The 71,053-nt window shown below is 46.5% G+C and overlaps 1 protein-coding gene across 3 annotated transcripts; it reads left to right on the forward strand.

Annotated features, from left to right (window-relative positions):
- The first annotated feature begins 3,795 nt into the window (after positions 1–3,795).
- Dlg3 (discs large MAGUK scaffold protein 3) lies at positions 3,796–54,826 on the forward strand. Of its 3 annotated transcripts, XM_052170903.1 has the most exons (21): positions 3,796–4,187; positions 7,048–7,101; positions 7,357–7,407; positions 7,794–7,918; positions 8,117–8,286; positions 8,598–8,734; positions 9,039–9,183; positions 9,830–9,989; positions 11,565–11,721; positions 12,148–12,250; positions 32,457–32,571; positions 42,981–43,157; positions 43,649–43,724; positions 44,520–44,619; positions 48,006–48,047; positions 49,257–49,307; positions 49,872–49,973; positions 50,570–50,742; positions 51,192–51,301; positions 51,609–51,700; positions 52,640–54,826. In XM_052170903.1, the coding sequence occupies exons 1-21, from the start codon at positions 3,831–3,833 to the stop codon at positions 52,744–52,746; spliced, it is 2,604 nt and encodes an 867-aa protein (XP_052026863.1). In that variant the 5' UTR covers positions 3,796–3,830; the 3' UTR covers positions 52,747–54,826. The 3 variants fall into 3 exon arrangements, with proteins under 3 accessions (XP_052026863.1, XP_052026861.1, XP_052026862.1); XM_052170901.1 differs by lacking the exons at positions 3,796–4,187; positions 7,048–7,101; positions 7,357–7,407; ... (3 more) ...; positions 9,039–9,183; positions 9,830–9,989 and adding an exon at positions 10,237–10,711; XM_052170902.1 differs by lacking the exons at positions 3,796–4,187; positions 7,048–7,101; positions 7,357–7,407; ... (5 more) ...; positions 11,565–11,721; positions 12,148–12,250 and adding an exon at positions 13,020–13,137.
- Positions 54,827–71,053: the final 16,227 nt, after the last annotated feature.

Genomic DNA, 71,053 nt, shown 5'->3' on the forward strand with positions numbered 1-71,053 from the left:
TGAAACCCAGGGATGGAGAGTTGGTTCAATTGTTAAGCACACTAGTTGTTTTTTCCAGAGGTCCCTGGTTCAATTCCCATCACAACTCTTTGTAATTCCAGTTCCAGGTGATCCAACACCCTCCCTCATACAGACATACATGCAGGCAAAACACCAATGCCCTTATAAATAAATTAAATAAATGAATAAATAGATAAATGAATAAAAAATAGATTTTTGAAATAGAAACTCATCAATATCTGAGGGCTCAGTGTTTAGGTCTCAGGGTCCTCCTACATTTCTCCATCTTAAAGTTGTTGGATCCCAATCTTTACTAGTCAGTGTCGTCACTTTAACTGCTGACAGTTTTTGAGACTCAGACCTAAACTTGTATTGTAAGTCAGATAATAATGAGAGCTTGTGTTTAGTTTTTTGCAACTTCAGCCCTATGGGTGCCAAAGAGAGGATTCTCTCTCAGACCAAACATAGAGCCTTTAGGTTTTTTTTCCGGGGGGGGGGGTTGTTTTTTGTTTTTTGTTTGTTTTTTGTTTTTTAATTTCCTTCAAGTCCCTTCCCCAACTTCCCCTCTTCCCTATCCCTAACCATTCCTCCTTTTCTGCTCAGAAAAGGGGAGACCTCTCATGGATATCAAACAGCCATGGGCATATCAAGTTGCAGTAAGACTAGGCACATCTCCCGTTCCCGTTAAGGCTAGATAGGGCAGCATAGTATGAGGAAAGGGTCCCCAAGGCAGGCAACAGACTCAGAGACACCCCCTGCTCCCACTGTTAGGAGTCCCACATGAAGACTGAACTATACAACTGTTTCATGTATGCAGAGGGCTTAAGCCGGTCCTATTCAGGCTTCCTGCATAGGTTGTCAGTCAGTCCCTGTGAGTTCTTACAAACACACAGGGTTTGTGTGGTTGATTCTGCGAGTTTCCCTGTGGTATCCTTCACTCCTCTGGCCTTTAGATTTTTAATACACACTTGGAACTGAGAAACTGCATCTCTGAACTTATATTTTCCCTTTGTTACTTTATCCAGAGATATAAGAAGCAACCAGTCCATAACATTATATTGTCTGTTTCCCAGAAATACTCAAACGTATTATGTATAAACTCACCCAATTCCCTGCCTCTCACAAGTAAGTGTTGAATCAGTAGTGTCCAATGCATTTCTTGCACGTACTTCTTTAAACAGTTCACACCATGGATTGTCCATCGGTTCTCTCCATACTATCAGGAGGATGTTTAGTAACTTTAGCTATAAGTAATCAAATGAGAGAACTAGTGCAGAAATCACTACGCCTTCATCCTTCTTTCTCTAGAACTTCTTGTGGTACCCAAATCTGCATTAGACAGCTTTCTGTAGATGAATAGAACCAATAGAATGTATGCATATAATAGTGAGGGCTTATTGGATTGGCTTACATGATGGGGAAACTAGCAGTCCAACAATGGCTGTCTGTACACTGGCAAGGCACGGAACCTGATAGCTGCTTGGTCCAAAAATATTATATGTTTCAGCAGTCCCAATCTGGTGCTGAAAACCTGGAGGATCCCTGAAAAGTCACTGGTGTTAAGTTCATTTGGATGACTGAAGAACATGAAGTCTGGTGGTGGCCAATAATGGCAGCAGCAGCGATCCGTGAACTCAAAAGGAAGAGAAGAGGGAATGAAGGGATGGCTCCGTCGCTAAGAGCACTGGTAGTTCTTGCAGAGGACCCAAATTTGGTTCTGAAGGACAAGTATCTGTAACTTCAGTATCAGGGGATCTGACATGCCCTACTGGCCTGTGCCAGAACTGCACGCAAGTGGTGCACATACATACATGCAGGTAAAACACTAACTAGTACACAGAAAATGAAATAAGTCTTTTTGAAAAGGAAGTGAAAGCACGCATATACTTGCTACATTTTACTCAGACCTCTCTATATCTGGGTGACCCATTGGAAGATGCCACTCCCACTGATGGTGCGTTCATCTGCTCTGGAAATGACCTCACAGATATGCCCAATGCATATCTTCTAGGTGATCCTAATTCTACCTAAGTTGACAATCATTGCCAGTTGTCATAACTATATGATTATCTTTTTTTGTTGTGCTTATGTCTGTCTACATCCTCTCACTAGAATGTAAGCTCCCCAAGGTCAGGGACTTGCTCTGTTTGTTGTACGTCTTACTGTTCTATTACTATATTCTACAACAATGTTTGGCATGAACATCTGTTGAATTAAGTCCAAGTCTCTATTCACAACACCCATGTAATGGCCTTGCACAGGGTAAGTGCTCAATTAATGTTTGTTAAATTAAATGGTGACCTAAAATCTGCAGGAGATCTTAGAGCATAGTACTTATATGAGTAGTTTAGAGCATGGGTTCCAGTCAAGTGGCAAGAACTTTCACTTTTTAGTTGTGCTACCTAGCCGTGTTAGCACCACTGAGCTTCTTCTAGTTCTTATTGGTAGAATGGAGGTACCTTTAGTACTGCCTTGATAGAGATTTTTTGTTTGCACTTCAAACTTCGTAATGATTCACCCATTATCTGCTAAAGAGAAAACAGGGAAAGCAACAAAAAGCTAGGCCGGGTGACACCTGTAATACCACCAAGCAAGTAGTTGAGGCAGGATGATCACTCTGTCTCAAAAAAAAAAAAAAGATTCTGTCATATGATTATTCTTTCTCCACCTTCCAACAGCATGGGCCAAGAGAAGCCAAGACCTCCTTCAACAGATATTCCTGGGTGCTGTAGCAGACCCACAGAATTGGCTTCTTTCACTTCAGATCTTTTCTTACCACTTCCTTGTACCTTAAATCCCTTTCTTCTTAATATTTCAAGCCTCTTTTCCCTAACATAACCATGGAGTGGCGGCAGAAGTGTTGGAGGCAGGCAAAAGTAGTTTTCTCTCATTGCTGGTTCTGAGGTTAAGTCTTTCTCACTGGTGATGTAAGAAAGGTCGACTGTGAGAGATAGTCATTTCAGGGCCTAGGGAATGAAAGAACAATGGTCCTGGTCAGGATCCGCTGACAGACCTGGATGCTGCCCTTTTCCTTGGTCCCCTGCAGGAGGCAGCACTTCTCGCACCCTGCCCAGATGCCCCTTTGGTCGGTTCTGTTTGCTGCCTTTACTTCTGGTGGCCCTAGCTTAGAGCAAGCTTAGGGACCCATTGAGCATCTCACTGCAACTCCCTCTTGCAAGTGGGGCGGGGTGGAGTAGTCAGAGGACAGCCTGAAATTGGCAACACAAGGACACAGGATCGCAGGATCATACTCTTCAGCTCTCCAGTGGCCCAAATCTCAGCCACCTAGACTAGGGTTGCCAGTAACCCCAGAGAATAGGGGAGATATGTCTGAGCCCGGGGTGGGGAGGGGGGCGCTTCTGCTTCTGTTCCTTTAAGGAGCCGCTGTTTAGCATTCCTGCTGCTGCCGCTGCCGCTGCCTGACTCTGTGCTCTGATTGGCTGGAATCAATTGAGAAGGGAGCCAGGGAGAGATGCTCTTGACTCCACTCAGATCCATCCTGGGGACCTGAGCAGAAGAGGTTCTCGCCGCACCTAGCCTTTGCCTGGGCGCTCGATTCTTCTTTGCCGCTGGGCCTCGGCCCAGAAGTCACAACGGGAGACACGGAGCCGCCAGTGCTGGAGGGGGAGCCATGGGTGCGGGGCAGCGTGGGGGCAGAGGCCCCGGGACGCCCGCCCGGCCCCAGGCCCCGCTCCGCCCGGGCACCCCCACGGGTGCCCCCCCCTTCTTGGTCTGAGCAGTGCGAGTGTGCTAGGGAGCCCGGCGGCGGTGGCAGCGGCAGCGTGGAAACTGGCGTGAGCTGGGGGGTCCGAGCCGCGGGGGGCAGTGCCATGCACAAGCACCAGCACTGCTGTAAGTGCCCCGAGTGCTACGAGGTGACCCGCCTGGCTGCCCTGCGGCGTCTTGAGCCTCCTGGCTACGGGGATTGGCAGGTGCCGGACCCCTATGGGCCAAGTGGGGGCAATGGGGCCAGCTCCGGTTATGGAGGCTACAGCTCGCAGACCCTGCCTTCACAGGCAGGGGCTACCCCCACCCCTCGCACCAAGGCCAAGCTCATCCCCACGGGCCGAGATGTGGGGCCAGTGCCCCCTAAGCCAGTCCCCAGCAAGAGCACCCCGAAACTCAACGGCAGTGGCCCCGGCTGGTGGCCCGAGTGCACCTGTACCAACCGGGACTGGTATGAGCAGGTAAGGACTGGCGGGTGAGGCGGAGGGGAGGCTGGTGGGACAACCCAATGGACTAGGGATTGGGGTCTAGGAAGTCTGGGGAGCAGTAGGGGTTGCTGGGGCTTCAAGTATATGGATCTGAGCCTTAGCACTGCAGCTGACCAAAGAGAGACTGTTGAAAATACATGCTTTTTCTATGTGTGTCTGTTTAGGGGGTCTCGATTTGGAGGGGATTGGGAGGAGCTGTTTGTATCAGGGGGTGATGGTATGGCGGAGGGCCACATTTTCCTAGTGTGGGGGATTTGGGTTTGTCTCGGTGCGGGGCGGGGGGGGGGGGTGGGGGTGGCAGTGTCTCTGTGTCTGGCAGGGGGCGGGAGGTTCTGCGGGGGTTGTATGTGGTGTGTGTCTCCATAGGAGAGGAGGAGGGGGCATGGTGCTCTGCGTGGGGGGGGGACATATGTGTTTGTATGTATGTTGGGGTGTGTGGAGCTTGTGTGAATGTATGTAGCAGAGCCCATGTGCTCAGATGGATGAGCTTTATCTCTCCATCCGTGAGTCCCTCTCCATCCCAGTCCCTTTGTGTGTGAACGTGCACATGGATGTGAGGATGTCTCTCTGAATGTGGAGGTGTCTCTGTAGATGAGGCTGCAGGGATAGCTGTGTTTGCCTGAGGGTGTTTCCATGTATATGTGTGTAAGAATGTGGCTTCAAGAGTATACACGTGTGTGTGTGTGTATGTGTGTGTGTGTGTGTGTGTGTGTTGTCCCTGATGAGAAGCGCTTGACAGGCAAAGGTGGTGGTGGGGGGTGGGCAAGACACGTCCCAAGCAGGGCTGAGATGCTGCTGAGAAGGACAGACTCTTTTGTCCAAGCTGCTCTGAAGTGTGTGTGCTGCGGGGGGGATGGGGGGGCAGGGGGTGTTAAACAAGCCTTCTTGCTCCAAAGCAGGCATATTGCCTGGAACCAGGCAAAGGGCAGCTGCCTTAATGCGGGGTCTTCCCTGAGTGGGGCATGGTCCTTATGGGTAGCCACAGATGTGAGAGAGCTTAGCTCCCCAGCTCTGATTTGGCACAGCTTGGGAGCCCCTGGGTGCTGGGCACAACTCCGGCTTCCACTCCCAGCCTGAACTGCCAGCTTAGAAAATGGAAGGAGCGTCTGTGGGAGAAGCAGCAAAATGGAGGCTGGGCCAGCAGAGCCAGGTCTCTGGCACGCATGGCGGAGGGCCTGTCTAGTTCTTAGGTTCTGCAGCCCCCAGGGTGGGAAGAGAGGAGGAGAAGCTCTGCTCTCTATGGCAGGTGCTGACTGCCCCAAGCTGGTGACCATTCTGGCCACCCGTGTCCTCTTCGGAGAATAGGATGTGCTTTTACCTAGAAGCAAAAGAGGGGGCTTCTTGGAGATAGGAATTCTCCGTTCTATCTGTCTGTCTGTCTACACCTCTTCCTATGTCCCTAGCATTGGTTCCTTGCCTTCTCCAGTGAGTCCCCTCTTTTTTGCCCCTCCCTTACAAACACACGCTCATGCTTGGCCTGCCCAGTGGGAAATAGGTGCCAATGCCAGGGCTGGGCCCGTTGGGTACCCTATTTTTACCCAAGCTGATCTTTGGATGGCTCCTGACCCTAGAGGCAAGGTTCCTGAGTGGAAGCGGGACCAGAGCTAGAGGGTGGACAACTGGCAGCTGAAACCTCCAGGTACCACCCAAGCTAGGCTTGAGGCATGACCTGTCACATGTGGAACACACAGCACACCACGGTACACTCGGTACATGAAAGAGCTGTATTGCACTTCAATTGGCTGTGTTGGTTTGGGGGGGTCTCTGAAGAACCAGTGATTTTTCTTCCCGGGACCAGAATGAGGCTGCAACTGGAGTCCTACCCACTGACTCCTTAAAACCACAGAACATGAAGGAGGAGACAGGGGAGGCATGGCTAGTCAGCACTCTTAAAGCCAGTGCTGCAGAGGAGGAAGGTGGGAAGGGGGAGGCAGAGTGGGATATGTTAGAAGAGCCCTCACCCTGTGTTTCCAGCTGCTCTCTTCTGGGGCCAAAACTTAGAGGTATAACACAGTCAGAGAAATTTGGATCAGTGCTGGGACACCTGGTGAGTGAGACAAGGGGGTTCCTTCAGTCTTGAAAATGATTGTGGGAACGAGAGAGCAGGTGTACTTGTCTGTGCAGAATCAAATTTCCACTTGAACAATGGCCACAAGTATGTCCTGTCTGGAAGGCAGTGTCTATTTGTTGCTGAAAACAACCTGTGTGTTTTCTTGAACCCCTCATTGACCTGTCTTCCCATGGCCACTGTGTGCCATGATCACATTCTCCATCATGGGGAATTTTGTCTACCCCAGTCCAGTCCTGCCCTTATTTGCCCTCAGACTCCTGGCCAATTCCCACCCTGACACTTTCTTCTGGGACACAGAAAGGGTTCAAATCAAAAGTTGCTTTGGAAAAAAAAATGGATTAGGATTTTCACTCCTATTCATTTGAGAACTTGGATTTCTGGAACCTTTGAAGGAGGTGTAAAAATAGGGCTTCCAGGGAATAGGTCTGATGGAAATAACATGGGGAAGGGGTGATCAGCCAAATTACCACTGGCCTTGAAGCTTCCTATAACACAAAGAATACCTGGAGATACAAGTTCAATATCCGAACTCCCAGTGTGCCCTCAGGCACACCCCACAACCACTCTGGGCCTTAGTGTCCCCAACTGTCATGTGAAAGTGGTGTCTGTTGTCTTTTCATATCTGACATTGTGGGAGTCTATGATCCCAAAGTCAGGGGGAGCTGTTGTTGAGAAATGGAGAGCTTCCCTCACCGGGCATCCTATGGATGTTGGGTGTGGTACGGTTTGCCCACCATGCTCCATCTCTGCCATCCCCCTTAGGCCAGCCCTGCACCCCTCCTAGTGAACCCCGAGGCCCTGGAGCCCAGCCTATCGGTGAGTGCACCACTGGTTGGCTCAGTCTCAGACAATTGATCTGAGCTAAACAAGCAGCTGGTTTTGGACTGATACGGTTGGACACAAGGGGAGGGGTGTGCTTGCGCGGGGTCAGCCTGTCCCCATCTGTGGTCTAGAGGTGCCTTGTTGTGTGCTTGGGATCTTCATGGGAGTGGGGAAGGAAGCAGACTGACTAGAGGGCAGATGACTGGGAGCGCAGAAGACACTGAAAGAAGTGCTTCTGTCTTCTTGTAGGTGAACGGCAGTGACGGCATGTTCAAGTATGAGGAGATAGTACTGGAGCGGGTAAGTTTTCCAGTAGAGAGATTGGGAAACCGGAGGCAATGGCTACATCCAGGGGAGGGGAGGGCCCTGAGCATCATTTCAAGACTCACGGGGGAACCCCTATTGAGAGTATGAGGAAACGGGGGCCCTCGGAAACCACATCACTGCAGCTATCAATCCATTCCCAAATACTGATCTTGTAGACTGAGGCCTGGAAACTTGGGGTGGGGGTTGGTTTGCTGAGGCCTCCCCACCAAAATGGTGAACATAGACTGAGAAACTACTAGGTTTCTGATGAGTGTGTCCCGCCCATGCCTTGGAACCTGGAGAACCTGCTCTGGGAGATGGAGGGAGATGGAGAGCCAAGAACCCTCCTGTGTGACTCTGCCCTTCCACCCCCTTCTCAGGGCAACTCTGGCCTGGGCTTCAGTATCGCAGGTGGCATCGACAACCCTCATGTCCCTGATGACCCTGGCATCTTTATTACCAAGATCATTCCTGGTGGAGCAGCTGCCATGGATGGGAGGCTGGGGTGAGATTGTCTGGAAGCAGGGCTGTGGGTGGAAGGGACAGGATGGAGATGAGGGACAAGGGCAGAATGACCCTTCCATTGTCTCAGAGAAGGTGAAGGAGAGGGAAAGGAGGAAGGGAGAGACAAGGAGAGGGAGGATACAGGAGACATAGTAGAGGGGCGGCGCACACTGTCATGCCTCTTGGGCTTTCCCCACAGGGTGAACGACTGTGTGCTACGGGTGAATGAGGTGGACGTGTCCGAGGTGGTGCACAGCCGGGCCGTGGAGGCACTGAAGGAGGCAGGCCCTGTGGTGCGGTTGGTGGTACGGAGGCGACAGCCCCCACCTGAGACGATCATGGAGGTCAACCTGCTCAAAGGGCCAAAAGGTGCGGCCCTCTTGTTTCCTATGCTCTAGCAATCCATCCCAAGCCCCCTAGTTCATGGCTGCCCCATAGGTGACCGGAAGGGAGTGGCTTTTCTCCTAGCATGCGTACTCCAGCCCCAGAGCCTTCTTCAGATCCTTCTTTCTTGACCTCAGGTTTCAATCCTCACTGACCTTGGGATGATAGGCTGGTGTTTGACTGGTGGTGGGAAAGAAGCTTTTGGAGGGCACAGAGGGGGGCAACTGGCTTCGAAATGGATGCAACGTGCTAACGTCTCCTTGTGGCTCTCCCACTTCCTGCTGGCTGTCATCTAGGCCTCGGTTTCAGCATCGCTGGGGGCATTGGCAACCAGCACATCCCAGGAGACAACAGCATCTATATCACCAAGATCATTGAAGGAGGAGCTGCTCAGAAGGATGGACGCCTACAGATTGGGGACCGGCTGCTTGCGGTGAGATAGCCTTCAAGGGGAGGCCCAAACAGTAGGGTAGGGAGGAGCAGCTTTGGAACCCCCTCTCAGTCCATCTAAACCTCAGTAGAGGATGAGGCATTTTTGGAAATTTCAAGACCATCACCTGAGTTGTGTTTACTCAGCTAACAAGGCCCTGGTTTTTCCATACTGGGGCCAGCGTCCCTTATATAACCCTTTAACCCTGCCCTACTTGGACCTGTTAGTATACTGAAAGAACACTCCTTTCAGGGTCCCGGAGAGGTTTTCCCTTCTAAGACCCACCCTAGGGTGTCTCCTCTTCTAGGTGAACAACACCAATCTGCAGGATGTGAGGCATGAGGAAGCTGTGGCCTCACTCAAGAACACATCAGACATGGTCTATCTGAAGGTGGCCAAGCCAGGCAGCATCCATCTCAACGACATGTATGCTCCCCCTGACTATGCCAGCAGTACGTACCCATTGGTCTTTGGCCCTGGTTTCAGCGAAGATGGTGTCTTTCTAAATCCTTTGTTTAGAAAGAATTAGTACAGATAGTATTGATATAACTGAGTTCAGGTCCCAGCCCCATGCTTGCCAGTTGGGTGCCCTTGGGTAAGCCTTTTTCACAACTTTAGTTTCCTCTTTAGTCCAAATAAGCTAATGATGAGAGAGAGAGAGAGAGAGAGAGAGAGAGAGAGAGAGAGAGAGAGAGAGAGAGTGTGTGTGTGTGTTGCCTTCTTAATAGGACTGGTGGAAGGATCGAATGAGATCATGGATGAGAAGGCCCTTGGAAAGCTATTAGGCTCCAGAGATGTAAGGGATTATTATTAGTCACACTTCTAGTCATGCCTTCCTTTGTAGACAGCTTTGACTTCAGCTCTTTCTAAGACTCACAGGAGTAAGCCCAGGGTTTAGAAAGGGACAGAGGAAAGGGAACCCTGGGGTGAGGGTGGGTAGTGCAGAAAGCAGAGAGCAGAGGCCTAGGGAGTCAGCAGTCCTTGGTCCTTTTTGTACCCAAGGTAAGATGTGAGGAAAAATCCTTGGAGGGGGTTGGGGAAAATTCTATAGTAGGGCATCTCTGGATTCTTCTTTCTCTCTCTCTCTTTCCACCTCAGCTTTCACTGCCTTGGCTGACAATCATATAAGCCATAATTCCAGTCTGGGTTATCTCGGGGCAGTGGAGAGCAAGGTTGCCTACCCTGCGCCTCCTCAGGTGCCCCCTACTCGTTACTCGCCTATTCCCAGACACATGCTGGCTGAGGAAGACTTTACCAGGTGAGACACTCCCCTGTTCTTTCGACCTAGAGCGGGTGAGAATAAGTTTTCTGGCCGGTGAGAGGTCTCCATTGGCCGGTGAGAGGTCTTCATGTAGTATGGCAGAAAGGACCAGGTCCTCATCATTCCTTTCTTGGTGAAGCCTTCGGACTTCAGAAACAGAGGTGGCTGCAAGAACGACTGCTGCCGTCAGGGGGAGTGCCAAGCAAGTGGCCCAGATGCAGATCCGGGGTGGGGTGAAGCGTTTAGGGGGCTGAGGAAGTGGTGGCAACTGGGGGTTTCCTGCCCCGCGACACTAGCAATCCTCTCTCTCTTCGGCAGCCATCCTCAGTCGCTGAAGAAGGCCTTTTAGCTGACGGGGTTGGCGGGAGTCAGAGAGGCCGCCAAGCCAGCCCCGGACCGCGGGAGGAAGGGTTCCGCCCCGTGGTGGTGGTGGTGGTGGTGGCGGCGGCGGGCCGGGGCCGTTGAACTGGTCAGGCCGGCCGAGGTTGCAGGGGGACAGGTTTGCAGGGTGGGGCCTAGGTGGCTGCTGGGCCAGCTGCGCTTGAGACAGAAGGGTAGGCTGCCCCGGGGAGAACCAGAGGAGCCATGGAGAGCGCTCGCAAGTTCTCAGGCTCAAGCTTGGCCCTGGGTTTGGGCTCGGCCTCGGCTTCAGCCTGGAGGAGGGCTTCACAGAGGTGGGCCTGGCCGCTCCGCTCCCTGCGGCCTGGAGGGGATGCCAGGTACGGAGCATGGAACCGAAGAGTCGGAACTGCGAGGAAGGAAGGAAGAGGTGTACTTTGAGACCCGGCCTTCTTCTCAGGAAAGATGCTTGTAACAAATGAAGATGGCAGGATGGGACAGTGTGCTGGGGAATTGGAAGAGGTGTATGGATAGCCATGTGCAGATAATTCCACTCACCTGGTGGCACTGTGACTATATGTGTGTGTGTGTGTGTGTGTGTATGTATATATATATATATATATATACACACATTCCTCTCAGTTTAACCCATTTCGGGACCTGGGATTTCCTCATCTATTTCTTCCACACCATTGGTCAATGGTGGCTGCCACGTTGGGGAAGGTAGAAAGGGTCATATAGTTGAAGGGTAGAACTTCAAAACTTCCGAGCAGTGGGTATAATGAAAGCATCGTTTGGATGTTTAGGGAGATCAACCAGGGTGACTCCACTGCCCTTCACAGGTTTTTCTTTCAGTCCAGGGCCTTTCACAGAGCTTACTAGAACAGAAGAGTCAGGGAAGAAAATGACCGAATGAGCTGTGAAGTGTGGGGCTCCAGAGTTCTGGATGACAATTTGTGGGCCTGAGAGTGCTCAGGAATGCCCATTGGGAAATTGACTAGGAGACTTTAGGAAGGAGGGACAAGGAACTGAAACTTGGCACCTGGCATAAAAAAGCAGCCAAGCAGGTTTGAAGAGACAAAGGGGAAGCCCAAGGCATCACATACAGAAGCCCAAGGCTTTGCTTCCTACAGCAAGTATGGATCCTGTGATGGGCAGGTCCTCACAGAATCAACAGTTCCTGTCATCCTTTCCTGACCTCTCTTGTCTTGTCTTTTTTTTCTTTCTCTTCAGAGAGCCCCGCAAGATCATCCTGCACAAAGGTTCTACAGGCCTGGGCTTCAACATTGTAGGAGGAGAGGATGGAGAAGGCATTTTTGTTTCCTTCATCCTGGCAGGAGGCCCAGCAGACCTAAGTGGAGAGTTGCGAAGGGGAGACCGGATCTTATCGGTGAGACAAAAGAGGTGGGAGGATGGGTGTTGTGCTAAAAGGGAGGAGCAGAGTCCCTGTGCCCACCAAAAAGTGTTTCTTGGGATGAGGGAAGGGCTGAGAATGAAGAAAATGTAAATTGCTTTTTATAAATATCTTTAATCAGGGGAAAGAGAACAAGACTGGACTTATGCTTGAGGAAGAAAAGAATGTGTCTAGATCTTAACTTTGATTGGCATTTGACTTCCACAAAAATAATTATTACCCCAGAGGTATAGTATCCTTTAGGCCTAATTTGTGACGAGAGGATGGAATTTATGGAAAACCAATCCAAATAGGCTGAGAGATAGGTTGTTCATCCTTTTTATAACTGTTATAAGGGACACGGGGGGGGGGGCACTCTTTCTCTTGCCTTTGAGATATCTCACAGCTCTTCTCTTTGGACAGGTAAATGGAGTCAACCTGAGGAATGCTACCCATGAGCAGGCAGCGGCTGCTCTGAAACGGGCTGGCCAGTCAGTCACCATTGTGGCCCAGTATAGACCTGAAGGTAAGAGAAGATGAAGGTGGAGAGAGATGAGTTACAGTGTATACTTAGCATCGGCTTATCCCGCCATAGGTACCAAAGCCATTTCACCAGGTCCGCGGTATTCTAGCGCAGTCACCTCTAATTTCGTTTTCCTTCTGGACAGTGTGGTGGCTATGTTGGTTTGGGAGCATCAATCAAGGCAGTGCTAAGATCCTGCAGATGAGGAATGCAGTACTGCAGGAAGCCTGTAGTGGGCAGTAGCCCACGAGAAACACCACCTAGAGATTTCAGGGCAAAGGAAAAGACAGAGGGAGAATGAGGGCTCAAAGGCGGTCGTTGGGAATTGTGTGTCTCGGGAAAAGAGTAACTCGGTTAGGAGAACTTCAGAGAGTAAGAAGTCCGACCTCCTAAGAGATCTTGGAGGTCCCACTTACTTCCCTTCATCAAAATAAGGTGATCCTAAGCCCTTGGGATGGGGGAGGCAGTAGAATTACACCCATATGGAGATCTTTGTATTCTCAGCTAGAAGGCCCTCCGCAGGGGCAAGTGGGCGGAGCCGGTTATGCTAACAAAGGTGTTTGATTGGCCCGGGCCAGCGGAGGCCCAGGTGAGGAGGTGAACTGTAGGAAGGCGCGCCCCAGCCTGCCAGCCAACTGGATAACCATTGGTGCGCCGAGCGCGGCCTCCAGTCGCACGCCCCGCCCCCTGACCCAGGCGGAGGGCGACGGGCGCCCCTCCTCCCCTCGCGCCTCTGGCCTCTCCTCCTCTATCCCCTCCCCCTCCTCCCCTTCTCCCCTCCTCCCGCGCGCCCCGCTTTGTGTCCGTGGTCTCCCGCGCGGGACAGAGGGACCGGCCGGAGCTGGCGCTTTCTCTCTCGACACTAGACCTGGACTCCGACTGGGCGCCAGGTGAGGTGGGACGGATGGGGGCCAGGCCCCCTCGAAGTCCACCCAGTCTCTCCACTGTTCTGTTCTCAAGCTCTTTTCCAACATTGCACCCCATCTCTGCCCTCTCCCCCGAAAGCTTGCGCTGTGCACCCCGAGGCCCCTTCCCCGCCACCTTGGCTTCCTCGACTGCTTTGCAAGGGGCTCTGCGCCCTCTGAACGTTGTCTGGCTTTCACCTCTGTGCCATCGCTTCTTCTCACGCATCAACTGTTGCCTCTTTTCGTCCTAGAGCCTCAGTGCAGCCCACAGCCCCTTCCTGCTGCGTCCACAGCTGCCCTCGATCCCTCAGAGGAATGTTCTAAATCTTCCTCCTTCCCCCATGCTCGTTTCTCCCCCTCGCCCTAGGAACTCCAGCAATTAGGTTAGGATTCTTGTATCTCTGGTCTTCTCAAGGCTTTCATTTCTTTGCCAGATGTCTTTCGTCTCTCCTCCTTCTTGTAATCCTGGCCTTTGTCCCCTTAGGGCTGCAGGGCCTGAGTTCCTTGGACACCCAGGCCCTGCAGGCCTGTAAGCCCTGTGGAAGAGGAACCTGGTTAGCAGGTGCTTTAGTTGTACAAGAAGAACGGGAGATCTAGGACCCTTGTGACAAAGCTAAGAAGGCTCAAAAGCGACCACCTTTGTCCTTCCCGCCCCTCCCCCACGCTAGTTCGGTGCCCTCCGAGCCCTAAGAGAAAGGGCCCTGTCACCCTTTCTACCAGGCTTGATGGGAGACCGGAGTGCAAGCAGGGTAACTAATAGGAGAGCTTGTTGGTCTAAGATAATTGGAAAGAGAGATGCAAAAGGACACTTGGAGTCATTTCTCTCCGTGTTTGGCTTTCAGCTTCCTGACAGGGAATACTCCTTAGGGATATTGGTTTTTTTATGAATCAGGCTTATGATGTTTGCTTCTGAAGAAAGGGTTCGCCATTGGATTTTTCTTAGCAACTAATATTTATCATTTTTTTTTTTTGCCCTCGATTTAAGAATAGATTCTGCAAAGGAAATGGCTTCTCATTGCCAGGCTGCCTGCCTGCCTGCCTGCCTGCTTCCCCCCCACTGCCGCTTGTGTTTGTGTGTGTGTGTGCGCCTGTGTAAGACAAAATGGTTATTCTCTCTGATGCTGGGCACATGGAAACAACACTGTGAATTTGCCTGGTGGCAGTATGCTGGAAAACTGGTGACTAAATATTTCTATGACTTTGGTGTGGGGAATGCAACTGGTCTGCATAAAAAGCTGTGAGTGGCTAAAGGCTTTCCTGCAGTGGCTGCTGCTCTGTCAGTGTAGTTTTGAGAGTTTCTAATGTAGACTGGGATGCTGGCTGTGTCAGGTCTACCACTTGCTGCTCAAGGCCTTCCTTTCAGGAATTGGGTGAAACACCGCTAAGCAATGCCTCCCCAGGCTTATGTTTGATTTGGTTTGCTCAAAACAACAGAGCCCTACCCTAGTAAGCACAGTTTTTCTTCATTTGAACATAAACCTTTAGGTGCTGGTCTAGATAGACCATCAAACATTCTTCATTGAATCCATACTTTTCTTAAATTAAACCTTTGTATTTAAGAGTAAGGGATTGCATGTTGGTAATTGTAAAAACGTATTAAATATGGCTCTTTGGAGGATTGCATCCTGGTGCCTATTTGCAAGGTTGAATAATCTAAATATGTTTGTCTGTTGGCAAAAGCGGCCGAGACTTTGCATGTTGTTGGCTAAGCAACGGTTCATTATTTGGATTTTCTCATAGAATGTGAGGGTGGGGGGGGGTGGGTCAGATCAAACTCTGCAGCCCTGCTGTGCAGACTGGAACAACCATGGAGAGCTAGAACTTCACTGGCCTGAAGTCACTGGAGAAAGTTGCTGAGGATCAGCAAACTATTTAATTTCGAGGTCCACCGGGGACACATATAGTGGTTGTAACAACTGAGGCCTAAGACTAGTTCAGAGTGGAAGGATAACCGGAAAGAAATAACACATAGGGGGTTAGGGAGGGGATGAGAGAAAGAAAGCAGTGGCTAGAAGGAGACTGCAGAGGCGCCATTCCAGTGCACCCTTTGACTACATCGTATTTAGCATGAGAGCTTAAAAATAGCTTTGACTAATTAGAACAGTCAGGATAAGAACTTTTTTCTGCCTTTTAAAATGTTTTAAATGAGATATAAGTCATAATAGCATTCACTTCCCACATGTAGGTCTATAGTTCAGTGACACAGAGTTGTGCCTGTGTTGCCACAGATAAATTTAGAACATTTTCATGATCCTGCATCTCCTTGGAATCCATAAAGAGGGACAGTCATTGGGAAGGTGACAGGCTTAAGGCAGCTGCTTCCCAGTGTCTCTCCCTTGAGCATGGGGGCAGGGGCTGGGTGGCAACATAGACATGCTCCTAAAAAGAAATTTTTGGTATATGTGGCTTGCTTGGTTTGGATAATGTGGTATAGAAATTGGGTCTTTCTTATTGTGCCTAGCACAGATGCTTTACAAAGTGTTTTTACAATGAAGTTTTGGAAATATTAAATAGAAATAGAAGTGCTAAATGACAAGATATTACAGTGAAATATACTTAATCGTTTCAGTTCTGATTGCTCCAAACTGTTCTGGATACCAAAAATCCTACCTGTTAGCTAAAAGTCTCATTAAAATAGAAAATGTAAACAACTGGCATGAGGGAGAGGCTTTCTTGCAGACTATTTTGAAATGGGTCTTATTTCTCACTGGCCCGTGGAACTGCAGCAGCAAGGGAAAGAGGCTTTGGCATTACAACAGTGGAGCTCTCCTACACCTTCCCTGTGCTTACTTGCTCTGTTCCAGCCTCTGCTTATAAATTGACCTAGTGCTTTTGTGGAAAGACCTTTTGTTTTTAGAGTAGAAACCTGACTCTAAATCAATAACTGAGCCAGGAATGGATCATTTAAAGTAGCCCAACTGGGGACTGATCCCTTGTGAGGTTTTGTTTTTTTTGGATTTGGTTTTGGTTTTTGGTTTTTGGTTTTGTTTTTGGATTTGATTTGTTTAGGGGATGTAAATCCACATAGGGTAGAAGTGTGCTAAGTGAGAGAATTCTTTTTCCATTTGAAGGTGCCTAAAACCCCTCCACATAAGCCCTGGAAGAGCTAGGAATCAGGGCTGATGGCATGAAAATTTCTCAGGGTTATTTTATTTTTACAACATTTCCCCATATTTAGGAATGAAGGATGTAAACATTGCTACCTTATCAATATGATCTCCGAGGGCAGAGATTAAACTGCAGCTAGGCAAAGAAAGTTTTGAAACTCCTGCATTCCTAAAGCCAGGCTGAGGCAAGGGCGAAGATGAATCCTCAGAGGAAAAGGTGGATGTCCATCTAGCCTAGAATGGGTAAACAAAATACATTCCAGTTTAAACCGGATTTTTTATTCTACCATAAACCAGAAGAAAGAACTGGTTCTCACAACACTGCTTAACCTTGAAAACATTGAGTAAAACAAGCCAGGCACACCTTTTTAATTCCACCGACACTCCAGAGGCAGGCAGATCTCGGGGGTCCCAAGCCAGCCGGGTTTACATAGTGAGTTCCAGAACAGCTGGGGCTACACAGTGAGACCCTGACTCAAAAACCAAACTAAGACAACACAAACAAAAAGCAACCAGACATATTGCATGATTTCATTTACATAAAATTGGCTATGAGAGGCAAATTAATGGAAGAGAAAGACCTAGGGCTCTAGAGAGGGGAGGAATGGGGGATTTTCTTTATCTCTTTTTAATAGACAAAGAGAGGGCTAAGCTCTGGGAGAGTGATAGGGTTAAGATTGCTTCCTAATGTATCTCCCCTGTACAAGTAGGGCTTGGATGCCACGTCATCTCTGGGCTTCTACCTACTTTGGGGGAGGGGTCCCAAACAGGGTTTCTCTATAGTCCTGGGTGTTCTGGACGTCTACTGTAAACCAGGCTAGCCTCAAACTCACAGAGATTCTCCTGCCTCTGCCTCCCTGTGCTGGGACTAAAGGTGTGTACCACCTCTCCCTGGCTGTACTTTTTGTTTCTTTTTTTGTCTTTGTGTGTTTTTGTTGTGTTGTTTTTGAGGTAAGGTCTCATTACCGAGCTTTGGCTGGCCTGGAATTTGCTGTGTAGATCATGCTGATTGTCAGACCAGATCTTTTTGCTGGTGGGATTAAAGGTGTATGCTACTACACCTTATCTCAGCTTTTCAGTCCTGGTGATCATACAGTCCTGCACCAAAAGAAGTAGTAGTGGGGAAAAGATTTCTGGAAGCATGTGGGAGTCTTTCCTACAGAAGCAAAGTGAGTTCCCACAGGGAGTGGTTTTGTTGGGGAGGGGAGTTGCTTTGCTTAACTGAATAGCAAATGTGACCAGGTTTAGAATATTAATGGTGTAAGTAGGCATTTCTTATTTCTTCAGCTGGAGTTGGGTCATTCCTTTTGAGTACTGGGGATGGTATCTGGGGCCTTATGTGTGCTAACCAGGGGCTGTGGCACTGAATGACACCCCAACCCTGTCATTCATTTTTATGACAACAATTAATTCAAGGCTACACATAAATGGAGTTTAATAGCTTAACCATCATCCCTAAACTTCTTATCCCTCTCAGCCTTAGGCTACCACAAAGCCTTTCTGATGTTTACAAAGTTATTGTTTATTCTGAATTTTTCATATAAGTGAAATTATATGATATGTGGCCTTTTGAGACTGGATCCTTTCACTTAGCACGCGAACAAGGTTAATTTATGTTGTAGCATGTACTGGTACTTTTTTCCTTTTATGGATAAGTAATCTCTCTCTCTCTCTCTCTCTCTCTCTCTCTCTCTCTCTCTCTCTGTCTGTCTCTGTCTCTGTCTCTGTCTGTGTGTGTGTGCGTGCGCGTGTAGTTTTGGAACTGTTATAAATAATACTCCATGAATGTCAATGTGCAATCTTTCAGTGGACATAAACTTGCATATTTCTTGGATATATTCTCTGGATCGAATCTCATTACTATTCCCCCTAAAGAACCGTCCAGGCTGCTCTCCAGTGGGCCTGTCCCATCTCTGCATCCTCCCCAACACCCAACAGTCCTTTTGGTTGTCACCATCCTGCTGGGCGTGAAGTGGTATCTCCCTGTGGTCTTGATTTGCATTCCCCAGTAGTAATGTTGAGCATAGTTTAAGGGCTTATTATTTGTTGTTCAATTTTGCTTTGATTTGGTTCTCACCCTGTTTACAAATTAACTTGAGAATAAATAGGGCCAGGCATGCTATTGCTACAGTGATTAGAAGGAACCAGAGGGTCACTAGCTCTCAGTCTTATCAGCTGAGTGTGCTGGAGGGGTTTGAAGCTTTTGTGAAGATGCTTTAGCTAGAAATGCTGATCTGATAAAAAATAATAGGGTCCACCTTTTTTTAGAATCAGGTTATTGAGATATAATTCACATGCCATAATATGAACATGTCCATCCATTTAAGATATATATTTCAGCTCTTTCTGCAATTTTCAGTTTTTATTACAGTCAATGTTAGAATCCTTTTATCACTCCCAGAAGCCTTGACCCATTAGCAGTCAGTCGTGTTTCCCCCTGGCTCTTTCCCTCCTCATAGCCCTAGGCACCTTCTAAGGTTTTGCATGCAGTTCATGTAAACTTTGCACTATGTGGCCTCTTTGTGCCCAGTTTCTCTTAGTATAACCTCTTCAAGGCTCAGCCATGTCGTGACATGTGGCTGTTCCTCACTGTTTCAGGATGGGATAATAGCGCAGTCTAGGGTTAGAGTCCATTTTGTTTATCTGTTCTTGGGTTGACCGGCGTTTGTGTTCTTTTCGATTTTCTGCTGTTGTGAATACCGCTGTTACAAACATTCCTGAAGAAGTTTTCCTGTGAACAGATGTTTTCAGCTCTCTTGTATTCACACCTAGAAGTCAAATTGCTGTGGGTCAGAAGGTAACAACATTTTTGAGGCACTGCCAGACTTCTTAAAGTGACTACACCCTTTCAGGCCCACCCAGTTTTGTAACCGAGAAGGGAAGGTGCAGCTCTCCTTCCCTACACTTCTGTCCCCTGAAGCTGCGTGTGAGTTTGTGTTGGGCTTTTCCGTATTCTGTGTTTCTGTAGCCCAAGGACATTGGAGTGAAATTTGGCATGGTGTTTTGAACCTAGCTAGACAGGTGCTTTCTTGTCCTTGCTAGATGGTATGAGTCAAAATCTTAGGAGCTTTGCTCTTTGTAAAATATCAGATCTTCCTGCTAGGTGGAAAGATTACAATGATATGTAGTAATAAGAATAGGTTATTTCTTAATGTAATTATAGAGTTTGACGGCTTCTTTTTTTTTTTTTTTTTGTCTATTGTGTTAGGTGTTGAAATCTCGACCTTGATATTGATACTGATGTTTAAAAAAACACAAAAAACCAACACTAGTATATTCTACAACAGGGTAAATGTTCTGTTGCTTTAAACAGAGGAACAGAAGGAGAATAATTTGGGACTGCCACTGTCACTGAAATTAAAAGTACTGCTTTTGCTACTCTTGTGTAAGATACATGCACACACACATGTACACCCACACGTACATATCTATTAGCACAATATATAGACATTAGACTCCTACATTGATGATATAGAGCTCCTGTATTATCTATCTATATCAGAGAAGCCAAGCTCCTGAGATCAACTTCTGAGTTTTCTCTAAATGAATAAAAATTCTTAACTCTCAGACTCAGTTTCCTCGAGTCTAAAATGAGATTATATAAAATGTGATATGTTTCCTAGCTAAAATTCTGTGTTAGATAAGTGGAAGTGAGATTTTAATTTGATTTATGAATTTTTGTTTGTACTTATTAAATCACACGGTCTTGAACTAATAACCGCTTTGCTCTAATAAAGGTTCCCATCCTCCCCTCTTTCTTGAGCTAGGCTTTTATCCTCTTGAAAAAGGCTTCTGCTCGCTTTTCACTGAATTCACAGCTCCTTTAAAAGTAGAGGCCCCAGAGATTTTTTGAATTCTCTGTTTGACAAAATTGAGTTATGAAATATTTTGTTAGATAAAAAAATGAAGATAACATGTTTTGTATAAATATGTACTTTAAGGATTTGGATTTCAAAAAAGAGAAAGAATTTTGTAAATGTGGGGTTAAATTCCAAACTGGATTTTCCAGTGTTTTATAACTGCCCCAAAGAAGAAAGTGGTGAGCACCAAAGCCAGGCAGGGCTGCTGCATGCTGGGTCAGAAAAGTATGGCTGTGGCAGATGGAGATTTCAGTAAAGCACTAAACGCCTGGGTAATAACGCTTATGTGTTCATGTGGATTTGTTTGCATTTAGTTGCTAAGTTAAGAGCAGTGTAGACTGAAATTTCTAGTGCAAGTACACCCTGGCATTGCCCTGGTATGCTGTTGGTATGTTCAGTGTGTCTCCTAATTCAGATCCCTCATGTTTTATTCCTGGATATAAAAATATTAGAGCCAGGCAGTGGTGGCGCACGCCTGTAATCCCAGCACTTGGGAGGCAGAGGCAGGCGGATTTCTGAGTTCAAGGCCAGCCTGGTCTACAGAGTGAGTTCCAGGACAGCCAGGGCTACACAGAGAAACTCTATCTAGAAAAAACCAAATCCAAAAAAAAGTTATTAGATTTACATATAATTGCAAAGTTAGAAAATACGAAGTCAAAAGTTCAAATCAAGTCACTGGTGCATGCACACCTTTGTATATTTCTTTTCAAACCATATATATTTATATTTTATATATCATGCAATGTGTCTGTAGCTTTAAAAATGGGATTATTAGATTGAGGCAGTTTTTACATTCTTTTCCATTATTTAAACATCATGAATATTTTCTTAGGTCATTATATATTATGTGAAAAGACATTTGAGGTAGTTAATAAATAGTCCCTCATGTGTATGCCATAATTCAGGTAACCATTCTTCTGTTACTGGCTATGGATATTCAGGGTTTTTTTTACCCCAAGATTTTGTTCTTCTAAAAATGCCTTAATGAATATCCTTGTACAAGGTTTCTTTGAATCTATAATTATTTCCTGAGAATATGTTCCCTCAAATGGAATTATTCATTTAAAGGATATGAACATGTTTAATGCTTTTGGTGCATTTTTTTTCAAATTAGCTTTTACCTCGGCAGGCGGTATAAGGTTCCCCCCCCCAAAAAAAAAACCTTCTTGTTAATGTGGAGTAATTTTATTTATTTTCATTCTTTTGGCAGTTTTTTACATGCATAGAATGAATCTCAACCTTTGCCACCCCTAGCACTCTTTCCCTCCCCTCCCCTCCCCTGCTGAACCCTTTCATGTCCTTTCGCTTGTGGCCCCCACTGTGTTTAATTAGAGTTCCTTGCGTGAACATGGGTGGGAGGTTATTTACTGGAGCACGGGCAACTTATCATCAATCACTACAACATTAAAGAAAGTGACACCCCTTCCCTGTGCCACCGTTAATTGGCAATAGCTCCTTGTGGGACTGGGGCTTCAAGAGCCCTTCCCCCTTCCAGGGTGCGGCTCTTGTGTAGATAAGCAGGGTTGCAGGGAGTTTGTTCGTGAAGTGCTCATGCCTTTTGTGCAGCATGCCTCTGCCCCCAGGTCTTCCACCCTTTCACCCCACCTTGATATACCCACGCCTTGCAAGTGGGTTATGGTTCTGTCGCAGTTAGGGCTGATCTTTAACTTCCGTTACTCTCAGCACTTCTATCAGTTAGGAGTCTCTCCATTAACCCCCCTCCAGTGCAGTAAGAAGCTTTTCTGATGAACTCTGAGAACAGTACTGACTTATGGACATAAACATGAGTGCTCCAAAGGCTGATTGAACACGTGTTCATCCAGGAAAAAAAAAGATAGGGCCTGTGCTCTCTCCAGCCACTAGCTCTTGACCAGGTTTACAGTACTAGGCATGGATTCCCAGTGTTGAGTGGGCCTCATCTCCACTCACAAAGTGTTAATGACCCCACAGTATTCGTGCCATTATTGCACTAATGGGTTCATCTTGCCAAGCTGGTCCTTAGTGTAGCTTACAGGGCTCACAGCTGGGTTGAGATGGTTGATAACCTCTCCTGTAGCAGCCTGGGTAGCCCTTTCTAGTGCTATGAAAACTAGCCAGCTAGCAAGGAGCCATCAACTCAGCTCCAGCTTCATTTCTCCATGTCCTGTGACTAAAGTGTGTGGTATCTTCAGCAGTAGGATCTTACCGTCCAGTTCTGGTGGGTAACCAACAAGGCCAACAGCTTGTATCGCTTTGGGGGCCTGCGGGGCCTCTCCGACCGTCAATTTACAGGGTGTCATCCCACATCTGCCCCTGGGGTTTGCTTTAATAATTTATGGCTTCTGCGTTAGGTTTCTATTTATGTGATAAAGACCTTGGCTAAATACAACTTGAGGAAGAAAGGGTTTATTTCACCTTACAATTCGCATATCACACTCTTATCACTAAGGTAAGTCAGGGTTGGAACCTGATGGCAGGAACTTGAATCAGGGACCATGGAGAAAACTCTTGCTGGCTTGTTAGGCCTGCTTTCATTCATATGCATATGCCTACGTATACATATATGTGTGAGTGTTTATATATATATATATATATATATATATATATATATATATATATATATATATATATATATATATATATATATATATATATATATATATATGCGGGGTGGGGGGTGTACACAGACACACACACACACACACACACACACACACACACACACACACACACGGTTTCTCTGTGTAGCCTTGCTTGTCCTGGAACCCTCTCTATAGATCAGGATGCCCCTGAACTCAGATATCTGCCTGCCTCTGCCTCCTGAGTGCTGGGATTCAAGGCTTCCACCACCACCCCTGCTACTGTCACCACAGCCACCGCCACCACCTTTCTTTTATATTTATATTTTGTGTAAGAATCTCCAAAGGGGCAGAAGAGGGCATCAGGCAGGTTCCTTTTACTGCAGTAACAGATGGTTGTCAGATGCCGGAGTGTGGGCTGGGGATTGAACCTAAGAGCAGTCAGTGCTCTTAGCCACTGAGCCATTGCTCCAGCCACCAGTTTGCTTTCATTTACACTCCAGGACCATCTGCCCGGGGCTAGCACCACCCACAATCGGCTGGGTCCTCCTGCATCAATCATTAATTAAGAAAATGCCCTACAGGCTTGCCTGCAGGCCAGTCTTTTGGAGACATTTTTTCCATTGAGGTTCCCAACTCTCAGATGACTAGCTTATGTCAAGTTGACAAACAAACAAAACACAGCAAGATAGTTTCTATGAACACTTGAGAGGCAGAAGTGTGCAAGTCCCTGAGTTAAGGCCATCCTGGTCTAGGAAGGGAGTTGCTAGGCAGGAGTACAAAACAAAAAAATAACCTGGGGCGTCTGGGAGAAACATTTCACTATGCAGGGCAGGATACCTCCATTTTAAGTCTTTTTAAAATTATATTTTAATAAGCTTATAAAATAGTTGGTTCCTTATGGCTTTTTCATAATCCTTAGTGTCGGTTACCCACTTCCCACCCCTCTCCTACCATGCCTTTCACCCCTGGCAGTCTCGTTTCCATTTTCCTATCCCTTGAGTTTTATAATCCTCCATCCCTGGCTTTGAGGTCTCCCGCCACCTTCCCTTCTCTCTAATGTTTTTGTCTAACTTCCCAGCCTCTATCTGTACCTGGTGCCCTTTATTAGAGATCCTGCACACATTTCATACATAGCAAACCCTATTTGATGAATACCTTTTTGTTAGTAGTAGAATTAGTCTAGGTGTGATGGAGCAAGCCTTCATCCTAGCACTCAGGAGGTCCAAGGCTGCCCTGAGCTACACAGCTAGATTATGACTCAAAACCAAGCGCTGGGGTTAAGGTGGGAAGGCACTTCCCTATCGTGTATAAGGCCCTGGGTCTGGTTCCCAGCACTGGATGGAAGAAACAAAAGTGGGTAATAGAACTGGACATTTGTGTCTGTTTATTGATTATTGTTGTCCTGTGGTTGTGGTTATATCTTTTTGAGACATGTGGAATGCCTCATGTAGTCTAGGCAGGCTATAATCTCGAGTCTCCTGAGTGCTAGGATTTATAGATCACACAGCCACACATGTGGGTATCATCTCTTGCACCCCTCCCCAAGTGCCTGTTTATGCCCTTTCTTTACTCCCTGTTGTGGTGCCTATATTAATGGTTTAATATAGGTGAATTACGAGTTCTTTGTTAGATATATTGCAAAGGCTTTTGTACTTTGATTTTTTATTGTTTATTAATTATTTCAGTGGTGGGAATCAAATCCCAAAGCCTCACATAAGCTAGGCAAACTACTACTGAGCTACCCTTCCTGACCCTTTCTGTTTGAGACAGGGTATTGCTGTGTAGACTGGGCAGACTTTGAACTCAACTATCCTGCCTCAGCTCCCTATGTGCTAGGATTACAAATGAGCTTTCGTTCAGGGTTTCCTGCTCATGCTTTTGGTCTGTATTGAGAGATCTTGAAGGGCCTTTCCTAGTCTGAGAGAAAATAAAGGCCCCACTGTGTTTTCTTGTGGTTACTTAATGTTTTTGTTTCACATTTAAAGCCATTGACTTGAAGTCTTACCTTTATTACCAAAATTATTTTATAATCTCATAATTTGGATTTGGGGGTTTCTTACTTCTCTCATGGTTTACCTTGGACTACCGACTGTTTTATAAAGAAATTACTTGAAAGCAACCACAGATATTTTAGCAACTATAAACTAGAGGAGAGGGGTCTTTTTCTAGGTCCCTTTTTCTCTGGTTTCCTTTTACAGAAATTTGACCTAAAAGAGATTCAGATGATACTACAGTAAAGATTTTTGGAGAGTTTGTGACTCTTGGGGGAGTATTACTGTGAAGGGCATTTGCATCTGGATCGTTGACCTGGTAAAATATAGAAATTGGTTATATTAACTTAGATTGGCAAGCTTCATCATAAGCTGTATGTATTTTATGTTCATCATGAGGCAGCATCACCATTAAGTGTAGAAGATTGTTCTGAGAATGTCTTTTTGGTACTGAGAGCACAGAGAAGGTAGAATTCTGCCTTCGTTCTCAGGTTTTCTGTAAGAGAGGACCTGCCTTGTGTGGCCTGTCCATATACTTTGACTTGTGGGTTAAGGTAGCTAAACACTTGGTAATCTTTCATGGAGGCATGCTATGTGAAATTTCCTTTGAAGCAGGGAGAAAGCCCTGTTTGAAGCTTTTCCCCACTCTGGCTGCTTGATGGATGTGAAAGCGAGGTACTTTTGTACTCATTTCCGACCAGGTGGCTGAGTGTAATAAAGCCTTTAGTGAGTATAGCACTTTCACCTAAACAGCCAGCTCTTCCCTTCCTTCCTTCTTCCTCACTTCTTGGGGAGACAGACAGACAGACAGACACACACACACACACACACACACACACACACACACACAGACACACTCACTCACTCACCAACACCAACACTGCCAACACCAACAAAAAACCTGCATACAGTCTGTAGGGAAAACTGGAATTTTATAGCATTTTTGTTTTCTGTTTTATTCTTGGAGTTCTTCACAGTGCTCTCCAGAGCCTTGGCTGAGTGTGTGTGTGTTGCTGAGGAAGTCCATTGTGACAGTTCAGGGACCAGAACAGGCTTCGGTTTAGGGTTAGTCATAATTTCGAGTCATTGTTCTAAGGGTAAAGCTGGAATTATTTTTCCTTAAGCAATATTTGTCCATGTGGAAGCTGTTTGTCACTTCTGCTGGTTTATATACCCTTGGGATTTTTTTTGCAGTTTATATATTTTGTTTATTTAAATGCAGAGAGTTTGAGGTTATTTGTAGATTTTTAAATAAATAAATTTAGTTGTTAAATAAATTAAATTAGATTATCCTAGGTTTGATTCTTCATGAACCTTATTGATTTTTCTTAAAATCATAGTGTTATAATTAGAATAGACTTTCAAAAATTGTTTAGCTTTAGAGATGTTGAGTTCTTGAAGTTGTGGGCCCATAATGAGAAACTAACCCAAGTTTTCTTAATTGTATAGAGGCAAGTTGTGTACTTTTTGGCAATTCATGCATGCTGTACTTAGAGGTTTCTTGTTGCTATTGTTTTGGGACATGTAACATTATAGCCCAGGCTGGCCTGGAACTCACTGTACAGACCAGGCTAGTCTTGACATTGAGGCAATCCTGTATCTTGACCTCCTGCGTATAGGATTACAGGTGTATGCCACCATGTCTGGCTTGATAATATGTATCAAGTATTTTCATCGACTTCTTTAGTTCCATCCGTTTATTTTGAAGGTATGAAGAGCTGTAGCATTTCCATAGGTGCTTGTAATTCACATGATCCCAAAGGTTCATACTCCAAAGGCGCCATTAGAAGGCTGAAACAGTTTACACTCATCAGAATCTGTGCCTCTTTGTGGAGCTTGTAACTTTATTTTCACCAGTGCTCTGTAATTTTTTACAATTGGTGAGTCCTTAAAGCCTTGGGGGCAGCTCAGCAATGGCAAATGAGAACTATGTGAGTTTGAGATCTGAACGATGCACTTCCATAGGAACTGATGAGCCCTTTGGGGGAGCTGTTGATTCATTCCAAACATGAGCTGGGTTGGATTCAGCCTTGCCTTCTCTACTCAGCATTCTGTGGGACCTCAAGGTCAGAAAGTTCATATTCTCTCTTCCTACACCTCTTTCCTCTCTTCCTCCTCCTTCCCCCACCTCTCCTCCCTATGGACTTAAATGTCACTTCTCCCAGGAAGAACTTTGTTGAACTCTATCTCCCCAAGTAGATTGGCTCATTCTTTCTAAATCTCCCTCTACTGTTTAGTCATTGCAGTTTTAAAGGTTGCAATTGAAATTGTAATTAAGTAGTTGTTTGTTGATATGATTGCAATTTATAGAGACTGTTTTGATTACTGGTATATTCTCTACAGCAAACACAGTGACTGGTATGCAGTAGATACTTGGTAAATACCTGAATAAATACATGAATGGATAAAACTTGTACAGTGATGAAGGAATGCTGTTGAAGGGCACAAAGAATGTTTGGCTTCAGGCAGTGAAAAATCAATGCCGGAGCAGGGCCTAGCAGATATGAATGAATGGTGTTCAAGGGTCCCAGGTCTGAGAGTTCAGGAGCATTTGTGGAATGAGAAACAGGGAGATAATATGCAGGAATGGTAGAGCAGTCCTTGAATGTTTACTTCAGACATTAAGGTAAGATTCTTTAGTTGCTGTGATTGTACATACTTGGATGGGATAGGGAAGTCTAGAAACTGTAGTTTTATGGTGTCCAAATAAGGATCTAAAGACTAGTTACCACAATAGAGCAGTGGCCCAGAGGAAAAGAGATGACAGAGTGTGACCTAAGTCACGGCAGAGGCAATGTGACCTAAGTCATGGCTGGGGGGCAGAGATAAAACATTATGACGCTGGTGTCATAGCACATACTTGTAGTTCCAGCTATTCAGGAGGTTAGGGCCGGAGGGTCTTCTGAGACCTGGATTTTCAGTAGGCCTGGGCAACAGAGACTGCACTTTATAGAAACTAAAATAGTCAAGAGAAAACGAAGAAGTTAAATCAACAGAAAAGCAGTAGCTGTGAAAGTGAGAAATGGAGTGAGGACATGATTGATCAAGAAGATCAGAACTTGAAACATACTGGCTGTGCACAGAAAAGCAGGGTGTTAGTCATAGTAAGGGGACATGTTAGTGTAAGGAAAGAAAGGCTTGGGTTTCAGGTAGGAGAAGGCACGGTGGATAGTCAAAGGTAGTACTAGATACTTGTAAAGGCAGGTAGACCATCTTATAAGTAGTGGCTGAAACGGACTTAACAGTACCCGGAAGGAGGAGACGGAGGCCTGTGACCTAGGCCCTCCATGCTAGAGTACCAGCAACTACCCTTTGCACTACTGTGCAGAGAACATTACGTCCCCTTTCTGTCTTATCCTTTCCATACTTCATCTTAACCAAAAGGCCAGGAAATGGTTGTCTGTTCCAGAGTAAAATCTTGGCTTCACTTTTGCATAACTGAAAGGCTCATTAAAGTCTAGTCCCCAAACAAAAGGTTTCCCAAACAAAGGATCAGTCTGTCCTCAAAAGTCAATTTTGCCTCTACTACAGAAACCAGAAAGCTTCTGGAAGCTTCCAAATATCATTTTCTCTTTACAGTCAGAAAGGCTTCAGAATGGTTTCAGAATGTTGGGGTTTTATATAGTAGTTACAATCAAAATTTTGCTTTTTTGTAGTGCTGAGATAAATTCAGGGTCACATGCTTGACAGGCAAGTGTGCTACCACTGTCCTGCACCTTCCCTTAGCTCTGTGAGTGTGTATTGATTGTACATTTGACTCTGCACTTTCACATTTAGAGATCTATGCTTCAGACAGATTCATACAAGTATACAATGCAGCATTGATTGAACATTAAAAAATGTAGGCTGTATGTGTCGGTACACACCAATATTCCCACCTCTCAGAGTCTGAGAGGCACAGTACCATGAAGTGCAGCTCAGCCTGGGTTGTACAGCAAGTGAACACTAGGTTATCCTGGCTATATAGCAAGAGCCCCATCTCCATGAGCAAACAGTTTAAATGTACATTGACCAGGAAATGGCTGAATAAGATTCATTATGTCCTCTCTAATATGCAGTACGAGGTGGCCATTAATATGTATGTGGTCTTTATTTGTGTGCTGATGTGAATCGGTTTCTATGACACCAGAGAGTGAAAACAAGTATGGGTGTCAATCTGTCTGAGCTGTGAATACATGGATATGTATGGAGGGAAGCCTGGGAAGACACACATGAGAAATACTAACAGTCATTGCTTCCAAATAGCGGAAGGAGGGAAACAAACAGGAATTTCTAAATTAAAAACTGGAAACAGAGTTTGAAAGTCAGGGGCTGGGCTTGTGGCTCAGTGGTAGAGGGCCTACCTAGCATGCATGAAGCCCTGGGTTTGAGCATCAGTGCTGCACATTTTTACAAATACATCATGTGTTACTTTTGTGGGTTTTTTTGCAGTTGAAAGGCATCTACTGGAGGTGAAGAATCACATATATTTAACAGACAAAGCAGGATGGGCACTCAGAAACCTGAAGAAGCTATTGTAATTTTTGAAAACCTTCTCAGACACATTGGGCAATGGCCTCTTTGGTGTTGTCCTTTTGTGGATTTGGGATTGTATTATCAAACTTTTTGGGGGAGCATACCATCCCTCTTGCCCTGCCTTTCATTGGAATCTCTTCAGGATTGTTGCCTTGCCCCATTACTCAAGATTAAACTGACTTCTCTAAGTCTAGACCTGTGGGTTCTAACTTGGTGGGCATCATGGTTACTTAATGTGTTTTAAAGACAGATTTCTGGGTTTGGCTCCATTCAGTGGCTAATGACCTAGTGTATCAGGGGCAGGGTAGGGGGGCTTCCCAGAATTCTGATCTTGAGGCACACTGTGGTCCCTGAGAAATCCTCTTTCTGTACTGGCTTCTACTTGTGCACCTCTGGCCTCTTTCTCCCTGTGTGATTAGCATTGGTAAATGGGAAGGAGGAAGCAGACGATGACTCATCGCAGATATCTTTGTGGGTCACAAATGGTTGGATTTATCTGAATGGGAAAATGAATAAAGTGCAGTTTAATAGACTTGAGATTTTAGTAATATGTGGTGCTTCTTGAAAGTAGCCTATTTGAAGTGGGGCCCTCTCAGAAGGAAGACTGGTCAAGTAGCTTCCTACGCAGTGACTTGGGCCTAAGAGATGCCCTCCAAATAATGGCTGCTTTTCTGGTAAGTGGAAGGGAAGGAACAATCGTGGGAAGTCTTAGAATTTAGCTGTTTTATAAGTGAAGCTTTCATCTTGGGGAAATATTTAATAATATTAAGAGCCGCTGTCTTAAGTCCATTCCACATTCATTACTGTTGGAATGACTTTGTTCTATATAAAGTATGTTAACCAGTCTGGGATGTAGCTTACTGGTAAAGGGGCTTGTCTAGGCCTCTGTTCCCTCCCTAGCACTGTGGATCTATTAACTGGGTGGCAGCGGGGGTTATTAACATCCTAAAATGGTGTTGAGCAACCTCGGTTGCTGCCAACAGTTAACCCCTGGAACTAAAGCATCAACTCTCCTGGAACTGCAGTTATGGACAGTTGTGAGCTGCCCTGCGGTTGCCGGGAATTGAACTGGGATCCTCTGCAAGAGCAGCCAGTGCTCTTAACTACTGAGCCATCTCTTCAGCCCCACAATACTTCTTTGTTATCTTTGGAAATACACTGTGAAGCAGGTGGCCATCAGTTAAAGAAATCATTTGCTTTATTAGTTTGATAACAGATGCTTTCATTTAGACAGAGTTTTCCTCAACAATCATTTCCGCACAGGGTACTTTGTGTCTAGTGGTCAGGAGATAAGTATCCAGCTCGAAGCCAGAAACTGATAAGGAGTGAAACTCTAGGGGGTTCATTTGAGTAAGAAAAATGAACTTGAAAACCAATAACAGATTCCTCAAAGCACCGACTTTGCTCCCCTTCCCTTTCTTACTTTAATTGGGTCCCCTGACTCAGAATTATCAACCCAGGATTATGAGTGTTGAGGAAATGGTGGCTTGGTGGTTGTTTTTAAAGGAATTTTTTTTTTTTTTGAGAAACATAGTTACTAAGCAACCGTTGTGGCCTGCTGCTGCTCTGTTAGAGTTCAGTGGGCAGGGTCACCTCCAAAGAAGGCAATGCATAGACAAGAGCGAAACACTTGCAGACAGAGTGGATATCGTTTGTTGTTGTTCTGAGTTTGGGGATTGTGTTGTTTTAGAAAGGCAGGGTCTTGGACTGTATTCCAGGCTGGGCTGGAATTTATGACCCTTCTGGGTCTTCTACGTGCTGTGGTTACTGGTATGAACCACTGCGCTAAACTCAGTCCAGGTTCTGTGTACAATTCTTGGATTCCTCATCACCAAGGAAGTACTGCCTGCATGCTTCTTCCCTGAGTGGGTGAGCCAGAAGGCAGGGCCTGGAAGGAAGGAGCAAGAAATGAGCCCTGATTCAGGGGTTAGAGGCCAAGCCCTGGGGTGAGGCCAGTATCCTGTCTCTCTGAGCAGCCCGAGGCGTCTATGACAAAGCAGTCACCACCCTTTACATTTAGATTAGGACAGCTTATTTATATTGATGTGTTCGTTGCCTTGTAAGTCTCAGAACAGGCACAATGTCCGGCTGCTGTGCACCCCCCCTCTCCATTCCCCGCCACCATTTAATAGGTGAGTCAGTGAGGCAACTGCTTCCTCCAGGGTTGTAGGGACAGGAGGAAGTAATGAGGACCAATCTCAGTAACACGCAGTGCGTGATGAATGAAAGAACATGCGAATTAACCAGTTGGCTCCATTGATAACCACGGTGAAGAAAGAGACACTGAGAGGAGGGATTTACGTGACTTTTAGCTCCACCCTACCGTCCTCACCTTGGCTTCTGCGCATTTCCCTCTTCACCCAGCTGAAGGTCAGGTTGCTTTGCCCAGGGAGCTGAGGGAGCGGAGGGGAGGGCAGGTGTTGGAGCAGGTGTTGTGTTTTCTCCCACAGAGTCACACTGACTAGGTGGGGTTGCTTCTTGCCAACCCCTCTATGGTGCATAAAAATGCTTGTGTAAAAAATTTCACCTGGAAGCGGTTTTAAGCAGTTACTCAGTCTTCAACCTTCAGTATAAATTTTGACTGCCTTTAAAGTCAGCTTGTCAGTGAAGTCTGCCTTGTTTTCTGACATTTCTCTACCGTGTGCCTCGCAGTAGACCCCAGTTTACAAAGCAATTACAGAGCTGAAAATGTTGTGTAAGGAGAGCTCTAGATTTCATGCTGGACACATGGTTGCAGCTTGTTTCTTTTTAGACTTTATGCTGGGATCTACTATGTCTCCACTAAAAAAGTCACCCTGGGCAAACTGTCCTCCTTACCTAACAGTGATGGAATAGCCTCTGGTGCTTTCCAGCCCCCCTGCCCTGTGGCTCAGGGCCATCTGTTCTCTGCAGTCAGCTTTTTGGGAAAGTCTCCTCGCCCATCTGCTCTCCTTGGGCCTTAGTGCCTGCTCTAAAGATTGATAAAGGCTACTCTGGAACCTCTTTCCAGTGGTTATTTTTTTTAAGGATCAGTGAGATTTTGAAGCAGATAAAAGCGGTTTCCATTTGACATGCCCAGATACAACTGTCTTTTTCTCGGTGCTTTTTTACCTTCTTGGTGGGGAGGGTTGGTCTGTCTTTCTCAACTTGGGGGAGGGACTCTGCTTATGAAAGCAAAGATTCCACCTCCCGGTTGCTTTGAAGCCAAGTGTCCTCCTGACTTTCTGGCCGAGGGTGTGCTGGCCGAGAGAGCTCCTTGGGTTCATTCTTTCCCCCTTGTCTCCCCGACAGAGTACAGTCGCTTTGAATCCAAGATACATGACTTGCGAGAACAGATGATGAACAGCAGCATGAGTTCTGGGTCTGGGTCTCTCCGAACCAGTGAGAAGAGGTCCTTGTATGTCAGGTAAGGAGCACCGGCCTAGCCACCCTTGTCTAACAGGTAGGGTGGGGATTGTGTACTTCCTGCACTAAACCAACACTTTGTACCGTGTGCTCTTGGTGTGGATTTTATGGTCAGCATCTCCTCCCTTTTGTGAAAGTAACTTTCTTCCTTTTCACTCACCAATGAGTCAGTCTGGGAAATGTTCGGTTTGCTCTATTGTAAGACGATTAGGTGATTGTTGCTAGTCAGCATTCAAATAACACTTGAAAATTTAGACTATGGTTCTTGGCAGTCTGTACTTTGAGGAGGAAAGTTAGCATCTCCTTTCACATATGCCTGATAGACATGAGGCTTTGTGTCTGAGCATAGCCATTATCACAGTGTCCTTACTGGGCCTCTTGAGACACCAAAGAGCTGGCAGGTTGCTGCATTCTGGATGCTTTGCTATGTTCCTGTCCCCCTCTCCACCTGAGGCATGTGATTCATAGGCGTATGCACACTAAGAAGGGGAAGGCAGGGACAGCTTATTGCTCAAAGGTATGTAGTGGCATTGTCAAAGACTGAGCTGTTGACCCTTCAAGGGTCAAAGTATAAAACCTTCAGTTCGCAGACTGATAAGGGGACACTGACCTTTTCTCAGAATCAGGGGTTGTTTCCTTCTTCCTGCCATGCTCCTGAGCATGGTACTGGTCACCAGTACCATAATGTCTGCTGCCTTCCGGAAAGGTGGTGGGGTTGCTCCCCAGAGCCAGTAGTCTTCCCAGGCTGATTTAACTGGTTGAACACTTTATGGTGGCCTCTGATACTTGCCGGAGGCGGGAAGGAGAGGCCAGTTGCCTGGAAACGTGACAATTACTGTGTCCTTGGGGTGTGAAATGACGGTATCTAACTGATGTCAATGCTAATTGCAGCTCTCACGTGCTGTGCTGGCTTTTCTTTTTCCACAGTCGGTTGTCAGTGACCCCGCTGCACGGGGGAGTCAGCCTAGGCTGCGCTCCTTGCCTCGAAGGCCCACTAGCCTCCTTAGAGTTCCTTTCTAGAGTGAACCCTGCACTCTGCTCTTTGTGGGTGGAGAACTGTTGCTGCTTTCACCTCCTGCCGGCAGCACCTGAGAGGAGAGAGGCTTGGCAAGACCCAGCCATCTTTCCAGTCTCCTTCCTGGAGAAGGAAGGCCTGTTGGTGGTCACTAAAGCTCTTGCTCAGGATCTACAACATGGACAGTGGGTCCCCTGAGGTGTGTGTGGGGGGTCTCTGTCATCATGTGCTGTCACCCCCAAAGTGGGTAATATTTATGTGACTTGGTCAGGATTGTTCCGTTCCGTGTTTCCAGCCCCCGCAGATGTGGCGCTTCGGTGTGCGTGGGAAGCTCTCTTTAGGCAAGACAGTTCCTTCAGAGAGCTGTATTTTTAGCTCTCTCCTCTCCGCCTAGCCTCTGCTAGTGCTGTCCCTGCCTGGGTAGAGGAACCGGGCACTGGCTCTTGATGTGGGACACCATTCTGTGGCTCAGGAAGGGGATCCACTCACCTGGACTCTGGGAAGGAAGGGAAAGACCATGACTCTTTCTAGTGAAGTAGTTTTATGTAATCTGCTCCTAACCTTGGCTAGATAACTTTGTCCTCGGAGGAAAGTAGATATGGTTTAGAATAGGAACTGTTTGATCAATCAGGCAATCAGGGACATCATGTTTTATGGTGACTGCTGGGACGGGAGCCCTTTCCTGGGTTAACCCCTTGGCCTGCTCTCTGTAGCCCAGTCCAGTCTTTGAGTTTATGATCCTCTTCCTTTAGCTTTTTGAGTAGTAGGGATTACAGGCCTGGACAGACAGTTTCAGCTTGTTTCTCACAATCTTAAAAAGAAAAAAAATCCATTGATACCAATAGTTCCCTAAACTATTACCTCCTCTCTTTCTCTGAACGCTGTGGCAGGAAACACTAGTTCCCTAAGAAACTACTCTGTAGAAAAGCAAGTCCTTTAGTGAAACGGGGCAGATGCAGACATTAATTGAGGAAAGTGTGATTCTTTTTTGTTTGTGTTGGACTCAACAACCCTATGCCTGTATACCTGTGTGTGTGTGTGTGTGTGTGTGTGTGTGTGTGTGTGTGTGGTATGTATGTGGTGTGTGTATGTGTGTGTGTATGCGCACGCATATGCTTGTGGGGGTAGAGGGGGTGAAGGCTAGGAGGACTGTCTGAGAGCCCAGGATTTCTCCGTGCCTCTGCTTCCCTGTGGGAGTGCAAGCAGGCATCATACACCATCATGCCCAGCATTTTTTGTGCAGGTGCTAGGGATTGAACTCAGGGCCTCATGTTTTCACAGCAAGTACTTTTCCGACTGAGCCGTGTCCACACCCCCAAGAACAAGTCCCTGTTTTTAGTGTCCAGAAAACAGTCTTATGGAGTAGGCAGTGTTGCTCCCTAGGCATATGAACAAAGAAATCCATTTGTCTCCTCCTCACATCCAGGTTGGGAAATTGTGGAGTCATGTACTCCCCACTGCCACCTCTTCCAGTCACTTCTTCAGTGGCTTCACATGTTGGGAGCCTTTTAGCCTGGTGACATGATTCCTGAGCAGCCCAAGAAGGCTTCAGAGGAGCCTTTGGCAGGGATCAGCAGTGACCTCATGGCCGTCATATTCAGTGACTGGTTCACTGGTTCTTCTGGGCCAGTCTGACGTCATCATCTGTGCTTCTACAAAGCCTTTGCCTGCTGCTTTAAAGGCTCTGTCTGCCTTGCTAACTGTCCCTAAACCATCTCCTTAGCCCTGGGCCCGAGATGGCAATACCATTGCTTTTCAGAACTTTACATCGTAGTGTTGTATAAATGACAGCCTCAAACCTGCATATCAACAACCTGATGAACATGCGCAGGAAAAAAAGCTGCTCCCTTCACATGTCTGACAGGCCTTATTCAAACTGGGCTCCTTCCCTCCTCTTAGCGCTCCTTAAGTTAATTTCCTTACCTTGTCATGTGGAAAGGGATTAGATTTGTTCTGTCACCCAAGGCATATTTCAGTTCAATGTAAGGCTGAAAGAGCTCATAATAAAAAGTCTGAAATGGAATGGACTGGCACTTGAGAGAAAATACTTGGTTTTTTGTCCCTGAGGGGGTTATACAAGAGCCTGGGTGACTTTTTGCCCTGGGCGCTGCAGACTTTGAGCTAAAGCACTATTCTGGGCCTGTTGTGCTCTGCAGCTTTTAGGAGAGTGCTGCCATCTTCAGCTTAAAGGGAACCCAAGGGCGCCTATGCATCATGACCTTTAGTCTTCTCTTTAAATGGTTTTAAAAATCCTTTAAATAATGGCACATTACAATCCCGTTTTGCATATGAGAAAACTGAGGCTTGAATGAGACAGCCCGGAAACTCCCAAACTGGAATGTGAACTGAGTTGCACTGACCTTTAATAAAGTGTAATTCATTCAGTTTCCCCAACTCCCTAACTGATGGGATTAGCTGGAGTGCTGGTAAAAATATACATCCCCAGCTAGCTCTTCAGGTCCCTGTGTATAGCGATTTGTTTCTTTTTCGCTGGTTGCTACTGTTTGATCAGTTGGTATCCCCAGCACTCAGGGCTGACTGAGCCAGGCCCTCACGCATACTCTGTCAGGCCCTATCCTCAGCCCTCTTTTCTTTTTCTTTCTTTTGAGACAGAATCTTACTGTGTGACCCAGGCTGACTTCAATCTTGAGCTCCGCCCACCCCAGCATCTCAAGTAGCTGGGATTACAGGCCTATGCCAGTGAGTCTGGTACAAAATGTGTTTTTAACAGCCAGAATGCTCAAGAATGGCCACTTTATACCGTGATTGACATTTATTTTTACATCAGCGGAGCAACTAAACATTATGTTTCCTGTTCTGTGGAAGGCAGTAGTGCAGAACTAATAGCTTGAGCCTGCTTGCTGGGATAGATCCAGGGAAGTGGTGCTCTGGTTCCTGTCCTCCTGCAGCTGACTTTTACCCAGAGGGTGGCTACATTCAGTTTGGGTTTCAGTTTTGCTCCTCTCCTCTCCTCTCCTCTCCTCTCCTCTCCTCTCCTCTCCTCTCCTCTCCTCTCCCCTCCCCTCCCCTCCCCTCCCTCCCTCCCTCCCTCCCCTCCCCTCCCTCCCCTCCCCTCCCATCTCTCCCCTCCCCTTCCCTCCCTCTCCTCCCCTCCGTCCCCTCCCCTCCCCCTCTTCTCCTCTCCTACTCTTCCCCTCCCCTCCCCTCCTCCCATCCCCTCCCCTCCCCCTCTTCTCCTCTCCTACTCTTCCCCTCCCCCTCCCCTCCCTTCCCCACTCCTTCTCTCCCTTCCTTTTACCTCCCCTGCCCTCCCTTCCTCTGCCCTCCCTTACCCTCCCCTCCCAAGGATCTATCTCCCTCTTTGCATAGGTTTGCAAAGCTATTTTGAAAGAGGTAACCCCGTCACAGGTCACAGTTATACTGGACTGTACCAGGTGGAACCCTAGGGTGCTACAGCTGTTCTGAACATTGGGGTTATGGGAGTTTTCAAGAGGATCAGGGGGAGGAAGGAAAGACAGCAGTGTTTGGATACTGGCAATCGACTTTAAAACCACCAGGAACTTAACAGGAAAGCCTTTTCCTCTCTTTACTACACCAGAACCACCTCTTATTGGGTGAGTGTGATGAACAGAGCCTTTGTGTGTGCCCAGCCTAGGGCTTTTGCTCTGCTACTGTGGTATTTGCTGGACTGGACCACAGACGTCCCCTCTCTTGCCACTGGCTCACAGTGCATTGGCTGGATTTTGATTTAGGCCATTTGTGAAGGCACGACAATGCTGCCGAGTAGGTTCAAATTCTACACCTGACTTTGATTTTATATATGAATGAATCAATGAATGAATGAATGACCTAGGACTCCAAAGGTTGCCCAAGATGCTCAGTTGTGCAAGTAGCTTTGGAAAGTCTGTGCAGACTCATCTGACTGCATTCTTTGCAGCCTCAGGACAACATTGTGGTGGTTTACGAATTTTGGCCTCCTGACTGGCCATCTCCCACTCTCCTTCCACTCTGAAATGGAAATCCTGTTGAGGCATCTGTAGTTTTGGTTCAATGACACAATGTTAGTGTATTGGCTTGGTCTTCAGAAAAGACTGGAGTGTGCTTCTTCCGTCAACAACAGGACACTTTGCCCAGGGTGATGATCTTTGAAGCTCAGCTTGATTTATTCATTAAGCTCCAGTAGGGGATGAAGATGCTAAAAAGAAAATATTGGCAGGCTTCTCTGTCTGACATAATTGGAGGTGGTGGCAATATTATTTATTTTTGCAGGGTTAGGGGTCAAATCTAGAGCCTCACATGTACTAGCAAGCACACTACTGATGAACTGAACTGCATATCCAGGCTTGTGTTAAAAAGCACCAGTAAATGTATGGAAATCATCGGTGCTACCAGTGGCTGCTGGAACTGCCTGCTTCCAAACAGTAGTGCCAGTAATCATTCTGTTCTTCTCAGCATCTTCAGCATTCCTGTGAGCCCTGCATGGTCTCTTATTATGGGTTGTTGGTCCTTGAATGTCTCTTAAAATTCATAGTTGCTCTTTAGGGCCTGACACTTTTAAATAGACTAGAGATGAAGTCGCTGACCTGTTCCTTTTTGAAGGTGCATCAAGATACTTGACTCTGGTAGCCACATTTGGTGCTAGCCTTATGATCCACACTCAGTGTCCCCTGAAAATTTTGGCTTTAGAGCTTTAGGTTGTTCTTGGAAGTTGATGGAAACTTTTCAAGAGCTGGTGTATCACTGCTACTTTATAGTTGTCTGAACTCATAGTAGGCCAACCAGGCAATAGATAGGCTGTTCAGTCTTCAAATGTGCTTCCTTTAACACTTTAGTGATACCCCAGGCCCCAGCTTCGATGGAAGGGAAACACAGCAGAACACTGAGGAATAATAACATGAGAGTGTTCTGTGGGATAGCCTGGGCTCATCCACCCTCCACAAGCACTGAGAAGGACTTCCTTGGTGATTTGCTATGGAAACTCAAAAATAATCATGCAAGAATTAAATTGTAGTAGATAGAAATTATAAAGGAAGGCTGCCAAATATCTGGAATGGATTACAAAGGAAATTTGGAGTGTGTAGTATCACAAAGCAGGAGCACTTGGGCTGGACCATGGAGGATTTGTACAGAGGACAAAACTGGTGGCCTGTAGGTCAGGAGGTCAGCACCATCATGAGTGAGTTCTGTGGAAGCAGCCCCTTGCCTTCTAGGCTATTAGTACTAAACTGTCCTTGTTTGCTCTGTGTTGGAAAACCTGCCTAACCAGTCCCCTCCAGGGAGTTGCATTTTCATTGTATTTTCTTGCTTGTTAAGTTTAAGGTGCCTCAATGGCTGTGCAAGGTGCTTATGACTTCTTTGGATCTTTTATATGCAACCCTCACAAGTTTATCTCTTTGAAGCTATTTAAAACGTCACCTCTTAAACAATATAGCTCCCAAGACCTTTGGAAACCTTCTGGAATGCTGGACATCAGTCTGGGACATGAACCTGGACACTTCTGGGTCTCTCCTGCCTTGAACAGGAGTGGAGGTTCTCATTGACCTCACCGGTTCTTAATTTAACCCTAACTTCATAAACGTCTTTGTATTGGGTCAACAAGATGGCTCAGTGAGTAAAAGTGCTTCCCATAGAGTATGAAATCCTGATAACCTGAGTTTGATTGGCTGGATCCCACCCGAAGGTTAAGGCAGATATCAACTCCACAAAGTTGTTCTCTGATTTCCACAATGTGCTGTGACATTCATGGCCAACAACAATAACAATAATAATAATAATTGAGGAAGAAGTTAAAAATTCTATTACGATTCAGAAGAAAATGGGGTTTCTTAAATTCTTACTCTTCCAACACACCTGTCCTTGGGTAAGCTTACAGACACACACACACACACACACACACACACACTGCAGATCTTTTTAGTTTTTATTATGTCCTTTTTTGGGGTGTGTGAGGACAAAAGGTTTGGCTTTCTTTTTTCCTTCCAGCTGTCTCTTTGAATCAGAGGTTGAAATGGTTCTGTGCCATTTGGGCCTTGCATATGGTAAACTTCACTTCTGGGACAGTGATTCAGTTTGGCTTTAAAAGAGCTAGTATCTACCTTAGTTCCTTAGGCTAAAGGTGAAGAGGGAGGAATTGTGAGAGGCTTGGAGGAAGGAGGTGCTGAGAATCAAAGGCTGAGGCTGTCCCTTTATTAGGACTCTAGGCTGCTTGGCCAACCGTCATTGATAGAAGGCCATAACTTTTTCTTTTAATTTTTTGACAATTTCATGGGTGAGAGGAGCATGGATTTTGGTCATTTTCACCCCCATTACTTTTTCTTGTTCCTTTTGTGTGTGACCCACTGAGGTTAATTATGGGTCCTTGCATGAACACGAATGGAGTTCTTTACTGGAGCTTGAGAAACTTATCAATGAGGAAAATGACCCCCTCTCTTCTAGCAACCATGGTAGAGGTTCACTGTTTAGATTTTTCAAACTTGTGTGTGTGAGCGGTTTGCCTGCATGTATGTATATGCATATGTATGTGCCTGGCACCTGTGGAGGTCAGACAGGGTCAAGTCCCCTGGAACTGGAATTATGAATGCTTTTGACATTTAAGGGCCCTGGTCTGATGGTTGCCTACCATACAGTGCTTCATAATGTCCTGTGTATGTCTAGGTCTGGCCTTCATTTGGAGGATATCTTCTAGTTCTTAGCATATCAGAATTTCTGCAGGAAAAGGGGAGTAGATTTGAAGAAAAACCCATATCATGTCTAAGAAATTTCCTCTTTTAGACAGCAAAGTGGACAGCGTGAACTTTGAGGCCCCAGTGTTCTGCTGAGTTCTTTTCCTATTGGCAGCCCTGGTTGATAGAACGGGGAAGTCTCAATTCCTCATTTGGGTTCATTACATATTAGTTCACAATTTAAAACTGAGATACCATGTTTGTATGTCCTTAACAGAGCTAACAAGCGTTGTCCATCCCTTTCTTTGATATCCTTGTCCAATCATTCATAAAGCTGTCAAACAAAAGCCAAATGGAACAGGTGCTACTTTTTAATGGGAATTTGGAGTTATATAACCTTTTGACGTTGTTTGCCAGGGAACTTAGAGCCTCTCCTGAGGTAAAAGGCTCAAGCCTGTACTTAGTGGAGCTGTTTCTCAATTTCTCCATTAATCGACTTACATTTTTGGAAATTGTAAAGAGAACACATGCTGTGGTTACAAAACAAAATGAACAGTACAGTCCTAATGTGGCGTTCTTGCTGCCTCAGCTCTGTGTGTGTCGAATGTGCTGCAGCGCATGAACTTACCTCAGAAGACATGCCATAGAGGTTTTAGTCAAACTTTCAGATGTTTTAAAATGACAAATTATTGGATTCTTGGCATCTAGAAAACTCATTTATATCAACTCTCCCCTATGTCCCCTGCTTGCTGTTGTTGTCACCAAAGATCAAGCCCAATTCTTCGGATGCTAAAACATACTTTGTTTCTACCCAGCTAACTGGACATACTTCTCTCTCTCTCTCTCTCTCTCTCTCTCTCTCTCTCTCTCTCTCTCTCTCTCTCTCTCTCTCTCACACACACACACATACACACACACACACACACACACCCCTCAGTTTTTTTGTTTGGCTTTAATTTTGTTTTCAGTTTTTGAGATAGGATCTTACTAGTTATCTTACTTACTTTTTTATTACTGTGACAAAACACCATGACAGAGGCAACTAATAAAAGAAAGCATTTACTTAGGCATTTGCTTACTGTTTTGGAGGCTTAGTCTGTGGCCATTGTGGTGTGGGAGCATGGCAGCAGGGAGGGAAGCATGGTGCTGGAGCAGTAGCCAGGAGCTTGTATCTAATCAGCAAGCAGCAGACAAAGAGAACTGAGAATGGCAAACCTCAAAGCCCACCCCCAGTGACACACCTCCTCCCACACGGCCACACCTTCTAATCCTTTCCAAACAGTTCTTTCAAGTGGACTGAGCATTAAAACATATGAGCCTATGGGGGGCATTCCCATTCAAACCACTGTGCCATGTATGTCAGACTCAGGGTCCTTCTGCCTCAGCCTCTCTAGTGCTTTAACTACCAGCCTGTGTCACCTCACCCAATTCCTGATTCATTTTGGCATCTTTCTATTTCCCTCTCCAAACTTCCAAACTAATGTGTGCTTACTACAAATTCTGTTCTTCTACTTCAGTTTTGGAACTCCCAATGTCGCTGTGTATTGCTCATCTGTTAGAATTCCGTTGCTCAAGCTTGTTGGTCATTGTAGAACAGCCTTGCATTCGGTTGCATGGAAATCAATTCATTTCAAATGCATTGCTCCTGTTACATAGAGTTTGGAAAAGACCTTGTAGACAAAATGCTTTATCTGTTGGCCTCTGCCCCTGCCCTTATTGCTAGGAGTGCAAGCATTGTGAGTTAAAGGACTTATTGTTAGAGCTTGACTATTTTCATCTTCAAGTTGTCTTGGCACCATTCTCAAGAGGGTTCTGTTTCTATACCCTGTCTTTCTTCTGGGCTTGTATACATGGAGATCTGGACTTGTAGCTTCCTGCTAAGTGAGACAGCTGGAATGAAAGGAAAATCTTAGCACTGGGCACTGGATCCCCTGGCCTGTGTGTCCTGTTAAAGAAGAATGAGAGCGCCAGGCATGGTGGCACATGCCTTTAATCCCAGCACTGGGGAGGCAGAGGAAATCAATCCCTGTGAGTTTGAGGACAGCCAGAGTTATATAGTTAGACCCTGTCACAATAGGAGGAGCAGGAGGAGTGTGTGTGTGTGTGTGTGTGTGTGTGTGTGTGTGTGTTTCTGGGCGAGGGGGGGGATGTAGCTCAGCAGTTAAGAGCATTAGTTGCTCTTCCAGAGGAGCTGAGTTTGGTTTTCAGCATCCAAGGTGGGCAGCTCAAAACCTCCTGTTTCTGCAGCTGTAGGAGATCCCATGCCCTCTTCTGGCCACTGTGGGTATCAGCATACATATCGCATACCCTTTAATACACATACATATGCATAAATAATGTGTTTCTGAAGTCTCCTATTTGTGCTGACTCCACACAGTTACCAAGGGATGAGATGATTAGATTTATTTAGGTGCTTGTTCCCTGAGCAGGAAGCTCTGGTGGTACATTGTAGACCAGCTTCACTAGGACCTAAACTTTGGAGCTTTCTTTGACATTTGCTTCCAAATCTCCTTCTCTCTCATATCCCAGCTGTCTAGAAGCTTGGAGGAGATGGGATTTGTGGAACACACACACACACACACACACACACACATACACACGTACATACTCACGCACAAATTGGGGCCTGAAACGAGGCGCTGTCTCACATGGTCTCTTCCTTCCTGTGTGCAGCGCTATTAGTTTGGCTCTCTTTCAATATCCTGTCTGGCTGCCAGTCTCTCAGAATTCAAAAGTAGGATGATCTCTCTTCACTTGTTATGTCTGCTTCAGGGCCCTGTTTGATTATGATCGGACTCGTGACAGCTGCCTACCAAGCCAGGGACTCAGTTTCTCGTATGGCGACATTCTGCACGTCATTAACGCCTCTGATGATGAGTGGTGGCAAGCCAGGCTGGTGACCCCACACGGAGAGAGTGAGCAGATTGGTGTGATCCCGAGTAAAAAGAGGTGAGCTGTCAGGGTGTTTAAGCATGGCTTCTCCTGGCTTCTTGTTCTCCTTCTTGTCTCTGCCTCTCTTCTCCCCCCTCCCTCTCTCTTCTCTCTCATCCTCCCTCCCTCCCTCTTTCCCTTCCTACCCACCTTCTGGTTGCTTTATTTGTTTTATGAGACAATGTCTCACTCTGTAGCACGACTAGGACTAGACCGGAACTTCCTTCGTAGCCTTAACTGGCCTTGAACTTGCTGCAGTCTTACTGCCTCTGCCTCCTGAGTGCTAGGAATCAGTTGTGCTCCAGCACACCAGTCCTTGTGTGTGTATGTCTTTGCTTGCCTGTCATACTGGGAATTGCTTGAGAGCCCGGTATATGCCTTGTTAGGCCTTTTGGAAAACAGTCAGTACTTGGGACTCGCTGAATAAGCCTGTGTAGAGGTTGTGCCTGACACAGCCCATTGCTGAGCCCTTGTGCTGGCAGTAACTGGACTTCTTGACTCCCAAACAGGGTTGAAAAGAAAGAGCGAGCTCGATTGAAGACTGTGAAGTTCCATGCCAGGACAGGGATGATTGAGTCGAATCGGGTAAGTGGGGACCCCAGGCTCCCAAGGCAGTCAGCCCGAGTGTAAAAGAAGGGTGAGAGGCTTGGAATCTGGGTGGAAATACAGGAGAGCTGGGGAGCATGAAAGGCTGTCTGTTATTCGAGGGCTGGCTCTGTCCTGCTAGGAAACTGCCTGCTTTTTAGCAAGCTGCAGGATCCCTGAAAGCCCACAGTTAGCATGTGTGGCCCTGCTATTGGGTGACTGTCTCCCGAAGGGGTGGAGCTGGCTGACTTGGTGGGAAAGATGAAACCACTCCTGGTTGTCTTCTGGCAGTAGACTCTGCCAGAGCCGTGGAGACCTAGCAGAACCTGTTGGTACCATACCGTCTCGCCAAGGGCAGCCCCAGAGCATCTGCTTGCCTTCAGACAGCATGGGGCAAGGGGACTTGCTCGTTTCACATTTCCTTTTATGAGCTTTGCAGCAAAGGCCAAAGAACTTGAGGTGCAATAGAGGGAAGAGAGATGAGGAATAGATGATTGTATCAGTGGCACCTTAGGGCTGTGTCTAGGAGGCAACAATGACCTTTATTCTGTAGGAAGGTCAGTGAGTGATGCTGGACTCAGTAGAGCATCTAACATCTCTACATTTTCCTGTAAACATAATTCTCCTCTTAACATCAACTTTCATTTAATCTCATAGACTCCATTTGTGAAAGATGGTCTTTTATTTAGCTCATCATTGTCCATTTTAGTTTTTCTTGCATGCTTTAAAATCCATTGTTGTTTTTTTCCTCCTTCTGTCCTTCCCCCCACCCTCCATCTTCATGTTCTTTCACAGTCGATCAAAACGAAACGTAAAAAGAGTTTTCGCCTCTCTCGAAAGTTTCCATTTTACAAGAGCAAAGAAAACATGGCCCAGGAGAACAGCATACAGGAACGTAAGTAGCAGCAGAGTCCAGAGAGCAAGCAGACCATTGGCAGCCCTGCCTTCTTGCCCTTAGTTGCCCCCCCCCCCTATTTGTAGTCAGGATAGAACCTGGCCTGCACAATGAGAGGTTGGGCCTTATTTGTCCAGCTCCTCGCTTAGATTGGAGTGTTAGAGGCTCTAAGGATATTCCAGGCACCTATGTTGGAAGTGTGAGACAGAGCTGTGCTATTGTGATAAGGAATGGTTTGCAGCTAGTGTCAGGGTTAGAAAATGGTTTTTCAAGAGAACAAGTTGAAGGGACTAAGTGTTGCTCTCTCGGCTCTCACCTCTTGTTTTTTCTTCCCCTTAATTTCATTCATAAATGTTAAGAGAAGAGCCTGTCCCTCCTCAGGTCCCTAAGGTTGGGGCTGCTTCTGGAATGCTCATGTGTGTTTAGGCACACAGGACACCCACATGATTCACAGCAGGCTTCCTATTATGTCAGGGCACCTGCAGAGCCAGTTAGCACAAGAAAACCTTCCTGCTTATGGGAGTTGATGTGGACACAGTGTTGCTCAGCATTATTTAAATAAAGATTTATTGAGAAACACAAAGCTGATTTGGTAGAACAGGTCTCAACACTGGGCTGCATTAGGAACCAATTCAATCCTACTAAATCCCTTTATTCTACCATATGCCTCAGAAACAAGTTGCTCTGACAGTAATCTTAAACACCAGGTCAGGCTTGTACAGTAGGTTCTCATTCATATCATTGTGAAATTGTAAATTGTAAATGTCTCATTTTCCAATCACTCCTCCATCTTTCATGGAGCAATCTTGTCATCTAGGGCTACAGGATCTGACAGGAGACTGACTAGTTTGGGTAGAAAATGGCTCCTAGTAGGCTCACCTGGTTTATGATCATGCTATGTGTGGATTGTGGCCACCTGGGGTACCCTGATAGAATGAGGTATCTTCATAAAATGAAGAGTAGGGTTTACTCTCCAGTGCTTGCTCAGTGATAGGGGACTAAGGAGGTTGATTGGACTTGTGAGCAATGGAAACTAAGACAAAGGTCTGTGATAATGCTGCCACAGTTTACTGGATTAGCCCTGAACCTCCCCAAGGAGCCCAGCCTGCGACATGTCACTATTGAATGACCTAGCCAAGCAGGGTGCCTACTGGTCAATAGGGTTGCAATGTTCTGGTACCTGTTCCGAAACAAAGCTTAGGGACACTCTGTGCACGCTACCACAGAGAAGTTTTCTACGAAGGGCTTGGACAGACTAAGGTATAGTATGGGGCAAAGCTCCCAGGGTGATGATAATTCTGTCTGCACACTTGGCATATAGACATGTCTTGTTCATGCAGCAATGGGAGATGTGTTGTAGGGGCAAAGCAGAGACCTGGCCTCTAAAACTACACATTTGGTCAAAGAAGGTACTTTTAAGCCTTGGAGTGTTGCTTGTCATGAGCTATGGGTATGTGGGCTGTAGACTACCTCAGAAAGCCTGTCTACTCCAAGGCCTTCTGGCCACAAACTGACTAGCATAACGCCAGCCATCTTACCTGATGTGGGCTATTCTTTCTTCAGCAGATGTCTTCACCTCACTGTAGTTCTAAATCTTCATTGGATACTCCTATCACTAATGCTCAACTGCCTCTGTATTCTTCCTTCCCTTCGTTGTTTTTCTCTGTTTTTTCTCTTTTCCCTGATTTTCTCCTTTCCTCCCCTCCCTCCCCTTCCCTTACCCTTTCTGGCCCTGTTGTCTGTGAAATCAGGACTTCCCTGGGTTAAGTGACGATTATTATGGAGCAAAGAACCTGAGTAAGTCAAACTTACACTCCATTAACTGTATTTGTGGCATGGATGAAGCTCATGGGGTGGGGGTGGGGGGTGGGGATGGGGATGTAGGGGGCATGGGTGAAAGGGAAGGGTGATGGAGGGGAGTGTTTGTGAGACTCTTTCCCATGGCAGGAGGAAATCTGTGACTCCAAATGATTGCTGGTTTTCTGACAAATCTCTAGTCTTCCTGTCTGCATTCTTTCTCCACCTCTGGGTGATAGAGTACTAGTTTAGCGGCCCTGTAGAAGTGAGTTGGGTCTACGTGCATGGTCACGGTGAGTGCTTAGCTGATGTGGAGACCATGGGGCCTGGTAGTTGAATCTTCTCTCAAGTAACCCTGTGCCAACGACTTAAGCTTGGGAACCACAGCTTTACTAGTTCTTCTAACCAAGGACAGGGAACAAACTCCACATCTGAGCAGTCTCAGGAGTTGAGGTGTTCCCACAAGGCCAGCTGTCTGTAGAACATCTCTAAGAAGCCAAGCTGGCCTGGTGGGGCCAGCTACACCACTGAGTGATTTCTATCCTAGAAAAGCCCTGACTGACATCTCCATTTTGGAGGACCTAGGTGAAGGTTCCTTAGCAGCCATCTTTGCTCATTGCAAATCCAGAATACAGCCTTCCAGATGGGATCTGTCCACATATATTGTCACCCAATAAAGGATAAAGGTGGAGGCCATAGGACCTGTCCTTAGGGGAGCTCAGGGGCTAGCCACGTGTGATAGACAACCAAGCAAGCCCTTGGGGAGGTACGCACAGCATATAGTGGTCCTGGCTGAAAGGAGCAGCATCTCTCCATAGTTTGGTGTGTCTGTGTCTCATTGCCATTTGCCTGTTGTTCTTTGAGAGGGCTGCCGTATCTGTGCCTGCTGTGAATGCAGCTCTTTGCTTCAGCTTTCTCCACCCATGCTCCAAGCTGGGCAGGTCCCAACTGTGTGTGATGGGAGGCTTGTTGTCTCTGTGTATCTGACATGTGTCTTGTGGTGGATGGAGTGCGCATCCCCCTCACTGCTGAAGCCAAGTTCTCCTCAGCATTGATAGAGGTAGGGCTGTGGGTAGCACCAAAGTTCAGAGGAGTGCTCCTGGTGACTGTTACATCCACCCAGTGACAGCCCTCTAAGTTGGAGAGTGTCACACAATTCTGTACCTTTGGTGGCTCTGTTTTGGGAGAAAATGCGTGAGCAGCGCATGCCTGAGTTTTTCTCTTTGACTGCCCTTATCCATTTCCTCCCTGCCCATTAGCCTTAGGAGATGAGTTCTGAGGCAGGATTTGGAAGCCATCCAAATCAGCTGGCTTGATTTAGATGAAGAGAATGCTATGAAAAGAAATAAGGCTTCTAGTGCCTATGGAGGGACTTGGCAAACTGAGTGGGCTCTGGGGACACGAAGGAGGTGACCAGAATATCAGGATGGAGCTGTGCTTCCCAGTTGGCGGCCTGGATGTGGTAGGCCTCCCGTGGCCTGACTTGGTTGGCAGCTCGCTGTCTCACTCCTGGCGCATTTGCGTTTGTGCTGCATGTGACCTCTCAGTGGTGTGTTCTGAATTGGAGTCTCTTTTCTGTTGGCTTGCAGAGGGAGTGACATCCAACACCAGTGACAGCGAAAGCAGTTCCAGTAAGTGTGTGTCATGCCCCCGTGTCCTGTAGCTCCCCCATGTCTCCCTGCCGTCATCATTCCAGTGTCCGCCACTACCATCACCGCTCAGAGGCTGCTGCTCCTTTTAGCCATGTATACTTTGAGCCCCTGGAGATGCTGTGGCCAGCTCATTCACCTTGTGGGATGGGATGGAATTTGTAGATTAGAGGGAGAGAATAAGCCCTATAGCTCTAGCTAGGACCTGGCTTGAAACCATCCCTGGGGTACTGGGGAGGATAAACCGCTACTGATCAGGTTCCTGCCATGGGCATGTAGGCTGCTGAGACTACCAGCTGTACAGATTTGCTCAGAGACCAAAAGAAAAATGACTTCTGCCTTCCATCTGACTTTCTGGGCTCCTAGGAACACCTTAACTTCTGGCCGGGTTACGTAGTCAGGAAAGGAATTGCCCCAAAGGCCTTGGGAGCTCCTATGACTACAGCATTGAAGTCATAGTTCAAATCTCACAAGCTCTGGGAACATTGGTCTTGGAGGAGCTACAGTGACTCGAGGTCTTAAAGACTCCACCCAGAAATCTGTAGCAAGTGTCCTGTGGCTCCCTGTAGCTCTCACTGCCTTCCCCAGAACCATTTAGCTCATCTGGGAACCACAGTCACCCAGCACCAAGTGTCTTGGTGACTTTTTACGGAAGGTTTCATCATCGCCAGGTCACATGGGGATCCACCCTGAGCAGAGAGCCAGCTCAGTATTGCTCTTAAAAGATACTGGGATCTTAGCTCAGGCATGCATAAGTTTCCTAGATGCTGCTTAAGAGATGTGAGATTGGTAAGTAAATAGGCCTTTTAAGGGGCATCATTAGGCTTGTAGCTTTGGAGGTTGGGCCTAAGGGTCTGGACTCAGGTAAAGTGACTCTGCAGGTGTGTTTCAACCAGTTGGAGCTTCTCTGATTTTTCTCAGAACAGGGGGCTACTGAATATAACCAACTACTACCTATAAGAAGTAATTCTCTAGAGCTTGGGGTGGTTTGGCAGAGACTTGACTTCTGGGCCTAGCCCCATAATTGGGTCATATTTCACTGAATGAAAGCAGCCCAGCCCAAGGCTGGTGAATGGCTCCTTAGCCTTCTTGCCAACAGAAAGTGAGACTGTTTTGTGGTGGGTGGGGGTGTGGTTTATGCTGTACACAGTCATCAGATCATAAAGTACTAACGTGTTTCCCTTTTTGCAGAAGGACAAGAGGATGCTATTTTGTCATATGAGCCAGTGACACGACAAGAAAGTAAGCCCCCTTCTGAGACTCTTGCCTTTGTGCTCGTCTCCTGGTCATGGGGCTTAGTAAAGAGGGTAGCTTGCAGGGGAGGGGGCAGGGGAGGAGAAGGCCTGGCACATCCAGCCTTTGGCTCCTCCCTAGCATCACTGGATGGATGCCATGCTGCACACACCTCTTATGATACATTTGCCCATTGCTAGTATGCTTTCCAAAGGGCAGGTGGATTTCAGAGGAAAGCAGGGGAAGGCCTGTTTCAGCAGAGGAGGTTGTCGCTGCACAGGCAAAAGACCTGTATCCTCCCCTGGGCATCTGCTTTGCAAGAACCTTGCTTAGTAGCTAGGGTCTGTGTGGAACCTGCTCCTGAATCTGTTGGAAATGGAGAGGCTTCTGATTTAAGACTTGCCTGAGACTTTAGATTGTCAAATTTAAAGGTTCTTTGATGTCTTTAATTTAAAAGCCAGACAATAGTTCCTTCGTCTTATCTGAGTGGTGGCCACTGAGCCTCTGTCCTCAGAGGCAGGGCAGGTTGTCCCGTGGGACCACTGTTCATTGTCTTGTCCTCTCCTTCCCCAGTTCACTATGCCAGGCCTGTGATCGTCTTGGGCCCAATGAAGGACCGAGTCAATGATGACCTCATCTCTGAGTTCCCGCATAAATTTGGATCCTGTGTGCCACGTAAGAGCCCAGGCAGACCCAGATGAGTGAGGTTTGCTACTCTGGGAAGTGCTACGTTTTCAAGTGTCTAGGATCAGTGCTATTTGGGACGTCCTGGAAGAGAGCAGATAGCAATGAGAGTAGGTAGCAACCCAGAGTAAGGGATAGTGGTAGGTTTGGCATCCAACTTGGCTGCTTGACTCATGCTATGTATGGAGTTAAAGTTTGTGTGGTGATAGTCAGGATTAATTTTACAAATGGACAGACCCATCGTTGTTTTGGGTTTTGGTTGTGGTACTGGGAATTAAACCCAAGTCATTGTACACAAAGTAGTTTTGAGGAATCATTTTTTGGGCTTCTTAAATACCAAGTATTGCATCATTTATCAGGCCATACCTCAGGAAGCCCCACCTTTTTGGTCCACCTTACCCACAAGGACCCTGTGTATAATATCTGGAGTTTGGAAGAAGAAAGAGGCCAGACAAAATCTTTCCAAGTGTTTTTGTCATTCATCTGAGAAATATTGTGTCCTTCCTATGATGAAGTTGGTTTTTAATAGCCCAGATCGTTGCCTTTGGATCCCATAACATTTCCTTCCTTCTTTTTCCTTCCTTCAGATACCACCCGGCCTCGGCGTGATAACGAGGTAGACGGACAGGATTACCACTTTGTGGTTTCCCGGGAACAGATGGAGAAGGATATTCAGGACAACAAGTTCATAGAGGCGGGCCAGTTCAATGATAATCTCTATGGGACCAGCATCCAGTCTGTGCGGGCAGTTGCAGAGAGGGTAAGCAAAGAGGAGGTGTTCTGGCTACCTGTGAGGGGGGCCCTCACAGACAAGGCAGGGAGCTTCACTAATCTGTAAGGTGGTACTTTTAAAAAGAAATATTTATCTTTATTTCATGTGCTTTGGAGCTTTTCCTGTATGTATGATGGGGTAAGGGTGTTGTAGCCCCTGGAATTGGCTTACTGTTACGGCTCACTGCCGTGTGGGTGCTGGGTATTGAACCTCAGTGTTTTGGAGAACACCCAGTGCTCTTAAACCCCGAGCTTTAAGCTGATGTCTTTGACCATCATAGAGAACCATCACAGAAACAGGAAACTTCCAGGAACTTTTTGGGGCCTCAGGGATGTATGGGTCTGGGGTCGTCTCAGGCTGATGTTTAGCTTGCTACTGGATTTCTTGGGGACCTATAGCCAGGGACTCGATGAGCTGATACAGGTCTACTTTTTCAGGGCAAGCACTGCATCTTAGATGTCTCCGGCAACGCTATAAAGAGACTGCAGCAAGCACAACTTTACCCCATTGCCATTTTCATCAAGCCCAAGTCCATTGAAGCACTTATGTAAGTATCCACGGGCCTCAAATGGCCCTGGAGAGGGAAGAAAATCGATCAATTTGCTGGTCAGGGGTAGCACCCAGACAAAGGCTGAAAGCAACGCTGAGTGCTTCCTGTTCTTCCTGTTGGGGGCCTAGGTGTGCTCCTCCTTCCTCGTTGGCCTTTTAGACTTGGAGGGTGTGAGGAGGGAGGTAGCCAGGGTCCACTTTAAGGTGGCTGTTCAGCAGAATTTTCAGGACACCTAGAACATTTTGTTGTCTTAATTAAGACATAGGATCTCCTTGGAAATGCATTGCTTCTGTGTCTTTGGCAGGGAAATGAACCGACGGCAGACATATGAACAAGCAAATAAGATCTATGACAAAGCCATGAAACTGGAGCAGGAATTTGGAGAATACTTTACAGGTATGACTGACGCTAGCTCAGGGACACGTAGACAGAGCTCCAATGGCCAGGGAGCTTCGCAGTCACCGAGCACGGACCGTTCCCCAGGCATGCACGTTTCCTGTCAGCCACCAGTTACATGGCTTTTGCTGGTTCCTGTGTTTCGTGTTTGCATGCTCTGTGAGATGGCACGTTCCTGTCTCCTTTCCGCCTGAAAGTTTTTGCCCCACATGCTTTGGTGGTGTTAAATGTTTGCTGGTGTTTCTTAGTGTGGTGTTTAAGTTGCTGGTCAGTCTGCATGTGTGTCCTTTGTGAAGATCAGTTGTAAACGTGGGGAAGAGTGGGGGACAGTGCTAGATGCACATAAGCAGGCTGGCAGAGAGGAAACTCAAACTCGGAACATTGGGTCAGCCAAATAAAGAAGTCAGAAATTAGTCACATACCATGGGTCTCTGGAATCTTTTATCATCCATATGGGTTTCCTTGTTTGCTGGGCTGACCTGTGACACAGATGTGATGGCCCCTAGGAGCTCTGCCTCTTGCCAGACATTACGGTTTTCTGCTCTTCCCCCAGGTTACTGGGATTTTCCAAATCCTTGAGTGAAACTGCTTTAGAGGCATAGGCTTCCAGCCCACGGCAAAAGCAATGGGAGCTTCCGTGTCTGGCACACAGTGGGTACTCAGCAGGCATCTTTCCAATCAACACACTGCCTGGGCATTGCTAGTCTCACTGTCTCACTGACTGGCAGTTGAGGTCCAGCCCTGGGCTCTGGGCACCTAGCCAGCTGTATACTTCTGCTCTGAACCCTAGGCAGATAACACAAGAAGCCAGACCCCATGCTTCTGTGAGCATCCATCAGACCCTGGGGACATCATAGGATGGTTGTTACCAGGGCCGGGACTTGGGGTCACTATTATGGACCACAGTGGTAATTTTATCTTGTTCTCTCTTTACTTTAGCCATTGTACAGGGTGACTCACTGGAAGAGATTTATAACAAAATCAAACAAATCATTGAGGACCAGTCTGGGCACTACATTTGGGTCCCATCCCCTGAAAAACTCTGAAGAATCCCCTCCAACCATTCTCTTGTGAACAGAAGAAATCAAGTCCCTCTTCCCTCCTTCCTCTTCATTCCTGTCCCCACGGGGAGAACAAATGACTACTGTTCTTGTCCCCCTTTTTAGATATGTCAAAAATTGAGTTTTCTAGTCCTGTTCTTTTTTAAAAACTGTTGTTTTGGTTTGGTTTCTTGTCTGGGATGATGCCATCTCACTCATCATGTGCCCGCGCCCATCCCTGCATGGACCTTCCCCACGCGCTAGCACAGGTGCAAGCCCATCATAAACACCCAGCAGAAGCGAAGAGAAGACAGGAGGACTGATGGACAGACAGACTCTGGACAACTGCACAGCTTGTGAAGTGAGCGAAACAGCCCATGTGATGAGGTGCTCCTGGGCATTTCTACCCTGTACTGCTGGCTTGCAGCTCTGAACGGTGCAACGTAACGGCTACAGAAAGTATCTTATTTATATATAGATATATATATGTAATTTATATAAAATATATAGAAATTATTATATATATATATTATACACTCTTCTATAATATATATATATATATATTCACATACATTGGGACTAGAAAATCTATGAAGACGTCGTCCATCGATGGTACTATGTTATTAGAGAAATGCTTTAATTTTCATATTCCAATCAGATGCCATCTTATGTCCCACCTGGTTGGGAAGGGGTTGACAACAGTACTAAGTGCTATACCAAAGCACTCCAATTTGGTCATTCTCTTCAGAGCTAAGGTTTGCTCCAGGCGGGGCCAGCCTACAGCATAAGAGAAGGGGCTTTGGCTGGGAGCTTGAGATTGGAGATGTGACTAGAAGCAGTTGCTGCCCCTGCGGGGCAGTCATTCCTGTGCAGAAAGAGAGAACGAGTGGCTAATGATGCTCCGGATGAAATTGCCTATTGTTTTCTGCCGCCTGATGTGTCTGCATGAGAGGTTTCCTTTTTGTTCATTTTTAAGCTGCTGTTAAACCAAAACCATGTTGTGCTACTGTGTCAGCCTTTTCATTATTCCAAATTTTACTTTTACTATTTAAGTGAATGCGTAGAATCCTATTTGCCAGTGTTCTAAAGGCTTGTGAGGTTCTGAAGGAGCCAGGCCTGGGAGACAGCAGTAACTTAGGCCTGGCCATCCAGTCAGCAGATGGAGAGCAGGGGCTGGTGAGGGCAGAGAGGACAAGCTGGGGCTCAGAGTTTCCATGCTGGACTTAGCCAGGGGGTTCCTTCATGGGGCCACCGCCAGGCGTAGGGGGTGCTCGCCTTCTGGCTCTGTCTGTGCTGGACAGTGGAAGAGCGCCAGACTTGCCCGGCCGTGGAGTGAGCTGGATTTGGGTTCTTTTCTTTTGCAGCTGCTCCATTTGCCCTACCCCAGCCCCTCACCAACAGCTGGTAGCTTACTGTTTCTTCAAAAAGAACGTAGACTTAAATTTGCTGTAAATTTGAGCTGTAGAGCTAAGACTCGCTTACTGGTGAGCTGTGAAATCTTGTTGCTTTTTTCCCAGAGTCTGATGGCAGTGACGGGTCCAGGTAGTTTCCCTCCCGCAGCCAGTGCAGGCAGCAGGTGTGGTCCAGGCCCTCCCCCACTTCACTATGCTCCTTTGAAGCCAACGTGCCTCCCTCACCTCCACACTGGAGGGATGACGCAGGGGAGAACATAGAATCAATCGCTTGGCCCTCAACTGGGTTAGGACCATTGCAGCTGATGCAGGGTTGACACTTTAAAGCACTACCAGCCACATTCAGGAACTCTGGTCACAGGTATCCTACCAGCATAATGAGGCTAACTGTGACTCGTGGGGCCCAGAGGTAGGAGGAAGGAAAGGCAGCAGCTTTCTCTTGGGCAGTACACTGGATTGAAGGCAAAGAGGAATAAAGTGACAGATGATTGTGACTCTCGGGAGGGGGTGAGCGGGGAGTGTTGATTCTCTGATGGTAACTGACAGATATGAACAATGCTCAGCCCTCCCTCCCAGGGAAGAAAAGCAAAGATTCAAAGTAAGCATGATAATAGTTGGTTTACCAGTGTTCCTTCCAAGGAGACATATATTTTTTAATAAATGATAGTTGCAATGAACAATGGCTCAGAGACCTTCTTGAAGTAGTCGAGTCGGGTGGTGGGGGCCCAACAGAAGGGAACATTCAGACCAATGTTTCCTAGTGCTGGGGGTGGGGGTGGGGGGATGGGGTGGGGGTGGGGAGAGGGGCGACTGACCAGGTGGGGTGTGGCCCTGGGTGGTACTGGATCCTTTGCTAAAACTAAACTAAAACTGTATACTGAGGTTTCTACCCTGGCCTAGAAGTTGCCCTCACACTCTCAGCTGGGTGGGGGCTATGTCCTTGGTGGCAAAATGCTGACACTTTTCTAAAAGTTCTGTGTGGTAGAAGATGCTGCCAGGACAGAGAAGCATGCTAGAGACGCCAGGGCCAGCCTGCCGTCACGGCATGAGAGGAATGGGCAGAGAGAGCTAGCTGCCTGCCTGCCTGCCTGCCAGCTCCCACTGTCCCACAATGAAGAAAGGATGGGCCCAGCTTGGAGAGGGGGCCAGTCGTCCTTGGGGCCCTCAAGGGGCTGGGAGAAGGGCTTGAAGCAGGTATTTCTGACTATGGCTGATGTCATGCCGGCAGCTCGTGGGAAGAAGCCTGAAGTGGTGCTGCCTTGATTGAGGTACATGGGTGAGGCCTGAATGGTCGAGCCACCGCTAAGGTGTGTGGGCTGAGCCCCGGGAAGGGTGATTGCCCTCTCATTTGTGGGGTTTCATGGTATGCACAGAGCTTGCCTTGATATAGTTTCGTGTGTTATAAGGTAGCCTAATAAAAGGGAACCCCTAAAGAGCTCTGCGGGGCTGAGGAAATTCACTTGGCTTGTAACAAGTACACTATGCTGAGACTCTGTCTTCACAGTTGATGTCCCGTTTACAGGAAGTACAGCTGGAGGAAATTAAGCCCCAGCACAAGAAAACAACTGAGTACCTTGGAAACACCAAGGGGAGACAGACGCCAGGTGTGTGGGGCCGGCCCGTCAGCAGGGCCTGGTGTCTGTGAAGAGTCAGGTGGGGTCCTCTCCAGTCTGCCGCTGACTGAAGCCACACCTGACTACATTTCTTCATCTCTAACAGGAAGAACTCAAAAATAGCCACAGTTTGATGCCTATGACTAAACAAAATGTTCAAACAAACACAGATTATCAACTTTAGCCTACTTTGAAAGTGCTTTCAGACATTAGCTCAGGAAGTACACTCTTTACCAGAAGCAAGTGCTGATATTGAGGGGCCAGGAGTGAAGCTAATAAGGACCCAGAAGAATGTGGGGCTGAGGACTGAGACAGCCCGGGAAGGGACCCTGGGTTCAAGCACAACAGGCATTACTAAAGACCACCAGCCTTTCCTGAGGGGACAGTGCCTGCCTGGTTTTAAGCACTGTCAAAGCCAAGGGAACGAGAAGATGAGCAGGGGCTCCCAGCATTCACCTGTTCAGGGTATCCTGTGCTGAGCAGAGCCCAGGCCTTGAGGCCTTTCTCCACGCGGATGGCCTGACTCCACCCACTCTTGCCACTCCTCAGGTTTTGTCTGCTGGCTTGCTTTCCAGCCAGGCTTCCATGGCTTCAATTCCATGAATCTTTTTTTTTTTTTTAAATCTATTCAGTAATTTCCTTGGCACCTCTAGGACATAGTATTGCCATTGCGAATAACTTTGGAAGCTCAAATTCCAATTTCCTCAAAAGCCTCTGCTTCCATTACTTCCAAGAGAAAGCAAAACTAGCTTGTGCACTTCTGGATTCCTTCCCAGGGTGGATCCCCATGCTCTGTCAGAAGGCAGAACTTCACCATCACACCTCAAGTCTTTCTATATGCAGAGCCATCCCCACTGGGCACAGTGAGTCCCTCTAGTGGGTTGTTCCATATATTGAGAGTGCGTGAACCACCCTGTACAGCCGACCCTTCCGCTGGGTTGCCCATCAGCAGCACTGAGCCAGGGGAGGAGCAGGGGCTGGGGTGCTGCCTGCCTCACTGTCCCCCCAGGAGAGGTACCCATGCAGGGCCATTGCTCTTTGGTGTGTGGCCTATCTGTCAAATCTTGGCTGGTTTCTTTGTCAGCAGCCCCTCTGTAACCATTTGTTTACTCTAAAACCAGCACACACACCCCCAAACCTGCCCTTGGTTCATGGTCTTTCTCTGCCTGTAAATGCCCACCTGCCCACCTTAGTTACCTAGAAGGCTCCTTAAGGTGTCAAGACCTGGTACAAGGATCTGATTCATTCCATGCGGCCTCTCACAGGGCTGCTCCCTGTTCCCACGGGGAGATGGAATCAACCTTTAGTGAATTGTCATCTGTCACTATTCACATGTGTGTTCCTTCATCAGTTGCCAAGAACAGCTATGAAGGAGATGTCTTATTCTCACTGTTGTTCAGGTAAGGAAACTGAGGCCCAGCGTGATTGACTGTATGGCTACTATGTGGCAGAGAAGCGAGCCAAACACACACAGCCTATGGCTGCAGTAGCTGTGCTCCTAGCGCCCCAGCAGCCTGTGCCTTTACCATGCTCAAGACCTCGTCCTGTCCCTGTTCTTGCACTTTTTCTCTCAAAGAGCTGTCTGCTCTTTCCCACATGCCCTGCAGTGCGGCGCCAGTGAGCGGATGGGTGAGCAGTGGGCTGTGTGAACCCCAAGGGCAGGACTGAATAGATTCCGGCCTGCAGGCAGGCTTTACTTTCCAACCGTGCATCCTCCACAGGATCTTGCTGTGTTTGCTTCCTTTCTTTTCTTATTGAATATAATCTTCATTAACATTTCAAATGCTAAAACCTATCCCGGTTTCCTCCCTCTCTGAAAACCCCCAACCCCTCCTCCCAACCCCTGCCTCCAAGTATATGCCCCCCCCCCACTACCCCCCTCCATTTCCCTTTGTTGGGGCCTCTGTTGAGCCTTTACCTGACCAAGGACCACTCCTCCCACTGATGCCCAACAAGGCCTTCCTCTGACACATTTTTGGCTGGAACCACGTATACCCCTTGGTTGATGGTTCAGTCCCCGGGAGTCCTGGGGTGTCTGGGTAACCGAAGTCATTGTTCTTCCCATGGGGCTGAAAGCCCCTTCAGCTCCTCCAGTCCTCCCTCCAGCTCCTCCACTGGGGACCCCACGCCCAGTCCGATGGTTGGCTGCTGGCTTTCAACCTCCTTCAACCGCTCGGTCTTGCTCAGCTCATCGCACTTTTCACTGCGCTGTCCTCGCACAAGTGACAGCACATGTTCAACCAGGGCTGTCCTTTAACAGCAAGTGAGAGCTGTCAGGCCAGCTTTTACTTCCCCAACAGGAAAATTCAAGACCTTAGAAACTTGACCAGGCCCTGTCCCCACTCTTCCCCAGGGGACTTCATTTTACTCTGAGCATGCCCCGCCCCTTCCACCCACAGGCTCCCCCAGCCAGCAGCTCTGGCCCTGTCCCTCTGGATGGACCCCATTTCCTACTCCCAGGCTCAATGCTCATCTGACCCCTTGGGTCATCATATAAACTTTGCAGCTAAAGTGTTGAGTTTTTTGTGACTCTTTAGTGTGGTTCTTTGTCTCCGTCCCTGCCCCACCCTCTATGTCAGCAGCTGCAGCCATCGAGGAGGTCTTCCTCTTGGTGATAGAAAGACAAGGACACAAGCCAGCCCTAGTCTGAAGGAGCCTGGGATCTGGGCGGACACAAGGAAGAAAGAGAACGTTATGTTAAGGCAGAAGGTGATGAAGGGAAAGCCCAGGAAGGGGATTTGCTAGAGAAAGTGCATCGGCATGGCCGGTCTGGAAGTGATATTGAGACAGACCTTTGGTATCTGCAGGACCAAGCCTCTCTATTCAGAATGGGGAGGGGGACAGGATTTGATGAGCACTCTTCACTACTCTGGCCATCTGCTCTTGCTATGCAATTGCCTGATAATTCCTGAAAGCAGTGTAGATTCCTTGATTTTTGTTTTAACCTAGGAGCAAGTCCTCTGTCTGAAGTCTCTGTAATCCACATCTCTTCTGTTACAAAACCATCAAGCTGATCTTTCGAGAAGAAACCCCCCTTTTTACCCTCCTAGCAGTTTCTACCGACTTGCCCTTCTTTGAGTGTTAGCTGTTGATCCACATGTACTTCAACTAGACAAAATGCTTCTAGAAGGGTGTATCTGGTGTATGTTTCCAGAATACATGCCCTGCATATTATAGGCACTGGCTAAATAATTGTTGAAATGGCCCTTTCTGGGCCTCAGTCTTATTTAAAACTAAGATTTTGGGCAGATGATCTCAAGGCTCTCCCAGCTCTGCTACCTAAAATGATTCGGTAGAATCCTAAAGGGTGTGACTTTGCCAAGGCCTTAATAAAACCTTCATGTTTTTGTGAACTTGCACTTAAGGCCAATGAGGCGGGTGACACAAAAGTTGTAAGAATTGCTCTTGAACAGGATAGTTACCATATGTCTGGGTTAGGGTTCTACTGCTATGAACAGACACCAGGACCAAGGCAACTTGTTGCTGTTGTTGTTGTTAATGGTTTTTTGAGATGGGTTTCTCTGTATAGCCATGGCTGTCCTGGAACTCACTCTGTAGACCAGGCTGGCCTCGAATTCAGAAATCTGCCTGCCTCTGCTTCCCAAGTGCTGGGATTAAAGGCGTGCACCACCACTGTCCACCTTTCAAGGCAACTCTTATAAGGACAGCATTTAATTGGGGCTGACTTACAGGTTAAAAGGTTCAGTCTATTATCATCAAGGTGGGAGCATGGTAGCATCCAGGCAGGCATGGTGCAGGAGGAGCTAAGAGTTCTACATCTTCATCTGAAGACCAGTAGGAAAAGACTGGTTCCCACGTGGTTAGGAGCAAGGTCTCCTTGCTCACCCCCTCAGTGACACACCTCCTCCAACAATGCTGTGCCTCCTAATAGTGCCACTCCCTGAGCCAAGCATACACAAACTACCACACCATACAACCAAAAATTACTCTAATAAGTAACAAGGGTGCAAATGATCATGGGGTTGTGAGCAGGGAAAATTGTTTCTATTGGCTGGCAGTGGGGTCAAATTCCAGAACAGACTGAAAAATGAGAAAGCTTTGGGTTAAAATAGATTATTTGAATTTTATGAAGAAGTTGTGCTAGGGAAATTAGGGAATGAAAGTGCTAAAACAAATACCCATATGTCTGCCTCTGGGAGATGAGATGGTCCTTAGCTTGAATTGAGAACACGGAAACAGCAAAAAGGTGACAGGGTAGCAACCCTGGGTGAGATTAACCAGGTTTGAGTTCTGTCCCCCAGTGTCCTGCAGCTAGTGAGGGGCTCGGTTTGTCTTTCTGGTGAGCTTATAGAATATGGGTGAGGGGTTAGGTACAGAGTGTCTGACCCTAAAGCAGCACATCTCAGGATGAATGACGACGTCCCCATAGGTACTTGGGTAGAATCACCTCTACACTAGCCTGTTATTGCCTCCAGAGACCAGGAGAATTGCACACAGCTTCAAGACAAGTGTAAGAAGGAGTGGCTAGAAGCTTAGGGGAGCTTCCAACGGCCCTCCCCACTCCCCCTTATAAGAGGGAATGTCAACAGATCCAATCTGGAAGGTGTCTTGCAGTGAGTGAGCTGCTTTGATCAGGGTGGTTGTAGCTATAACTCCACTGCTTCTAGATCTTTGAGTCTTTCTGCTTCAATGTCTTGTGTATTCCCTGAGACTTGGAGGGGATGACATAAATGACTATTTTCTTCCATTTGCCTGAGCATTGGGTCACTATGCTACAGCAGCAGTCACTTAACTCTTGAGCAGTTTGACTGATTGCGCCTCTATAGTAGCTATTCACTGCCAAACAAGCATTCTTGATTAAGGCTGATAGCCACTATAATCTATGTGCACAAACACACATGTTTAGGAGGCACTAGGCAGGAACATTATATTTAACAATAACAGTTATTTTCCCATCAGGGCCTATGACCTCCTTAGCTACAAGTTTTGTTCTACTTTATAGTACCAGTTATAAATTACCTCCTTTGGAGCAGACCTTAAATGCAATGGGCAAGTTGCTAGTTGCACCCCTAACACTACGTGCCACTACTGTAGCAGCTACCGATGTTGCCTACAGTGTAGATGATGTCGTTAGTATATAGGGTTAGCAGTCTGGGAGTATTGATGACAATTCTCAGACTGCATAATGAGCCATCCAGCGCTGTGAAAGCTGGCCAACTGGAAGGGAACCTTCAGCTCCACCCCAGATTGATTTCTTCATGTCCTGGAACCAAAGCACAAACTATTTTTGGCAATGGAAGAGGGGGTCCTTAAAGCCATCACATTGTGGCACACAACCAACAGCCATAGCTTTTATCATTTTGTGGTATTCGAGGGCTTCCCTGGCCAGCAAGTCAGAGTGAATGCTCATTCCTGGCACTGAGGATTTTCAATTAATAACATTATGGCTTCTGGGAACATCTTTCCCCCTCAACTCAGAATACTTTTGTTCATTCTGTAGCCACTGTTCTAACATTTACAGGTACAAACTATTGTAGTGTTTTCTCAGTTACACTGTTGTGTATCATCTGTGCCTTACACAAACAAAAGCTCCCAAGAATCACATCTATGCCTTTACACCTTATCTGAGCTGATTTTCCATGCTTGCTAATGCAGGTGCACTGCCTTCGGGGTGATTTTCTACATCTTCAAAACACTCAGAGGTTAGCACTATACCTAATCAATCCTATGAAAATTTTTTATAGTAATTAGGTAGGATCTCTGAAAGTTCCTCGCTGCTCATGGCACCAAGCAAGTATCAGTCGAGTCAGCACCTAAATGGGTACTCGAGAAAAATATTAGCAAGGTGCAATACGTGAAAAGATCTCATACCTTTTGTCAATTGTTTCATCAAAAGTGCAAAGATTGGAACAGTGGCATGATGGGAGGTACTACTTATATAATCTTTATATTCTACAACCTACAATCTGTATCTCTCTCTAATCAATCATTCTACATAATCCCTTTTGCTACCTCATCCAGTGGTGCTGCCGTGGGCACCCATGCATCACCCAGACCAAATGGGCATGGTAGGGGTGACTCAAGCTGCTTGGTGTGGTCCAACGTCAAGAGGGAATGAGGTTGAGCTACCTCCTGGTTTGTTTACTGTCTTGGCTGTACCCCCTCCCCCCACCCCCGAGGCAGGGGTGTTGACAGGCACCTTCTGGCTGTATCTGGGGTATATTTTGACACCATTATTAACCCCTAATTTCCCTAACACAACTTCATAAAATTCAAAGAATCTATTCTAACCTACAGTTCTTCATCAACCATATCTGGCTACTGAGAGAGGCTTGGTCTGGGTAACAATCTCCCCCCAGCATATTTTTTTTTGTAGGAGAGAAATGTACATAGCATACTCTGGAGGGATAACTACCCACTCCAGGGACATACCATCTGCACCTGTGTCATTTTACTATTTATGCCTTCTATGAACTATATTCTAGAAGCTCACTAGTCCAGCATTTGGTTGTCATTCCTCACCCCCACCCCCTTGGGAAGGCTAGCTTGACACAAATCTTGCTATATTTGCCCTCAAATAAGTCAAAAACACCTTTCTCTGCTTCGTCCTCCTTTCTTTCTTTCTTTCTTTCTTCTTCTTCTTCTTCTTCTTCTTCTTCTTCTTCTTCTTCTTCTTCTTCTTCTTCTCTCTCTCTCTCTCTCTCTCTCTCTCTCTCTCTCTCTCTCTCTCTTCTTTTTTTGAATCACCTCTGGTTATTTTACTACTTTACAGGCCCAATTTATATGTTAGTCTAAGTCACTCCGATCAGCCAGAGCCAAAGCCATTAAAGTTCCTTACTAGTTCCAAAGTCCATATTGAACTAAATTCTTAAGTCTCTGGCCATCGGTGAGCTAGGCAGCAGACGTCGCCCCTGGCATTCTCTCAGTAACTCCAGACACTTCTGTTGGCTTCCAGTCACTGATATACATGGGGGCCTCAGCCTGTGATAACCAAGTATCCCTAATGGCTCACATGAACCAGTCCAGTGACTGATTTCCCTCACACTGCCTGGGGTCATGCAGCTTTGGACGGACAGTTATATTATTCAGTTTCTATTACTTTCAAAGCACTGTCATCCTACATGTTCCCATGTCTGACAGTCTCATAAGCCAGGATGAGAGGGGCTCTTTCCTTCATTTGTAAGAATTTTCCCTTAAGTCAAGCAGCCCCAGTGGTACATGTTCCCAGATTGTGGCAGTTTGTTTGTTTTTCTTCTTCTTTTTTTTTTTTCGAGACAGGGCTTCTCTGTGTAGCCTTGGCTGTCCTGGAACTCACTCTGTAGACCAGGCTGGCCTCGAACTCAGAAATCCGCCTGCCTCTGCCTCCCAAGTGCTGGGATTACAGGCGTGTGCCACCACTGCCGGGCTATCAATTAGTTTCTTATACTGGGCCCTTTAAAGGCTCCAGTCTGCACGCACGCTGAGTCATGGATTTTCCCTTCTTCTGTAGTAAATGTTGGACCTCAGGGCTATCATGTGTACCTCACCTCTTTTGCCATATGTTTCTTCCCATGCTTCCCAAGGTTTTAGATCACAAGAAGGGCTCTCTAGCATAGATATAACTTGTTCTCTTCTTTTCTTGCACCCTGCCAACTTTAAGAAACAGCAAGCCAAGGCTGTGACTGTGGCTGTGGCTGAATATAGCTTCAACTCAGCTGGTAGAGTACCTAGTATGTGCAAAGCCCTGGGTTTGAGGCACAGTACTACATACTGGGCTCTGTGACACATGCCTGTAAGTCCAGTACTAGGGATATGAAGACATAAAGAGCATAATTTCAAGGCCACCCTTGGCTACATAGGGAGTTCAAGGTCAGCCTGTGCCACATGAGACCCTGACTCAAGCAAGCATACAATAAAGCACAAGAAGCCAGCATCTCCATGTCATCCTTCCCTTTCCCAGCTTAGGAATCAGATTCTAACACGGAGGATACTATGTCCTTTTCTTCTTGCAATTCCCCCTTACATGGTCAAGGTTTTTCTCTGTGATGATAGCCACACCTCAGTTGCATGTCTTATCACCCACCCATACAACTGACACCACAGCTCCTTCTAGGAACTATGATATGTTCTCTAGTTCATCAATGGTTTGGGGGATATCCCATTCATCAAGTAGGCATGATACCCCACACTAAATAGAGAAGATGCTCCCCACAGGATTCAGACCAAGGATGCCCATTTCTAAGTTTCTCTTTGGTTGCATGTCCTATCATCCACTGCAGAAGGCATGGCATTACCAGCACAGCAAGGAAGACCCAGCCTCCGGTACCACATGGGGAAGTATAGCCATATCAGGATGCCCTGTGGACTCTTTACTGCCACAGGGACCAGCCTCAGTTAGATATCTCAGCACCTGCTGAAGGGGCCATGTCACCCCTCCCAAACTTATTTTTGGTTCTGTCATGTCTCTCTCTGTTTTAGGGTACCAAGTGTTTGGGGAGCTTATTCTAGGGAGATATGAGCAAACGCCTACTTCCTCTAGACAAGACACCAATCACAAACCAAAGTACAAAGTCCAGTTTGGTGAACTAACAAGTTTATTTGATGTACTTATAGAAGCACAGGTCATGGAGGGATTACTTAAGGAGCGTGGGTGACCTCAAAGCAGACACATCATGAAAAAGCCCCAGCTCAGTGTGAATGGTTGTAGAAGTGAAGCCTCGTCACCTTCAATGAGTCTGTCTCATTGTGTCTACTCTCACTTCCTGAGACCGTAAGACCATGCATAGCTGAGGCATGCAGGAGGATGTGGCTGGGATCTCAGGTAAGAGTCTAATGGCCCTCCCCACCTCCTATGATGAAGCATCAATAAGAAAGATCAAGGGTGGCTTACAGATAATCACAGCTGCTCTGAGGTAGAAGATAACAACTGTTATATTCAGAGGACACTATTTTACCACATGTGGTCTCTATCCTTGTATAAACAACAGTCTTGGAAGTATTCAGATAATCACACAAATACATATTTACTAACTGGTAAGTTCTGTTATTGAAGGTTCAATAAGTAACTGTAACGGCCTGCAAACGAGCCTTTCTTCCTCTTCATTCTCCCTTCTACAGTTTATCCACTGTTGTCTAGGTTAACATTCTTAGGGGCCATTTCTGACTCCTCCAATTCCCAGCTTAAACTTCAGTAGTTAAGTCGGTCCTGACACAGAAAAAAAGCAGCTTTTCCTGACTCTTTTGGATGCCTCTCAAAACCTAAGTATGCTTTTTCTGATAATTTGGGCTTTCCTTAGTCTTTCTCAACAGGTCCCATGTTAGTTATTTCTCTGTTGCTGTGATTGAATGCCCTGAGCAGAACATGGAATAAACAGTTTAGTTTGGCTCATGGTTTCAGAGGAAGAGTCCACAATGGTGGGGGAGGTAGCAGGTCGCCAGAGCAGGAACAGAAAGGGCAAACTGAAAGTGCGGTGGGCTATGAGCTCTTAAAACCTGCCCCCAGTGACATCCTTCTTCCAGAAAAGCTCTCCCTCCTAACGGTTTTACAACTCAAACTCCTTACCAACTTGGGAGCAAGTGTTCAAATACATAAACCTATGGTGTGGGGCATCACATCCAAAGCACCCCATCCTCTTGCCCTGGTGGCCATGTAGCCATCTCATGATGCAAAAATGCATTTAGTCCAACTTCCAAAGCCCTCATAGTCTTTCAGTCTCGATGCTATTTGAAAGTTCATAGTCTCTTTTGAGACTCAAGGTACATTTTTAATTGTAAATCCCTGTAAAATTAAAAAAAAATCACCTACTTCTAGCACATAATGGTCCCAGAATATGCACTGCCATTCGAAAAGGAAGGAATGGGGTGACAGTGAGGACATACTGGACAAAAATAATGGAAGCCATCAGGCAGACCCAAATCCTGCAGTTCCGTATGTAGTGCTTTTATTGACAGATGTCTTACAGCTCTGGCATCTCCAACATCTTGCGGTCTCCACTACAATGCAGGTCTCACCTTTGCAGCTCCTCACCCTCTCAGGCTCCTCTTCTTGCTGTGACTCCAGCATTGCCATCCTTGGCCTGCCCTCCGAGCTTCTCTGGAACTGTAGAGGAATAGCACACGGCCCCTTCATGCTTGTTCTTTTCATGCCTCCAAAGCCTGTCGATGGCACAGTCCAGCTTGAGTGGACCTTGGGATGGACCCTGGTCCCTTAGGGCATATTTGTAGTATCATTTGTATGCTGTTTTCAGGGAGCAGAAAACTCACTAGGCCTTTTCACTTCACAAATTAGAAGCCTAGCTATGTGGGAATCTTGACCTGAGGGCACCCTTCCCAGTGTTCCGAGGATGGGTGGCACTCATCTCCTTGATAATCTCTCAGCCCATGATGTAATGTTAAGCTCCTTAGTGGTCTTTTTCTGTCCTTTTGGTTTCCTCCTACCTCACTTGCTCTTTACATTGTACATTCAAATAAAATGCAATCATCACAATGTCTTCATTGGGGTGTCTGTTACTACAATAAAGCACTATGGCCCTAAGGTACTTGGGGGGGGGGAACGTTTATTTTCCTTGTGCTTCCATATTATAGTCCAGCATCCGTGGAAGTCAGGGAAGGAACTCAAAGTAGAATGCTGGACACAGGGACTGAAGCAGAAGCATGGAGGATGCTGTTTACTGACTTGTTCCTCGTAGCTTGCTCAGCTTGATTTCATATAGCACTCAGGACTACCTGAGGGTGCACCTGTATCAACCACCAATCAAAAAAAAATGCACCACAGGCTTTCTCAATTTAGTTTCTTTTTCCCAAAATGACTAGCTTGTGTCAAGGTGACATAAAACTAGATAGAACAATTGTCAACTTGACACACAAACATATCACTATTCAACTAGAACCATTTCTTTCTCATTTATCCCCAAGATGGCATATTTAATATTAATATTATAATGCAACAGAAATAACTTTACCATTTCCCAGTCTGTAAAAGTTTAAAATATCTAAAGTTTCTTTCAAAGTTCAGTTTCTCTACAATATCCAAACTTTCTCTAAAATATCCAAAGTCTCTCTAAAATATTCAAAATCTCTGTAAAATTTCAAAGTCTCTTAACTGTGGCTCCTATAAAATGAAAAAAAATAAGTCTCCTAGTTATTTAATTCCAAGAAAAAACAGGGCGGTCTGAACAAAGTAAAACTGAACTCTACCGCTGACAAAGAACCCACTGTCCAATATGTGGGATTCACTCAATCTTCCTGGCTCCCAAGGGCTTGCAGAAACATCCACACAGTACACATAGCTTGTCTTGCAGGATCAGGTCAGCACCACTTCCATGGTTTCTGTTGTCCTAGTATCCTGGCATTTTCACAATGCCTGACTATCCATTGCAACTGGGGCTGCAATAGCTTCACCAACACCTTCACCGACAGTGACAGTGTCTCCTTCGTTCTCTCTAGGGATTCTAAACCTACTGCATAGTGCAAAGCCTCAGTCTGTCTCTAACCTCCTTCCACACTGATATTGGGTCTCACCAATGACTTGTCCTTGCCAAGCCTCAGCTGCTCTCCATGACTCTTTTATATTTTCAAAACAGTACCACCTGGAAGATTCTTAAGACACCAAATTCAGCTGCCAGCATGAGATTCAGCCACAGACCCTCCCCTTGTTTCACTTCCCAGGAAACACTTCCCAGAAGATTTCGACTGTCCCACCTTCCACTTTAGTGGCTCTAGTCAGTCTTTTGTTAATGACAGATGATTCTTCAGGTCCACACGACCAGAACCACAAATTCTTTTAGTATATATGTATGTATGTATGTATGTATGTATGTATGTATGTATATAGTTACTTTACATCTCATTCACTGCCCCCTTCCCAGTCACCCCCTCCCAAAATCTTCCCCTCTCCTCCCTCCCCTTTTCCTCTGAGTAGGTGAGGCCCCTCCTGGGTATCCTCCCTCCACCCTGGCACATCAAGCCTCTGCAATGCTAGGCAATCCTCTCCCACAGAGGCCAGACAAGGCAGCCCACCTAGAAGAACATACCCCAAGCACTGGCGAAAGCTTTTGGGATAGCTGCTGTTCCAACTCAGAACCCACATGAAGACCAAGCTGCACATCTGCTACATACGGAACAACAATTTTTTTATAAATATACATAGAATTGCCCTTATAGTCTTCATAAACCTCCATCATCTGCATGTCTCCCAACATTCTTATTCTCTAAGTTCCCACAGAACAGCCCACTGAGCTCTGAGCATTGATGTTTATTTTTTCCAACCCAAAGTTCAAATGCCACTAAAACTCTCACCAAAACACATGGTCATCTCTGTTATAGCAATACCCCATGACCTTGCACCAATTTCTGTTTTAGAATTTCAATAGCTATGATAAAATATGACAAAATGTGGAGCAGAGACTGAGGGAAAGACCATCGAGAGACTGGCCCCCACCCCAGGGATCCATCCCATGTACAGTTACAAAACCCAGACACTGTTGTGGATGCCAACAAGGGCTTGCTGACAGGAGCCTGATATAGTTTTCACCTGGGAGGATCTGCTAGTGTATGACAAATACAGAGGGGGACACTCAGCCAACCATTCAACTGACCACAGGGTCCCTAATGGAGGAGCTAGAGAAAGGACCCAAGGAGCTGAAGGGGTTTGCAACACCATAGGAGGAACAATATGAACAACCTAGTGCCCCCCCCCCGAGCTCCCAGGGATTAAATCACCAACTAAAGAGTACACATAGAGGGACCCATGGCTCCAGATGCATGGGCAGCAGAGGATGGTCTTGTTGGGCATGAAAGGGAGGAGAGGCCCTTGGTCCTGCGAAGGCTCATTGCTGCAGTGTAGGGGAATGCCAGGACAGGGAAGCAGGAGTGGGTGGGTTGTTGAGCAGAGGGAGCAGGGATGAGTTAGAGGATTTTCGGGTGTGGGGGACCAGGAAATGGGACATTTGAATTGTAAATAAAGAATTTATCTATTAAAAAATAATAAAAAAGATTTTCAATAGCTATGATAAAATATCATGACTATAAGCAATTTGAGGAAAGGGTTTCTTTTGCTTATGCTCCTACATCATAATTCATTACTGAACAAAGAGAGGGAAGGAACTCAAGGCAGGGTCCTCATGGAGGAACTCTGCCTACTGGCTTGTTTCTCATGGCTTGATCAACCTGATTATAGAACCCTTGATCACCAGCCCAGGGGAGACATTATCCACCATGATGTAGGTGCTCCCACATCAATCAACCAAGAAAATGCACCACAGGCTTGCCTACAGGCCGGTCTAGTAAGGACATTTTCTCAAGTGAAGTTCCCCTTTCCAAAATGACTCTAGCTTGTATCAAGTTGACATAAAACTAGCCAGTACACCATGACATAGATAGTTAAGACATCATGCAGTCTTGAGACTTCCTTTGTCAAAGAAATTAGTTCATTATTTTCTATTTCTCGTCAGGTAAGCTTCCAGAACATGGGTTTAGAAAGCAGAAGGCGCCACCCATATTTAGCTTGTTTTCCTACTTCAAATAATCTGGTCAAGAAAGTCCCTCACAGGAGCCCTGGCAGCTGGTGCTTTAGTTGATTCCAGAAGCAGTCGACAACCAAGATATAGCCAGCACCGCCCTATCGCTCTGCCACGCAGCTGCCTACCATTATGTGGCATGTCCATGCTCATAACTCAAATGGTACTGCTGGTTTTCTTTGCCTCTGACAATCTTATCTGGGCAAATGCTAAGATTTATAGCTTGCTTGCTGTAAATCTTTTTTTTTCAAACGCTAATAAAATTGTTCTTGAGCGTCATAAAAATGATCCGTCAATGGATTGTATGATACAGTCCAAAGTCCTTAGAAAGATAGTGGGACTCCTTCACCGACCTTCTACCTTTTCCTCATCCAGCACTCCCGGTTGGATCCTCCATACAGCAAGTACACAGAGCCATTCAAGATGCCTTGTACAGAAAGACTCTGCCTCTGCCCTCCTGTTTGCTTCCTCTGGGAAGCAAGCACTCTCCCCATTTCTTATGTCCAGATCTCGTATTTGGTTTCCTTTCTGGTCTTCTACTTTGGAATCCTTGTTCTTCACCAAGTAGACATTTCCACACTACCCTTGTATTTCTAATATTGTATTGGTTCTAATCTAACAAAATGTAAGCCCACCCTTTTCTGATATTAGAACATAAAACTCACCAAGGGGAAGACTTTGTTCTAAACCACAGTCGTTTATTGGCAAGAAGAACAGATGAGTGAACAGATAAAATAATGCATGAATTGCATGAATGGTAATCATTGGTGGCTTCTTGATTAATAGCACAGAAAGAGGCTGTAGGTATGTGGGCTGCTACCTGACTATTGTCACTGATCATGGACTCTCATCATCATTTTCCAGGGAACTGTGTGACACTATCAAGTCAAACAAATGCTGTTCACGATCATCTCTTCCATCTCTTACTCTAACAAGTGGCCCTCCTGTAGAAATGAATGGCCTCACAAAAGGTGAGACTCTCCAAGGACTATGAAGTTGTGGGAGGGGGTGGGGGCTGGCAGGGTTGAGGACTTGTTAAAAACCAAGGGCTCACTACATAGCCCAGGCTGCTCTAAGTAAAGATTGGCTTCCTAATTGTTGAGATCATAAGGACATGCCACTATATCTGGCTTATTTTATTTTGTTTTCTTATGAAAGGAAACCAGTACTTTGGAATAGAAGAAACTACATGAAAGATGAAAGTGCTGTCTTTTTGAAATACTAGGGATTTAACCTAGGCCATGCATACTGGTCTAATGCTATATCACCAAGTTACATTCTTAGATGGAGATGGCTGTATTCAGAGATAGAATTTTAGAATAAAATGGTGTAAAATACTAGATTACTGGGCTCTTAGCTAAGGACAGAGCTCTCTGTGATAACTGGCAAAAATATTTCTCCAAGAGCTTTGATTATATGATAAAGAAAATTTGAAATTGAAAGCAGAGAGTAGAAGAGAAAAGTACTGTGATATTAAAATCAATTGCCTGTAGATAATCTTAGATATGACAGCAAGAACAGCTCTTGGGAGCCACTCATGAAGCCAAAGAAAATCTAGAAAACGCCACACAAATAGAACTTACAACTTCAGATGTTTCTGTAGAATGTTTCCTATTATGCCTGAAACCCTGGGTTCAATCCCTAGCACCCCATAAACCGAATGTGGCAATGCACACTTGTTATTTCAGTACTTGGAAGGTGGACTCAGGAGGATCTGGAATGAGATTTGCAGATGAGTGGGATAGTCAGAAGGGTGGTTAGTGAGTAAAATGGCAACATTGGAAGAGTTAGCAATGGGTAGAGGAGGGAAGACTACAATAAATCTGAGTAC

The sequence above is a fragment of the Apodemus sylvaticus genome, chromosome X (assembly GCF_947179515.1).
Source record: "Apodemus sylvaticus chromosome X, mApoSyl1.1, whole genome shotgun sequence".
NCBI classification, from domain to species: Eukaryota; Metazoa; Chordata; class Mammalia; order Rodentia; family Muridae; genus Apodemus; species Apodemus sylvaticus.

Bases quoted from the DNA above. Each gene is read 5' to 3' on its own strand.
- Dlg3 (XM_052170903.1), top strand. From the start codon at position 3,831: ATGCACAAGCACCAGCACTGCTGTAAGTGCCCCGAGTGCTACGAGGTG. The intron at 49,974-50,569 runs GTAAGAGCCCAG...TCCTTCCTTCAG, and splicing joins ATTTGGATCCTGTGTGCCAC to ATACCACCCGGCCTCGGCGT. The intron at 51,701-52,639 runs GTATGACTGACG...TCTTTACTTTAG, and splicing joins ATTTGGAGAATACTTTACAG to CCATTGTACAGGGTGACTCA.